Source organism: Sciurus carolinensis, chromosome 2 (assembly GCF_902686445.1).
Source record: "Sciurus carolinensis chromosome 2, mSciCar1.2, whole genome shotgun sequence".
Taxonomy (NCBI): Eukaryota; Metazoa; Chordata; class Mammalia; order Rodentia; family Sciuridae; genus Sciurus; species Sciurus carolinensis.
This window is the reverse complement of record NC_062214.1, coordinates 36,992,395-37,064,483: the sequence shown is the minus strand read 5'-3', so window position 1 is coordinate 37,064,483 and position 72,089 is coordinate 36,992,395. Positions and strand designations below refer to the sequence as shown.

At 36.1% G+C, this 72,089-nt stretch overlaps 1 long non-coding RNA gene across 1 annotated transcript; it reads right to left on the bottom strand.

Moving 5' to 3' along the window:
- Nucleotides 1-28,709: 28,709 nt before the first annotated feature.
- Nucleotides 28,710-70,520, bottom strand: LOC124975986 (uncharacterized). Its single transcript, XR_007106946.1, has 5 exons — nucleotides 70,399-70,520; nucleotides 63,484-63,556; nucleotides 34,190-34,301; nucleotides 32,500-32,575; nucleotides 28,710-29,398 (listed from the first exon to the last, which is right to left on the bottom strand). It is a non-coding gene; the product is annotated as an uncharacterized LOC124975986 (long non-coding RNA).
- Nucleotides 70,521-72,089: the final 1,569 nt, after the last annotated feature.

The following is a 72,089-nucleotide window of genomic DNA, read 5'->3' as shown; positions in this document are numbered from 1 at the left end:
CCTAAATTTGAACTATTACATCATAAAATTTAATTAGCCAGATTTATTTTTAAGGCCATCAATCTTCAACTACCTGAGGGGAAAGTCTAGTGACCAAAGAAAGATGTACTTATTAAGAAGCATTAATTATTTGGGGATGTCCAAGACCTACAAAAGGATTTGCCTTGGGACCTACAAAATACTGTAGAATTATTATTGTTCCTGAAGCCCTTCCAGTTCTAATTCTGTACAGGACCAGTGAGTAAAGTAGGTCTCATATATTTCCTACTACTCAAAGTAAAAGAATATTCCAACCTCTAAAAATTTCATAAATGGATATAGTGCTTATTACATATATTTTGGCACTGGCATATACATCCAAAGACACACACATATACACCTTAGACATAAGCAAAAGTGGCAGAGTAAGAATCTGAAAATTTTACCTTGTTTGTTTTGAAGTTCTGGAGATTGAACACAGGAGTACTTTACCACTGAGCTATATCCTCAGCCCTTTTTTTTTAATTTTTATTTTGAGACACTGTGTTGCTAAATTACTGATGGTCTTGCAAAGTAGCTCACACTGGGCTCAAACTTGTGATCCTCCTGCCTCAGCCTCCCCAGTAACTGAAACTGCAGGCATGTGCCAGCTACCCCTCATTGCAAACAATGAAAAGCTAAAAAGCAAACAAAAAGAAGTCAGAATTAACTCTTTTAGAACACTGGGAATTATCCAAGGGCTTTCAACAACATGGGGGTGTTTACTTCGGGATTATATGTGAATCTAAGTAAAAAGAAAAAAAAAATGCTTTGTGGCATTTTAACTTGCCCTAGTCCTATTCCTCACTATCCAACTCAGCATTATCCTTGAAAACAACAAGCCATACTCCCAGTGAGTAGGTATAGAATGGAGTTGAAACTTTTCCAAAGTTTTATTTCTAGAGAATTGTCATTATGCACAACCCAGGAAATTAATTAAAAAATAACTATGGGTAAATGGCAGAAAGCTCAACAGAGAGAAGGGAGCAGGAGATTGAGAGGGAGAGAAGGGGAAGGAGAGGTATTAGGGACTGAATTAGAACAAGACATATTCCATGCTTGTATACTTATGTCAAAATGGATTCTACTGCATGTATAACTAAAAAGAACCAATAAATTTTTTAAAAGCCTATAAGGCTCTTATATTAAATGAAAAATACATTGACATATCTTAGGACCCTATCCACATTAAATAACTTTAGATGCAAAATATTGGTACATGTCTTAAGAATCAAATGCCAAATTTAAGTCAATGATCAACCTGGGCAGAATTGCAAGCTTTCATGAGTGAATAAAATTGAGATAATATTTTTTAAAAAGTCATTTATTTTACCTGACTGTGAGTCCCTGGAAGATCCCACTTGAAAAACTTATTTTATTTGACCTAAATTGGAGCTCATCCAATATAAAAAAAAAAATTCTTCTTGAGGACAGCTAACAAAACAATACAATCAAGAGGTTCAAAGTCAGCTGCTGAAATGATAGGTAACAATTTGGACAAATAATAGATTATCTAAAAAGCTTAAAAGGAAAAGGTAAGGAATGAAAAGTGTTCATAGAGGTTTTGAAAAGGTCCAACATATTCTTAGAAAACTAGACAGTCACACACATGCCAAAGGCTATTTGAACTCTCAGGAAAGAATTGAGAGTTCCTTCCCTAAGTTTGCTGAAAGTATAATAAGAGAATGTTATGAACAACCCTATGCCCACAAATTTGATAACATACGCAAAATTGATCAATTCCTTAAAATGTACCATCAGTCAAAACTCACTCAAGAAAAAATAGACACTTTCACTAGACCTACATCTACTAAATAAATTAAATCAATCATGGATAATCTTTTGGGATAGCAGGGGGTATAAGTCAGTGGCAGAGGACTTATCTAGTATGCACTAAACCATAGATTCAATACTCAGCACTTACATTAACAATAAACACAGTAATTATAATCTTCCAAAACAGAAAACACCAGGTCCAGATGGGTCCACTGGTGAATTCTACTCAACATTTAAGTAATACATTGTATCACTTATCTGCAAACCTTTCCAAAAGATAAAAGTAGAAGAAAGACTCCTAGCTCATTCTGTTAGGCCATCATTACCCTAATATCAAAAGCAGACAATGACACTATAAGAAAATAAACCATAGACCAATATCTCTCCTGAACATAAAAGCAAAAGGTCTCAACAAGTAATAGCACATTGAATACAACAATGTATAAAAAGAAGTATACACTCGGAACAAGTGGAATTTATCCCAGGTATGCAAGACTAGCTGAACATTCAAAAATAAATATATATAACCCATCATTTAACAGGCTCAAGAAGAAATAATGGCCAAAAATTTCACAAATTTGAGGAAAGACATTCATGTAAGCATCCATGAAATGCAATGAACTCCAATAGTATAAACTCAAACAAATTTACAAATTTAGACATATAATAGGCAACTAGCAAAAGACAAAGAGGAAATCTTGAAAGAAGATAAAGAGAAAGAATGCCTCATATACAAAGGATCCTCAAAAAGTTTAACAGATGAGTCTCATCAGAAACCATGGAGGCCAGAAACCACTTGGATGGTATTTTTAAAATGATAAAAATAAATTGTTAATCAAAAACTGTACATGAAAAAAATTCTTTAAAAATGAAGGGAAAATTAAGATATTTCAAGATACAAACAAACCAAGTGTGTCACTAGCAGCGCTGACCCACAATAAATATAATATGCACTTATTTGAGGTGAAATGAAAGGATATTAGAAACTCAAATACACACTAAGAAATAAACAAAACTGAAAAAATAGCTATGTAGGTGAATATAAATGAGAGTATAAATGTATTTCATATTTGTAACTTTATTTTTCTTCTGTATAATTGTAAAACAGTTGGATAATACAACAATTATAAATCATGTTGGTGGCCACACATTGTATGAAGATAAAATTTGTGACAGTATTAGTATTAAGTAAGGGGGAACATAGCTGATTTTTTGTGTACTATTGAAATTAAGTTGGATTATAAAATTAATCTAGCTAGATTATCAAAAATTGTCATTAATAGTAATTCCCATGGTAATCATTTAGAAAGTAACTGAAAATTATGCAGTAAAATAAACAATAAATTATTTGGCATAGTAGAAAATATCTCTTTAACACAAAGGAAGAAAATAATGGAAGAATGGAGGAAGATAAAAACAAGATAAATAGAAAACAAATAACAAAGCATAAGATTGAATCACCCTATCAGTAATCATGTTATAGTTATGCACTGTATAATATTTCAATCCATGACAGACTGCACATACCACAGTGGTTCCTTCAGATTATATTGCCTTGTGCACATCATAGCCATCTCAATTTGTGTGTGATATTTACACAACAATAAAATCACATAATGACACATTTATTAGACTCTCTCCCCAAAAGTAAGTGATGCAAGACTGTACTTGGTATGGACCTAGTATCTAAGATATACAAAGAACTCTTTCAACTCAAAATAACCCATTTACAAAACAGATGAGGTTGGTGGTGTTTTTGTGTTAGTAAGACACGCATAATATAAAACTTACCATTTAAACCTTTGTGAAGTATATGATTCAGTGGCCATAAGTACATTCACAATGTTTTAAAATCTTCACCACTATTCATTTCCAAAACATTTTCACAACTCCAAACAAGTTTTTGCTTATTAAATAGTAGATTGCTATTCACCTCTCTGCCTTTCTCTCTAGTCTCTGGTAACTACTACTATATTTTCTATCTATGAATTTGTCTCTTCTGGGTAACTCGTTTAAATGAAATCAAGCACTATCGGTATGTCTGTATCTGCCTTATAACACTGAGCATTATGTCCTCAAGGTGGATCCAGAATTCCATTCCTTTTTATTGTTTTGGTTGGTCACACCTTAGGTCTTGTAAATAGTGCTGCTGTGGTGTACCAGGATTTATTTGAGTCCTTGATTTCAATTCTCTTCACAGGAGAGAAAACAATGGATGACATGGTAATTCCTCAGATATATTTTGAGGAATGTGAGCAAATAATTTGAATAGACTTGTCTCCAAAGAAAATACAAATATCCAATAAGCACAGAAAATGACCCAACATCATTATTCATCAGGAAAATACAAATCAAATCCACACAGATGCTACAACACAACCATTAGAATGGCTTTAGAAAAAGAAATCCAACAACACCCAGTTCTGGGGAGAAGGCAACTAGATCTCTTATGCATTACTGATAGGAATTTAAAATGATACAGACATTTTGGAAACAATTTTCCATTTCCTATAAAGCTAAACATATACTTGCCTTATGAGCCAGAAATCCTACTCTTAGGTATTACCTAAATATAGTACAAAGGTATCCACCAGAAGACCCATAGGAGACTATTGATAGGAGCTTTATTCATAACCCCAAACTGATAATAAATAATATCCCTCCTTTCGGAATGGATACAAAACTGTGATACATTCTATGTAATTAAATACTACTCGTCAATGAGAAGGAATGGACTATAGACATATGCATCTGTTAAAAGCATCAGGCTAAATAAAAAAAGACAGACACAAAAGACTGCACACTTTTTGATTTCCTTTATATGGCATTTTGAAAATGATGAAAGTGTGGGGACAGAAAACAGAGTAATAGATGGGGTAGGGTTGACTATACGAGATATGGAGCCTTTGAGGGATGGATATATTCTATATGGTGATCATGGTGTCAGTCATATTACCACACTTTTCCACAATTCCTAGAAAAGTACTTCTGTAAGACATGACTTTACTAAATGTCAGTTATTTCTTAATCTATTCTACAAAATAAAACAGAGGTGATCCAAGAAAGGAATATATGCTGTTCTTAAGTCAGCGCAAAAACTACTCATATTTTCTGCTATGTTGTCCTTTCCAACAACAACAAAAACAGAAAACTGTGGTGGAGAGGGCAGTGGTTCTCAGATACTATAATTGTGCTCATCTTTAAACCTCATTTCAACAAAAAGAAGCCAAAATAAATGACACTCTGGCAACTTGGCAGCAAAAAGAACAGACAAAGCAGACAAAACAAAATAACATGATTTCATTTGTTGAAATTTATGAAGTAATTTATTTATAATGATTACAGCTGTGTAAATAGTTGTATTGTGGCTCACAAGAGTCTTATGCAAACTCTGTTCTTTGTGCTTCCAATTTTTCTCCCAGAGAATGTGAATCCAGGGCAGTTGGATGTGTACAAGAAGTTCGAGAAGATGCAGACCATCAGGACAAAGTTGTCAGCACAAACATATTGCTTGGTAGATCACTAAAGCTGAGCCCAATTCCATTTGAAGCTGTAATTCAAGACAAATTTAATATACAAAGCTTGAACTGTTTATTGCTTATAAGCCTCTCTGAAAATGTCAATATTTCTTATCAGTGTTTCAGATTATGGGGGCGAATGAAGCTAGACAAAAATAATGTAAACAAGTGCTTTCAGCACACACTGTTTTCTTCAGTTCTCATCAGCCTATAATAGAGATTTACGGGCTCCATTTAGTATAATAATAAACAAATTATCCCTAAATCAAGGATCAGATGTTTGAGTTTAACAGATAACATCTGCTGCGGATCATACAGAGGAGCAGACCTAATTTGAGAGTTATACACCACCCTCCCTTCTCTTCCTTAGCCCTTCTGTTGCCTCCCCTGTTGTTCCTCCCATTTTAATACCACTCAATATTCCTAGTGCTGAACTGGGATAGAAGGTAGGAAAGAAGAGGAGAGTCATCTCAGGCAACTTGTGAAAACACACCACAATCATACTCTGTGAATCAATTACCAGTTTTAGTATTAGCTATATTGACCTTCTGTGAGATGAGGAAAAAGGAAGAGTTTGGAGGTAAGTGCTATCTCATAGTTAAAGTTCATGTTTAGTGAATTTCCTGGATTACTTTGAACTTCCAATAAGCAATCTCCTGCCCCCTACCCCCATATCTGAAAAATCTATAACCTCCTTATATTAAAAGACCTCTAAGAACAGAGCGATCCAGATCTTTTGTTCTCTTCATTATCTACTCTACATAAAGATTGATTTTGAAGGAAAGGAAAATATTGCTGACAACAAGTTTGTGTTATTTCTAACATAACTATTCATATTTGGACCATTTAATTATCTATTTATTTATTCAGAAATATAAAGCTACTGCAACTTGCGACCCATAGATTCCAACCATGAACATCCATTCTATTCATGTATTTAATGCATCTTGGTCAGGTAGCTTCCTTGCTGGGTGAGAAAGATGATAGTCAACAAGACAGGTAAATTCCTCATCTCTCATGAAACTTAATATTCTCAAAGAAAACATGGAAGCAAGCAAATAAATGTACAAAGGAGATCATTAGAAAGCATGTTAAGAAAAGAAAGAAATAAGTAATGAGTTTAAAAGAAAAATATAACTTCAAAAGAGCTAAAAAGGATTGAATTTGGGAAACAGCTCTCTCCCCCACAATTCTAATGCCTGAAATGCATTGGTGTGATGTAGCTTCAGGAGACCACTGAGTCAATATAAATATAAAATGGTCAATATAAAATGGTCCTTCATTTCACACATCATAATAGCAAGTTTCAATAGAAAAGTCAGACTAGTCTAGGCCACATGAAATAGTAAAGGTGGGCACCTATGACCAGAGACAGTACAAAAAGCAGGTAGAAACAGAAGTCATCAGGATCTTTGTGACACCTGCTTTCCCCCATGCCCAAACCTCTGTCAATCTTTCTTCCAACTCCAAGACAAGTGATTTTGGAGTCATGTTATCTATTGATATTGGCATGGTACCTCACAAAACACAAAGTATCTTAATGGACACTCTTACTTTTTATTCTCAAAATACTGTGAAGCAGATCTTACTATTTTCACATTATAAGAGTATGAATCAGGTCTTAGCAGGCCACCCGTTCTATCCAAGTTCATATACCTGGTTTTAAATGTTCAAGTGGCAGCTTAATGACAGATAGGATCGCGAACTGTCCCAGTTTACTCAAGACGGAGGGGGTTTCCAGAATATGGGACTTTTAGTACAAAACCCAGGACAATACCAGTCAAACCAGGTCAGTTGGTTACCCCATGTCTACTTAATTTAATGTCTAGTACGCCTGCTACTAATGACAGTTGGAGCAGTACTCTGGAGTTTATTCTTCCATGGGATGCTGAGGCAGATCATCCCTACTGACCAGTGATATAATGAATCAATACCACCACCTCCCCATCAGCCTCTGGCAGCTGCATGTTAGGTGCCACAGGGTTGGATGGCCATGCTTTAAAATGCAAACCTAAGAGGACGACAAACTCTTTAATAGCAGAGTAGCTTCCAAGTACTCCTGCGCCACCTACTCTTCAGCAATTTCCAGGCCCATTCTTTGCCTAATAGAAGCATTGGTTAGAGAAGAGAAAGGGAGCTATTTTAAAAATTTTGCACACATCTCATAAGGGTATTTGGCAATACACCGTTCATGCTGGGTTAATCATTGTCGTGGGTGTCCTGGGAATGACAGTGAACAATTTTATGAAAACTTTATAGTCAGTAATATTACTCCCACGATGTGGCAGGGAGAGACACAAAGGAAAGTCAGACAGCTCCTCCCTGACACTTGAGCTTAAGCAAAATGCAACCCTGACAAATACCAAATTGTAAAGACTAGTAAGTTCCCTTGCAACAGTTTTACTCGAATTATGCAAAAAACTGAGAATAATGACTAGAGAAAGCATTCCAAACAAAAATCATTTAAATGGGTTTTGAAGTTAACGTGTATGTAATTCTTGAAATATCCAAGAAAAAAGAAAACCTGGTTCTTTTAATAAAGCAAGGAGCATATGCCATTTACAATATGTCAGATACTCATTTCAGGATTTTACTGTATTAATTGCTTACAATACCTGCAGTAAATCATCACAAAATCTGTGCATTATTATCTTCATTTTACAATGGAAGATGCAGTGGTTATAAAAATAGAGCAGAGACACATTTAGTATGTGAAGGAGCTGGAATTTGAACCTGAGTGGTCTGGTTTTGGAGTCTATGTGACTAAGCATCAAACTGCACTTCACCTGTATGGTATCAAGGAATTTTTCTCACCATGATAGAAATTGGGTGAATGTCCCAAATCCAAATATCTCTGGAACTCTCCCATATCAGAAAACTTCTGACCCCACAAGTGGGAAAATACCTGACCTAAGGTGATGAGTTGTGGTCGAAATACAGGCACACTAAAAATAGTGTATAAAATTAGCTTCAGGCTATGTATGTAATATACACATAAAACATACATGAAGTTCACATTTAGGCTTCGGTCCCATCTCCAAGGTATTTTACTATGTATATACAAATATTCCAAAAATCCAGGAATAATCCCAAATCCAAGACACTTTTGATCCCAGGTATTTTGAATAAGGAAAAATCAACCTGTATAAATAAACTCTCAGCAAAAGGATACCTTGCCTATAAGAAAAGATGCAAAGAATAATTCTTTGACAAGAGGGTGAAGGCTTGTGATTTGGTTTCCTCAGTGTTCAATGATAGTGAAATTCAAGCAGAGGGAACTGTGCAAGTGATATTGTTTGCATTTCATTAAAAACTCCTTTGAAGCTTTTCCTTAGATTACATACATGTGATTTCTTAATTAAATAGTAGCAAAAGGAATTGAGCCTGCTACACATCCTCTATGCCTTTTATTAAAGTACCCAAGAATATAAACAAGTTAAATAAAAAGACAAAAATCATCAATAATAATGCAAACATAAGATAAGAACAGACCTGATATGGGAGGGAAATTGCTACTAATGACAATGAAAGCAATTGGAGTTAAGATCTTTAGTCTTAGCACAATATTTGGAAAAAAGGCCCCAAGAAGACAGAGAAATACTGATCCATGCTTTCACTTTGTACTGCATCCTGGATGAAGGACATCCTCCAAGCTAAGAAATCATTCCCTGAGCCACCCCACCTTCGGCACCGTCTGCCTCCCTCTTGCCACATACTTAGGAAGCCACATCTCCCTATATGCAGGTGGCAGAAGGTACAGTGGGAAGCTTAGAGGCAGATTTTGTCTTGAAATACTTAATTAGATAAGGATAAGCCTTGCAAGACAGAGTAGAAACAGAATGGGTTCTGAAGGAGGACCTTTGGGATGTGCCATACTGGGAGTGAGTGTGGTATGTCAGTTGGGAGAGGCAGAAGAATGCCTAGATCCACCTCTGGTTCTAAAATGGATTCATCCATTCTGTGGGAAAGAGAAGGTAGACCATAAAGATGTTCCATTCACATTTCAATCAGCAAACACTTAAATTTTTCATCCAAGGCAATTCGAAAACAATTGTTATAAGTTTTTTTTTTTTCTCTTCAGCATATGGGATACGACATTTTTCATTAAAACATACATCTGAAACATATCTTACAATCCACAGTAAAATTTGTAGTATATATTAGTTTTTCTTTTGATGGAAGAAAGCAAGTATTAATATATAGGAACGAAGAAAAATAAGTACAATTACTGAAGAAAGCAACCAAAACACACTCAAGAAAGGCTGGCTAAAATAAAATTTTAAAATAAATGGAAATGGAAAAATTCAATTTACACACTCTAGATGGAAAACAATGAGAGCATATGGTCACTGAAGAAAATCAAGACACTGTGTATCTGAATCAAGTTAAACAGAAAATAGAGAATACAGGCAGATAGAGATAAAAACAAGGAAAAATGAAAAAGTGCAAAGAAAGATGTTAAAAGAAGAATTTAGGGTATTCCTGGGACAGAAAATGAAATACAATAATCAGAAATACAATAATCACAGCTATAAAGGAAGAAAAATTTTTCTACATAAATTCATCCTTGAATTCCAAAGAATCTACCACTAGACCAAAAAAACTTGGATGTTGGTTTTTTGGAATAAAGGAAATAAACAAACTGGAGTCTTCATGCAAGGCAGAGTCAATAAACAAAATCATTCAGGTTGTTGCTAAACATCTCTACAATATTGCATATGCCACATAAGTAAAACAGTGTGTGTATCATTTGAATTGCAAATGTTTACAGTTTTTGTATTCTGTACTCAGCAAAATTGCATTATTAAGGCATTGAATTATCAAAGAGACAGTCTCTGCTATGTATGCCTCAGAAAATATAAGAAGCATGACCTCTCCTCTAAAATATTACTAAGAAAACATGAATTCAAGTGAATTCATTTCAGGATTCAAATATGACAGACATTGAAACAACTTCAACCTATTACTTGAGTAACAGCTATGTGAATATTGTTTAAAATTGAGTTTGCTAGCCAAACAGTTCCTGAAAATGAAGGTTTTTGTGGTCAAAAAGGTAATTATTTAGTAACCATTTTGGTTTTTAACAATTTTGAAAGGCTGTTTTCTGGGTGAAAGGGAGAAAACCGATATGTGTGCTCTATTCCTTTCTCTGCACAGAGATAAAGGAGAGTCAATAGCGCTTGTTTTCTCTTTGATATGAAGATATTTGATAAGGTTAAAGTTATCCACAAATATGATTTAAAATAATAGATCTATTTCTAAAACAACTGCTGAATGTAAGCATAAATAAAATGTGGTCCGTACATAGAGAAAAGAACAATCAAAAGAAAACATGGAAAGTTCAACGTGAAAAAACAGAATTTGAGCCAATTATTCACTTTTATCAGCAATATAAAGGATAATTTTTCATGTTTTTCTTTGTTAAGTTAAATATTGTGATAGTGGATATGGTATTGGGTCTGGTCAATTTTTTAAAATTAATCTGAAATATTTCCCTTTCAATAGACTCCTATGCTCCCTAATGAAAGGAAAACAAATCTCAACAGATCCAAAAGAATAGAAAGCAGTACAAACACATTACTTTATTATTCAATAGCACTAGAAATTGCTAAAGTGAGAAGGAAAAATTCCAAGTTATCTGTAAATCATATTAGTTAACTTTCCTTCTGTTGTACAACTACTTGAGAAAAATAACTTGGAGGAGAAAAGATTTATTTTGATTCACAGTTTCAGAGGTTTCAGTCCATGGTCAGCTGGTTCAATTGCTTTGGACCTGAGGCAAGGCTGAACATCATAACAGAGGGACAAGGAAGAGGAAAGCTGTCACCTTATGGCAGCCAGGAAGGAGAGGGAGAGAGAAAAAGAGAGATCAGTGGCAAAATATCCCCTTCCAGCACATGTCCCCAGTGACCAACTTCCTTGGAGTAGGACCCCCTTCCTAAAGTTTCTACCAATCTACAATAAAATTAAAACTACACTGAGATTTCATCTTACTCCAGTCAGAATGGCAAAAATCAAGAATACAAGCAACAATAAACGTTGGTGAAGGTAGGGGACAGGTCCTCTCATACATTGGTGGTAGGACTGCAAATTGGTACAACCAATCTGGAAAGCAGTATTGGAAAGGGAAACATAGAATGGAACCACCATTTGACCCCGTTATCCCACTGCTTGGCATATTTCCAAAGGATTTAAAATTACTATACTACAGTGACACAGCCACATCTATGTTTATAGCAGTTCAACTCACAATAGCTAAGTTATGGAACCAAACTAGGTACACTTCAACAATGGATAAAGAAAATGCGGTATATGTGTTGAATATTACTCAGTCATAAAAAGAATGACTTTATGACTTTTGACAAGAAATGGATGGATCTGGAGACTATCATGCTAAGTGAAATAAGCCAATCCCAGAAAACCAAAGACTGGATGTTTTCTTTAATATGTGTATGCTAACACTCCACAAAGGGGGAAGAGGAAGAATAGAAGTTCAGTGGATTAAAGAAAGGGAAATGAAGGGAATGGAGGTGGGGTAGGAATAGGAAAGACAATTGAATGAATAGAACATAATGTTCGTATGTTCATTTATGAATACACCACCAATGAAACTTCATCATGTACAACCACAAGAATGGGATCCTAATTAAAATAAGTTATATTCCATATATGTATAATATGTCAAAATACACTATACTGTCATGTATATTTAAAAAGAACAATTTTTTTTAAATATAGAATAAAAACTCAATGAATTAATCCACTGTTGAGACCAGAGCCTTTATGATCCAACCACTTCCCAAAGTCCCACCTCTAAACTCTGATGCTTTGAGGGTCAAGTCTCAACAAACGAGTCTTTGCAGATCTTACAGATCCAAACCATAACAGAAACGAATGCCTCTATATGCTTCTAAATAATTAGTAGGTCACGGTGTGTAGGGATACTTTCATTGTTGAAAGTTTAGTAGTAACAAACATGAGACTATTGCATATGCAATATATGTGGTACTGCAAATTTTTATGTATTTACTAGTGTTAAAAGAACAACTTCAGACAGGTTAAACATTGTACAGTTTATATGAGCAAAAAAATTATTTATAAGCTAAGTAATATCCTGAACTGGGAAATGACACCAGAAATAGTCTGATGAAGTAAAGCCTTATCTGGACATGTCTGAATGGTTTTCAGCCTGTGATTGGCTGAGAGCTCAGCTGCTATGATTTGCTGAAGCACAGCTACTTGCTAACAAGAATATAAATCAGGCTGCACTTGATTTACATTCTAAGGTTTAAGTTTTCTACATAAGAAGGCATCATTAGGCCAAATTTAATTTAACACTGGTTTCAATATTGAAAGAGAAAGACTATAGGAAGTTAAATAACTATTTTCAAAATAAGTATGAAGAAAAGCAGACAGAAGAAAATAAAGATCTAAAAAAAAAAAAGACCTAAAAAGAGATGTTGATGGATTTGAAAATAGAAAAGAATTAACAGATACATTCTAGAGCTAGATTGTTTGTGTATGTGTGTATGTAAAATGTAGGAATATCTTTTAGATCTGAAATAGAATAGAGTAACAACCCTCAAGTCCAGGCCATGGGGTATGAAACCTGGTTCAGTCACCTACTAGTTGGGTGTGTCTGCCAATCTGCTTAACTGCCCTATACCTCAGATTTTATCTCTGCAATGTCAATAATGGTAGTGCTTCTTTCATAGGGAGATAGTCCACTCACATTCATGTTTTACATAATGTAAGTAATTATCATGTAGTATTTTATTTACTATAATCCTTGAGAGAAAAACAGAAGTGAATAGAATTGGACATAAAAAGAGCATTGCAAAAATAGAATAATATTTAAACCTAGAAGATAACATTGTGTAATGCATTATTAGTTAAAAAAAAAAAGAAAGAAAAAAAGTATCTTTAAAAATGAACAGTTTTGGGGGAATGGATTAGTAATTACCCAAATTGACCAGAAATCTTGTTAAATATATTTACACTTTGAGGAAACAATTATTTCATCATGTGATATGTGTTGGCACAAATAAAATATAAAATAAAATAAAATGTCACACCAATATTTTCTTTCCAATGAACAACCTGAGGATGTAGCTCAGTTGATAGAGTGCTTGCCTAGCCATGTATAAGACCCTGGGTTCAATCCCCAACACCAGCAAATAGACAACAAACACAAATAGCTTTTATATCAAAATTTGACACAGAGAACAATTTAAGTCAACCACTTTTCAAAAAAAAAAACTTTTTATTTTGAAATTTAAGAATCATCCAAAAATATTACAGTAGAGGCAGTTCCTGTTCCTTCATTCAGTTTTCCTGAATGATAACCTTTCACACAATCACAGTCAAAACCAGGAAGCTGAGAGGGTACAACACTGTCAACTAAAAGCCATATTTTCTGAGATGTTACCAGTTGTTTAACATTTATTAAAACCTCATATTCTATGAAATGAAAAAAGTTACACTTTTAAAAGAAATGTCATTCCACGTTCAGGTTCATATACCCACCACCCCATGCAGGTCACAGAGCTGCTCTGTCCATGAAGACATGCCACCATCCACCCCTGGCCACATCTTCCCTGTCCCAGTCTCTACCAATCACGGACCTCATTTCTGTCATTGTTAGTTGTCATCTCGTGAACTAGATGTAGATAAAGTCCTGAAGCAATAACAGCCTCCTGCACTCAGCAGAATGTCCTTTAGATCCTCAAAGTCCCACCATGTATTAATAGCTGATTGCTTTTTATTGTGCTTTTGTGAGTTTTTCATTTCTTGGGTGGACTACAGTTTTTCTTTGGTCTTTGAAGGGACATTGGGGTTTTCCCCAACTTTCTTCCATGGTTTTGAGAATTCTACATTTTATGTCCTAAAACATACCTGTACACACATAAACACTATGCACACTAAATCTAGGTGGGAAATCCCATGTTACCATAGGATCCTGGTCTGTTACTACAATACTTATCACATTCTTTCATAATTGCTTATTTACTTGTCTACACTCCCTAGCCAATCCCACATTACTTGGAATAAGGATTATGTCTAAATTTTGGTCATTGTATCTCTGGCTCTATTAATTTTTGTTGCTTTAGAAAAAAATGTTATAGAAGAAAACAAATTGTTTTCCAATAGTTTTGAAAAAACCTCACTTTACAAAACCATTAAGTAGAAGTCCTGCCTACAAAACTGTTCATTTTGAACCTCTTAACAGAGAAAGACAATATACATTTCTTACACTTACCTGAGGATAGACATGATTTCCTAAAAAGATAACTTTAATACTTGTTGCCCCATGATATAAATTTAGGAAACACTCTTAATAACTATTTCACTTATAAATATTCATGTAAATACCCAATAATAATTTCTTTGTGAGACAAACAAATACACTGTTTTTATTTTTAAATATTTCCTCTTTACAGAGTTTATCAAAAGAATTCAAGGATGATTGATTTTTAACAATTCTAAAGTTTATCAATAGGTCAGAGAAATAAAAACACCATATAAATATCCATACACACACACACACTTTCAAACATATGCACTCATAATATCAGTTCACACACATACATATGCATTCAGAACATCAGTTTAATATATACTGAATTTTTTTCACTAAAGTTTAACTCCCCTTCAGAAAGGAAGTTTTTGTGAATTACTGCTACAAAAATACTTCCCTCTTACGTGAAAATATTTATCTTATTCCCCAAAATCATAGGCATCTCACAAGCCACCTTCTCTGATACCCATCCTGGGTTTCTAGTTTTCCCTCTTCCTAGCAAATTCCTTATCTGAGATTATGTAACACTGAGGAAGAAATTCATTCTGAAGTCTTAAGTAGGATGGGGAGCATCTACTCTATTTTATATACCAGAATTTATGTCTAAGTAATCACAAATCAAATTAAAAGGCAAATAATTAAAGGAAATATTTCCAAACATATGAGAAAAAGGGAAAGTATCTTTAGTAAACTGAGTACTTACATATTAATAGGAAAAGCTATCTACAGGAAAGTGAGCAAAAGATATTAAAAAAACCAATGAAGATAAAGTATAATTTACATTTTATAGTCTACTTATTTATATATCTTTTATATTATTTATTATAGGTATAGAATATTATGTATTTCACATATTCACTTATTTTTTATTCTACTCTCTTATTCCTTCATCTTAAATTTATTTAAAACCCTTATTATTGGGCCAGGAATTTAGCTCAGTAGTAGAATGCTTGCCTAGCATACATAGGCCCTGGGTTTGATTCCCCAGGACCATACACACACAAAAGTTTATCACTCCAATTGATTTTCTATCTTTTAAATTTTTAAATTTGTTTTAATTAGTTATACATGATAGTAGAATGCACTTTGATTCATCATATATAATGGAGTATAATTTCTCATTTTTCTGGTTATACATGATGTAGAATACCACATGTCATATATATGTACATGGGGTAATAATGTCTGATTCATTCTACTATCCTTCTCACTCCCCTGCCCCCTTTCCTCCCTTCACTCCCCTCTACCTAATCTAAAGTAACTCTATTCTTTCATAGTGCCCTCCCCCATTGTGAATTAGCATCCATCCATATAACATAGAAAACCTTTGGCTTTTGGTTTTGGTGAATTGGCTTATTTCACTTAGCATGATATTCTCCAGCTCCATCCATTTACATGCAAATGCCATAATTTCATTCCTCTTTAAGGCTGAGTAATATTCCATCATATATACATCATATATATGTGTATATATATATATATATATATATATATATATATATATCTCCATTCATCTCACCCTAGTCAGAATGGCAGTTATCAAGAATAAAAACAACAGTAACAACAGTAAAAATTGGCGAGAATGTGAGGGAAAAGGTACACTTATACATTGCTAGTGGGACTGAAATTGGTGTAACCACTATGGAAAGTGATATGGAGATTCCTCAGAAAACATGGAAAGGACTCACCATTTGATCCAGCTATCCCACTTCTTAGTTTATACCCAAAGGACTTAAAATCAGCATATTACAGTGATGCAGCCACATCCATGTTTATAGTAGCTCAATTCACAATAGCTAAACTATGGAACCAATCCAGGTGCCCTTCAACAAATGAATGGATATACCAATTCTAATTTTTGCTCACTCAGGTTAATTCTATATCCCATGAGATTGTCTAAAAGAAAAATTCTGATCATCTCCACAAAAATCACCAAACAGCAACCAAATTGACTATGAATATAGTTTTCTTCCAAACAGTTTTGACAAGAAAAACATCTTGTACTTTGTGAGAGTGTGTGGACTCCTAGAGAAGACCATCATCAGATCCAGTAATTCATTCATTTATAAAATTTTTGTAAGCCACTTGTGACTACCGGTACTGCACCAGATTCTGGGTGTGAAAAGTTGAATAAAATATAGTTCTTTCCACCTGAGAATCTCATAATTCAGAGAAGATGAGCACAGGAAATGATTCTAGCATTATAGTAAATTAAGTGCCACATTGGTGCTATTTATAAAGTGATACAAAAATATAAAGGGATGTACTTAACTAAATCTAAGTCTTCTGGGAAGATACTATGCCCATGCTGAATCTTAATGACTGAGTAGGAGTTGCTCAGGGAAAGAAAAAGAAGGGACAGAGCTTTCCTGGTAGAACTGACAATATAAACAAAGACAGGGAGCACATTTGATATTTGATGAATGCCGTTATTTCATTAATGGTAGAGAATGGTGAGCAATAAGTAAAAAGATAAGTAAAGACAGACCATGGGAGTTTCTTTCTATGATTCTTGGGAATTTTTGCATAAGAAAGAAGACTTGAGTAGGTTTGAGGAATAGCATGATACTATTATTAGAGACTCTGAAAGTTGTCAGAATGAGGAATTTAAGGAAGCAAGATGACTTATAGAATAAGAAGTAAGTTGTGAAAGTGGCCCAGGTTATAAAACATTCTAGCCTGAATTAATGCAAGGTTATCAGAGATGGAAATTGGGGGATGGGTTCAAGAACTATTAAGAAGATGATATTCAGAGTTTAGTGATAACCTTGACATTTATCTTAAGGAAGGCTTCCAGCTTATGACAATTAAAACTGAGGCCTACAGAAAGAAAGACCGAGTGGAAGGGAAAGAAGAGGAGTACTGTTTTAGCAAGTCGATTTTGAGATTCTTCTTAGTGCCTCAGGGCAACGTATGTCTCAAGAAGTTGGATATGTAATGCTGAAATCTGGAAAGGTAACTGAGGCCAGAGACACAGTTGTGCAGATTACCAACACCCAGGGAATGTTACAGCCCATAGAAATGAATAAAGTCACCTTGGAAAAGGGACAGAGCAGAAGGCAATGAGGAGAGCAGTGGGTACAGGACAAACACTCAGAAACGCTAAGTATGAACAGAAGGCAGGGAGATCCTGAAGAAGGCAGTCAAAAATAGGTCGCCATATCCACACCATCAGTAATGTGTGTGCTGCTGAAATCAAAGAGGTGTTAAATTGCAAGGGAGAGGGCCATCTGAGGTGTCATGAGCAGCAACACCTAGCTCCAGGGAAAGCAAGACTGAAATTCTTTTAGCTTCAGGAGATGTTCATTGACATTAGCAAAATGGGTGTTTGAAGAGGGGTGAAGAAGAAGTTCAAATTAAGCAGCTTAAGTTAGTCGATCAGAAGGAAAGACTTTGGATATAAGGATTAGAAGGAAAAATAGGGTGGAAGATTATTACCAAGAATGAAAGGGATGTTGCCAAATGTATATGCTGTAGATTGAATATCCCTTATCTGAAACACTTGAGACAAGAAGTGTTTCAGATTGGGGATTTTTTTTAAAGATCTTAGTATATTTGCTATTACATAGCGAGGTATGTTGTGTTTGAACCTTAAATCAAACATAAAATTCATTTCATATACCCCATATACATAAAGCCTGAAAATAATTTATACAATATTTTAAATAATCATCATATGAAAACAGGTGCAGAATTTTCCACTTGTGGTTATCATATCCATGCTCCAAAATTTTCAGTTTGGAGAATTTTGGAATTGGATTTTATGATTGGCTCAACCCATATTATGGAGGATCTAGTAGGAGGAAGAGGTTGAAGGTACTAGAGGGAATGCTGATGAAGCACATTTGAGAGGAAGCAGGAGGAAAGACTATCCTGCAGGCTCTGTTCCGATCTCTACCTATTCTAGGACAGAGTGTCTCAAAGTTTAGCATTCAGCTGTGGGTGCAGCTCAGTGGTAGAGCTCTTGCTGAGCATGCAAAATTCTCTGGGTTCAATCCCCAGTACTACAGAAAAAAAAAAAAAAAACAGTTTAACATGCATCAAAATAATTTGGAGTGGCTTATAAGAAATACAAATTTATAGCCCTAAACCCAGAGATTCTGATTTAGAAGGTCAAAGTTAGGCCCTAGAATTGGTGCTTCTATCTTCCAGGTGATGCTCATGCCACTGGTCTATGGACCACATGTTAATTATCTTTCCCTCAAATTCCATATTTTTTTTATCCTCCATGCCTCAGTTCACTCTGCTTTCTCTGTCTATCTAAAGGACCTCTCTAACACAACCTACAGCTTTCTTTCTACTCTTTAATATTTTTAAACAAATGCCCTCTTTCACAGAACCCTTTCCAATTTATTCCAAATGGATTTCAGTTCTTCCTCTGTAGGACCAAGCTGGTCTTCATTTGATAGCTTCCTTTCTGTCAGCATCTTTTAATGTGATTATGTGTCTACTTCTCTTTGCTTCAAATAAACTATAAGTTCTTTGAAGGTAGGGATTCCTGCATCTTCTTTACACTCTTACACATATGGTAGTTAATGGCCACTTCTGTGAGGCCATCTTTGCATTTTCAAATTAGCTGGAAATAGGCAAATGCTGTGCCTGTCACAAAACCCTTGAAACAAGCTGAAAATTTATGTTTCTAGGGCGAAGATACTCAATAACTCAGAATGCACAAACTTTATTTCTCTGGGGTTTGTTTCTCCCTCCTCTAAGCCACTGATATTGAACTTCACTGACTCATTTTGCCAGGATATGAAGTAGATATAACCAGAGGGAGAATGTGTTTGAACTCAAGGTTTAATTCAATTCCAAACCAGAGCTTCATTGTATGCATTATTTATCAATAGCATTTAAGTGCCCATGGTGAGCCAGCCCTGACTGGGCTCTATAAATAAACTATGTCATACTTGGTTCCTGTCCTGCTAGTTCTCATATTCTGAATAGAAAAACAGAAAATATATATACAGTTTCATCAAGAAATCCATGACTAAGTGATGCTTAGTTAATTGGCCAAGAATGATAATTTGCCATTTAAAACTAGAAGACGAGGACTGCCCATTTTACACCATTTTTCTTTCTTTCTCTTTTTCCTTTTTTAAATAGCATATCCCTTCTACACAGTGTAGAAATGTTTTTATTTGCTCCATCTCATCTTTAAAAGGAAGGCCTCCAAGTAAGGACGTCTTCAGTGAAGGAGAAGTTTTCTTGATTTGTGACATCTAATGGGGGGTCACAAAATCTTGGAAACTGTACAAAATTTAGTGGACAAAAATGTCAACTTCCCTTTCAACTCCTTATGGGATAGTTATTTTGGGTGCTAAAAGAGGTACAGGGAAAAAAACATTGGCCCTTGGAATTTAAGCATACTCTGAGATCCTTAGTATCACTGAAAAAGAAGTAAGAGATGGAGCAAAGAGATTGAAATGTAGAAGAGATCATATGCAATGGTGTGTTTTGAATATCATAGGAAAGTCCTAAGGCTAGTATGGTCCCAACAAAGAAGGCAAAAAGATCCCGTGCATAGTGGGGGAAGTAAGTATGTATCAGAGGTGATGGGGTACAATTGAAAAGGAATGGAAGATGATAGACAATGAAAAGGAAATTCAGGATTTGGAATAAGGAGGAATGACTAGGAATATTGAGTTTGGAGAGAGGATAGTGTCTGTGCATATTTCCCATCCCCAATGGGATAACATGACAGGAAGTATAGACATGATAGTTGTGGAGGTCATTGAAATTAAGTGACCTGTCTACAGTTGAGAGGCAACCCAAGGAAAGAAAAGGATTTCTATAAATGAGGGAAGGAAGGAAGTTATGACAATGAGTAGGAAATGAATGCCAGATACAAAATCAAAGCAAGGAAAGATTCCAAAATAAGAAATATGCATTGAGTTGCTTCTGAAAAATTGAACATACAAACAGATCGAGACAAAGTCACATGTAAAAACAGAATGCTGAGCAACAGTCTCATACAACCAGTCCAGGATGCTAAACCATTGACAGCCTCTGTAGCAAATGTCCCAAAATGATCAAGACTGGATCATTTTTTTTATTGTTGTTTCTGCTTCTGATACGGAAATAATTAGAGAAAGCCAAATGTGCCCCTCTACCTCATCACATGGGATACCCCACTTCAAATCAGCCTGCCTCTAGCTTTGCCCCACGCCAACAGTCTCCAATGAGAGTATACCCCAACCTTCCTTGTTCCCCATGATAAAGCTTTGTCACTCTTCTGCCAACCTTTGAGTCTCTGCTAAATGCAGATGATGGAGGCTAACTTCCTTACCATAACAAGCTCTGAATAAATTGCCTTTGCCTTTGCTCACTAGATACAGAAAATAATGTTGATCAAGGCAGAAAAATAGATCCCTGCCCATCTGGGACTAATGTTCTATCACAGCAGATACCAGCAAGTGGAGAAACTACGCAATGTGACAGTAAAATATTGAGAAGAAAATAAAGTAGGAAGATGTAATAGAAAAGGTTGTGGATGACGTTTTGTGGAAGAGTAGAGGAAGGCCTTAAGGCCTTAAGTAGGTGATATTTCAGCTGAAATCTGAAAAAGAGGCAGTCCTATGAAAAGCTGAGGGAAAAGATGCTAAGGTGAGAGAATAGCAAATTAAAAAAAAAAAATTTAGCCAGGAATGAATCCCATTGATTTATTTAGAAATACAGGAAAGGCCAGAGTGGCAGGAATGTGGGAAGTGAGGGGCAGATGGAGGTTAATTCTGCAGAGATAAGTGGGGCTGAATGCATAGGGCTGAAGCTGGATGCTTGAGGGATGATGGCATTGGAAGGTTTTAGGCAGGAACACTTGAGCTCCTAAGACAAGTGCAAATGTACGAGCAGAGTGTTTTAAATGTTTCTTTCCAGTCAATTACCACTATTGAGTCAGAGTAGTTCATCCTAAAGATTTCAAGTGTTTATAGTGATAACCGAAGTGCTGCTGGGATAATGGCGCTTCAGTGTAATTAAGCACCTCTGCTCTTCCATCATGAGCTACAACAAGCATCCAGCTCTCTTCCGAGATCCCACACACCAGCTGATAATGGACAATCCATCAATATCCTCTTCTCGCCACCCTAGGACTGTTTTATGAGGATGCTGAAAGCTTTAATAAAGCCCTTTGGATAATTTCTTTATGAGGAAAAGAATTAGTAGAGCGGAGAATGAAATAGGTTAGGATCTGTCAACAAATGGGCCACCATTGTTTTTATGGCTTCTACCACTGGTCCCCGGGTGGAATGTTCTAATTAGCTAGAATATTGATATCATATGTAGTTGCATCGATCTGCTCTCTAAACAGCAGCCACCCTTTTGCTCAAATGGAGACGCTGCTCAGATTGCTAAATCACAAAAGTCATTACAGGTAATGAACCAAATTCTGCCATCATGAAACCCGCTCCATCACTGAAAGCAAACCCCTTCAAATGCTAAGTTCACTCATTTCCTCCAGTCATGAAAGAGTACTGGTCTAACACACTCAACTCACAAAGAAAAGGAAGTGTCACAGCTGGAGGATGCTTATGGTTTCTTGTAGTTTCTGCCTCAGTCTGATTTATAACTGCAGAGCCATACAAGTATCAGTGCAATCTTGCTCTGCAAACTCTGCTGCCCATTCCAGAGAAGATAATGCATAATGATGCAGAAAAAGCAGTATTGTCTGATCAGCATTGTCAGGCTCATGGCCAGTAGTGCCGGGAAAGATTCCTCCTTTTGAATAAGTCATTCACTGGAGATAGCATCGACATGTGCCCAGGGTGTCTGGCTATAGTGCTTGCAAATCTCAAATGAGCAAGTGAAAAGACAGGAGAGGGGAAGTTCAACTAGTTCTTGGTCAAAACTGTTTCTTCTTTGCCCCAGGCACACTGGTAGATTATGTTCCCAGTCTTCCTTAGCTTTCAAAGTGACCATATGTAGAGTCTTAGCCAATAAATGAGATTGGGACTGAGGTCCATCACTGTCAGGACTGGCCTCTGATCCCCTCCACCACCAACACATGTGAATTTTCATGATTTTTTTTTTTAATCTTCCCTTGACTTGATGCTGATGAACAATACATTCTTGAAACCTACTTTGAAAATAGTAAAGTAACAAGATGGAAAGAGCCTGGGTCCCTGAAAAAGCATTTGAAGGAGAGTTTCTTACCAATGGGGAGCATGCATTTGTATGGATGAACAACAACAAGAAATATTATTATTTTAAGTCTTTCTATTATTTTTGAGTCTATGTGTCACAGATGCTAGTTTACCCTAACTAAAATAATGGGTCTCTAACAAGTAAAGCCAGACTTACAAAATTCCCCCACAAAAAATAAACTTGGGATTGGGCAGAGGAGATGAGTACAGAGTTAAGTGCTTAGCGAATGAATCAATAGCCAGAAACCTTGAGATAAATCAGCTATTGCATAGTCCATGTGCTGGATTGCTTATTCTAGGAACTGGGTTCCTGGATCCTTTTTTTTTTTGTAATCTCAGTTAGAGTTGGTCAAAGAGAAAAATATTCATGGGGTTTGGGAAGAGGAAGTGAAACAGAAACCATTCCTCTCCCAAGGTCATGGTGCTGAGATGCTGCAGTGGACAGAGTGGAGGAGGTTGGCAGGTCCAGCTTATTCCTATTTCCTCTTCTCACTGTTCTGTTTCTCCTTCTCATTTCAGGTCCTGCTATCCAACAGCTGCCCCAGATCTACCACCAGATGCTTGGCTATGGACCCATTGAGGTGAGTTGGCCCTCCTTCCATTCCTCCTTTTATGATCCCACTTTAAATGGCCTAATGCCCTTGTTTGCAGAATGTTCCTCCAAGTTCTGAAGTCACTCACACCAGAGCTGCAGTAAGACTAGTTAGCAGCTGGTTCTCTGCTTCTTCAATTCCCCCACCCAGATTTGCACTACTCACTGGTTTCCACATTTGTGGAAGGTCTAATTCTCATCATAAAGTCCTCATTTAGTATAGTTTATAATTGCTCTGTTTTCCAGATTGAACCAATATAGTCCTCCAGACCTGGACCATATGTAAATCCTCATTCTCCTGAGAACCTAGAGCTGCATCCTGCTGCTCCTGCAAAGCTATCTGGTCTGCACAAAGAGGTGGGCTCTCCCTGTCCTACATGACATTTATGTTAAAAGGTCTCCCCATGCACAAAGCATTACTCACAAAATCTAGGAAGAATTTTGTTTCCAGAATTTAAAACATCACTACAGATTTTTAACGATATTGTTTTTCTTTCTCTATTTCTTCAGTTGGAGTTTAAATTTTTCCAGATAACATTTTAATTGCCATTAGAAGTCCTAGGTAATTGGTAGCTCCTAAATCTTCACTACTGGTGTTATAATTGTGACCTGAATCCTGGGGAAGACAAAAACAATTTAAAGTAAACACAGAAAGAGACAGATCTAGTGTGGCAAAAAAAAAAAAAAAGGACAGAGAAAAAGGGAGGGCGAGAACATCTAAGAAATCTAAGAAGCAATTAAGGGCACTGTCATTTCATTCTCTTCTTTTTTACTCTCTTTTCACACTTGCCTTCAATTGTTTACTTTAGAGTAAAAATAATTTATTGGGTAAAATTAACAATTCCTATCCTGCACCCTTCTCAAACAGCAGAAGGCATTCAATATTCCTGCTGTAGATTGTCTTCTGATATCTTGTCAATTGTAATTGGAGCATACTGCAGATCAGAGACAGGAGTGTCACCATTAATGGTCTCTACAGTGAATTATTAGAGAGGGATGTTCACTGACAAGCAGGTAGTTGTCTAGTCATGATCTCCTGTGACAAAAGCAAAGTTCTCTAAGAGTCATTAGATAATTGGTAGTCGTGTCAGTACTTAGGGGCTCTAATGAGTCTAATTTCCAAGAGCTTAACTATAAAGTAGGTACAACATTTTGGTGAATCTTGTTTTAACTCAGACACTCAGACTTCCTTTGTCCTGTAGAGAATCACTCGAACAATCCCCTGCATTATATATTTTAAGGGCCAGTAAGGGAACCAGAATGAAAGAGAATTTACTATTTTTAAAGAGCTGACCAAAAGATGCCATGGCCACACCTGTTGCCCAATGTTCACTGCAGAGGAAACAGTCGACTTAAAACACCAAGAAAAAACGATTTGTGCTTCCTAAGTGGAAAAACACCATCTGCATAAGACACCATCTGAAAGATAAAGATAATGTGAACAGGGGATAAATTTTGTGATTGAGAGTCAGGCTGAAAAAGAGGACCAAAGCGTTAAGTGATGGTGAAGGGAAGAAGAGCTGATGTGAACACAGCCCATGATGTGCCTGGAAGATCCTCTAACCCTGCCTCTCCTGATATCTTGGTAGTCCCTGCATGGTGCACCATGGCCATTCTACTGGAGTCTCAGAACAGCAAAGCTGTTATAATATGGTGGGTCAGTCTGAAGTCTCACTGCCTGGGTGTGAATCCCAGGTATTGGACTCAGAAGTTGAGTGACTGTAAGAAAGTGACTTCAAGTGTTTTTACGTCTCGATTTCTTCTCCTAAATGAAATTATATAATTTTCAGGAAAATGGGTGGAACATGAGAGCATTGTTACAAGAAAAAAACAAAACTCAGAAATTCAAGGGTCCTAAGTTTTTCATATGTGGAAGCAAGAAAGGATAAATGAAGAAAGTGGGGGAAGTTCATGAAAAACAAGGAAGACCAGTAGAGAAAGAGGAGGAAGAGAGAAGAAGGAGAGGGAAAGGAGAAATACTGACCAAATTATATTGCTCTATCTTGTGCAAATATGTAGCCACAAATCCCACTATTAAATCTAATTATAATGTGCCAATAAAAATATGGAAAATAATTTCCTGTCCTAAAGAGGCATAATAATAGTATCTATATCATAAAGCTAAAAAATGAACTAATATATGTAGACCTCTTTAAAAAGTGTTTGCACCAAGAGTTGCTATAGCATTTCTGGAACCCTGAACATGCACACATATCATCACAAGAGATTCACAAACAAGCCTGCCTCTTTTTCATAATCACAGTTCCATATTGTGTGGATCTGTGTGTGTGCATGTATGTACACACACATACACGCACACACACACACACATACCACCTTTTATTCCATTCATGGACACTTGGTCCATTCAATATACATTCCTCTTCTACACACTACTCAGCTACTGGTCACCAGTTATAGCCTCTGGCCCATTTCCTGTTTCTGAATAGCATGGTCTAAAGTGCCTTTGTATTCCTCCATGGATTCACTATCCATCACCAGTAGATTATTAGTCAGACAGACTCAGGAGCTTCCTTTTGAGTGTCATATGAGCTAGAGACAGTGATCTATATTCTCTGTCTTACCACAGTGTAGTTTGTGCAGAATTTCATGGACCCCACTACCATAATACAACTTTTGTCTTCCATTCCAGCTGATAAACTAAGCAAGTTGATTGGATTACACCAGAACCCCAGTCATTGTGGGCTATCTAAGAAATGCAAGTAATTTATTAATATTGATGACAACTCTTCATTCTTCTCACAATGAAGCATTGACTTCTGCTTTCAAAGTCAATGCCCCCAAAAATTTCCACTTATATTTCAAAGTTATTTTTTTAAATTTATTTTTGCTTTAATCCAAATCAGCTGGCCTCTTCTTTTTTCTCTAGGGTTTAAGCATACTTCCTAATATTTCCTTAAAAAATACATTTTTTATTCAAAATAGCCCTGAGATTGGCCACCAGTTGATTCAAATACATTCTATTTCAAAAACCTCATCAATCACTGTAGGTTTATGTATTCTGCAACTTATGAAATATTTTGGTCTGATAATACTCTCTCATATCTGGTAAGTCTTTGTCTCACCACTGCAATTTTTTATGATTGCATATTTTAATTTGTTCCAATTAGTTATACATGACAATAGAATTCACTTATGCATTTTGATAAATCTATATAAATGGAGTATAATTTCTCATTTTTTGGATTATACATATTGTAGGATCACATCTGTCATGCAGTCATACGTACACGAGGTAATAAAGACTGATTCATTCTACTATCTTTCCTACCCTGTACCCCCTCTCCTGTTTTCCCTCCTCTCTACCTAATCAAGAGTAACTATTCTTCCCTATTGCCCCACCTCTTTTTGTAAATTAGCATGTGTATATCAGAGAAAACATTTGGCCTTTGATCTTTGGGTTTGTCTTATTTCGCTTAGCATGATATTCTCCAATTCCACTATTTACCAGCAAATGCCATAATCTCATTCTTCATTAGGGCTGAGTAATATTCCATCACACACACACACACACACACACACACACACACACACACATGTATATATGATATTTATATCACATTTTCTTCATCCATTCATCTGTTGAAGGGTACCTAGGATGGGCACATAATTTAGCTATTGTGCATTGAGCTGCTGTAAACATTGATTTGGCTGTGTCACTGTAGTATGCTGATTTTAAGTCCTTTGAGTATAAACTCAAAGTGAATCAAAGACTTAGGCACTAGAACAGAGACCCTGCACCTACTAGCAGAAAAAGTAGGCACAAATTTTCACCATGTCAGTCTAGGATCTGACTTTCTTAACAAGACCCCTAAAGCACAAGAAGTTAAATCAAGAATCAATAAATGGAATGGATTCAAACTAAAAAGCTTCTTCTCAGCCAAAGAAACAACTATGTGAAGAGAGAGCCTACAGATTGGGAGAAAATCTTTACCACATGTACCTCAGTTGAAGCATTAATCTCCAGGATATGTAAGGAACTCAAAAAATTTAACACCAAAAAACCAAATGACTCAATCAATAAATGGGCTAAGGAACTGAACAGACACTTCACTTTCATGTATTTGTTGATAGATATACAACCTATCAACAAATATATAAAAAATTGTTCAACATCTCTAGCAATTAGAGAAATGCAAATCAAAATTACTTTAGGATTTCATCTCATTCCAATCAGAATGGCAATTATCAAGAATACAAGCCACAATAGGTGTTGGCAAGGATGTGGGGAAAGAGGCACACTCATACATTGCTGGTGGGACTGAAAACTGGTGCAGCCACTCTGGAAAGCAGTATGGAGATTCCTCAGAAAATTTGGAATGGAACCACCATTTGACCCAGCCATCCCACTCCTTGGCCTATACCCAAAGGGCTTAAAATCAACTTACTACAGTGACACAGTCTCATTATTGCAATTTTTACAAATGGCATTCAGTCAATGAACGAATGTATGCATTTACTCATTCCTTGCTTTTTTCTGTATAAAGCACTAAAGTAATTACAAAAGACAGTGGGTGGCTAGTGAAAGCAACGCAGTGGCTGAAAAGTACCCCCTGATGTTCTAAGTTCTGCAAAAATGTCTAGCTTGTGCCACAGATTCAACTCTGAGCTTCCTAGCAGCAATGTCAAGAGGAAAACATGGCTATGCACATGCATCCATTCGTGAACTCTTGGCCAGAGATTGTTGGGAGATATTCATAGATATTTCTGTCATTAAAGTCTGAGAAACACTATGAGACCCTGGCAAATAGTTTAACAGACTTTTTTCCCCTTCATTAACTCAAAAGCTACGAAACTTCATCATGCACCTGCCTGCCTTTCTCACTACATGCAGCAGAGCTGCTTCAACAGCATCTGTCTCACAGACAGGAAAGACTAGAGTTGGACTTCAGAACAAAAGTCTGGTCCCTAAAAGGCCCTGATTAACCCCAAGAGGCAACATTTTTTCTGTCTCTTTTAATCTGTATCAAGCAATATGCCATTAATTTGCATTGATCCTCACATTCTGTTTGTCCCTGGTATTTTCTAGGGAACAGAATCCAATTTTCTGTTCAAAAGCAAGCTGGTAGGCCTTCAGCTGGTTTAGAGATCTGCGTGTAGGCATCACAGAGACATTATCCAAAGTACCAGCTGAATGATTATATATGGGAACTCATTCAGACACCGGAGGGATTCGTAATCAAAATGAAAAATCATGGCGATGATATAAGATGCAGTGCTCCTCTATTTTTCTAAGTCTTTTTATTTTAATCAAAGCAGTAGTATCCATGCAGCATGTATAACTTACTAAGAAGTTTGAGCATACAGAAATAAGGTTAAGATTTGAAATCGAGCCAAAGTTTAATTGATCAATTTTGCAAATTTAATAATATACACAGTAATTTCTTTGCAGAATGGTTATGAGGTATATGTAGTAGGCAATGCACAAAATGATTATGACTTGTTTATAAAACAACCACAATGAACATTTCTTGGATAAGCTAGAATAAAGGAGAGTGAAATGGGGAGGGGTAGAAAAACAAGTTCTATTGATGTCCCTGTAAATGCCCTTGAATCTGAAGTGAAGGATGCCAAAGTTTAATATTTTCCAAAAGGGCTCTGGTAATTAAGCATTTCAAAAGATAGAGACCACAACTCCCTTTTCATTAAGAGAAGTTGTCCAAGTCCCCCAAAACATTACATCTGAAGAGACTTTATTAAATAATTTTAATACTGGAACTAAGATGTTAATTGCTCACAAACTATTTCTCATACTTTAGATATTTATATATAAATACAAATTTAAAGTTGGCAATATAGATAAAATATGCATTGGATGATATAGACAAGGGGAAAAATGAAAGATTTGTAAGTCATGTTATCAGAACTGTTGACCAAGTACCTCTACTTCTCTAAAGTAGAAGTAGGATTGTTCTTCCCTGCACTCTTTTGGTTAGGTGGGTTCCTCAAGATGTGAGCAACAGTGCTGGTAGAAACTCCAAGAGTTCACACTTGTTTTGCCATGGAAACCAGCATGCTCTTCTGTCAGCCTAGGTCCCTGAATGAGGATGACATGAAGAAAAGCAGCCAGTCAGTCCATTGTATACTATAAGCTACACAATATCGTTATGGAGTTCCTTACTGCTGAGCATACTAATCAGTGTTTACTGATTGGGCTGTAAAGCAGCTAGATCAGGATGGGACAGATTATGCTGCAAAAGTCTCAAGTGATTAAACTAAGATTTATTTGTTGCTCCCACTACACGTCCGTCATGGGCTACCTGATAACTCAGCTCAGTATAGTCTCTCAGGGACGCAGGACTCCATTGTGATTGAACGGAGGATGTTACTCACTGGCTCTTGAAACATCTACTTATAAGTTACACTAATCACTTCTACTCACATTTCTTTCACCAAATGTGAGTCATATGTTCACATCTACCTTCAGAGGATGAAGGGCAATCATATTGTGTGGCCAGGGGAGAGGATTAAATCTATGGTCAAAGTAGTAGTATGATCCCTGTATGGTCTGACACTGGAATGTCCCCCAAAGTCTCATGCTGAAAGCATGCTCTCCAAGGTAGCAAGCTTCAGTGAGAGGTAGGGCTTTTAGGCGAGGGCTCTGGCCTTATCTGTGGGTTAACCTATTTGATGGTTAAATCCACGGGTTGTTGAATGGACTTCTGGCATGTTGGATCTAGTTGGAGGAAGTAGGTCATTGGGGCAGAACTCTAGAAGGATTTATCATCTCTCAGGCCTCTGTCTCTCTGCTTCCTGGCAGTCATAAGCTGAGAAACTGTCCTCTTGTCAAGTCCTTCCACAATGGTGTTCTGCCTCACCTTAGACCCAAGCCAATGGAGCCAGCTGACCATGAACTGAAACCTCTCCAACTGTTAGCCAAAATGAACTTTTCCTTCTCTAAACTGTTTTTGTTTGGTATTTTGGTCACAGCAACAAAAGCTAACAAAATTCCATTTTCTAGATGAGAATGCCAATTAAGAAAGATTAATTAACTAGTTTCAATACACAGAAAAAATGGAAGAAAAATAATCTAAGCTCTGGTAGCCCAAATTCCAGATGTGAGACACTTAAGAACTGAACAATCATAATAATACTCTACTACAATTACTAATAAGTAGCATTTAGAGGTGGTGCAGAGAAATAGTATGGAGCATTACATAATATAATTAGCAAATACTGGCAATGAATGTAAAGAATCATTACTGAGCGTCCAATGCTGGAACCTGATTTCAACTCTTTTGGCAGAACTGTGTGTTCTGGATGCACACCTGAAATTTCCAAATACCAATAAATGTACCTTCCTTAGATTTGTACTCTGATCTAGTGAACTACCAGGAACAATTATAGGTAAGACTATATGTTCTAATTATGAACATATCTATTTATTCCTTCATGATTCCCATTAATTAATTGGTATATGTTCCTAAAATAAATATGTATACTTCCTATATAGGTTTGTGATCAGAATGAAGAATAAAATAGAGTCTAGTCCCTCAACAGATGTAGAATCTAATTCAGAAGCAAGAACTTTATAACAACATAAAAACTATATAAGATTGTTTTTATATGTGAAAGTCTGGCCTTACCAAGAAAAGTCTTACCTATAATTGTTCCTGGCAGTTCACTAGATCAGAGTACAAATCTAAGGAAGGTACATTTATTGGTATTTGGAAATTTCAGGTGTGCATCCAGAACACACAGTTCTGCCAAAAGAGTTGAAATCAGGTTCCAGCATTGGACGCTCAGTAATGATTCTTTACAACTTCATAGGAAGCTCGGGAGACCAATGTCTCCTCTCTGTCCTGATGCATGCTGCTAAAAAAAGAAACTAGATCCACTAGAGATGGGTTGTTCAGAAAGCAGATCCATGGTGAATCAGGACTGGTGACTAATACAGGTGCTTAGCTATGAAGCATGTGCAGTTCTTTATATGAAGATTGACCATATCTGCACAACATCTTATTATTTTACATTAATTAATTTAAAATAGCTCGTTGGGAATTTCAAAGTAGATTTGACACTCTAGACTTCCATTACCTTTTTGGTAAAAATCAAGAAGATGACCTTCGTTACTTTTTTGTTCTGTTTAACCTCTGAAATTTTCAGCACTTCTTCACTGAATTGGTCCCAGATAATCAGAAATTTCCTTACTGTAAACAAATTCTAATAATAATCATGCCTGTCAAATTAACTTTACCCACAATTCCCAAAGAGTCCACCATAGGAAAGGATTTGCTAAGGAGAGTTATTTCAGAAATGAGGAAGAGATGCATCTTTATGACACATGGGGAGCAAGGGAGATACCCAAACAGAGCACATGGAGGCTGGGAAGGGGCAGCCATTTTGGATCCTGATTATGCTGTGGTTAATTTGGCTAATGGTTCATCCATCCCCTATCAATGGCAAGGGGCTGATACACTATCAAGTTTACAGATGAAATATATGTCCTGAAATTTGAGAAAACACCCAGTAGTCCTTGACCTGCATACCAATCAGCATAGCATTATTCCTTCATTAGTTATACCTTTGCTGTTACATCTCAATACCCTCTGTTACTCACAGAGCTGTATTTGCCCTTATGCATTTGTGCTGAAGAAACATTAAGTAAGAAACCAATTAGGTCACTTGCAATATATTTGTGTGTGGGTGTATTAAATAAAATTTGTAAAAGGCCATGAACTTGGACTGGGTTTATGCATTTGGCCCAACAAGGACCAACAAGGGATTTCATCATAGCAACTGGACTTTGGTTAGCTACAGCTGTCCTGTTGTCAATTAACTAATTAAGCTATAACCAACTGGCTGGTTGATTGGCTAAGCTGTAGCCAATTCAGTTGTTTTCTATGCCTCATTTCCATTTTTGTATAAATGCTGCCTGACTGCATTGTTGGTTGGAGTTCTCATAACTTGCTCTGGTTCTAGGAGCTGCCTGATCCTTGCATCGTTTGTTTTGCTTTGTTTTGCCATGTTTTTCTTTGCTCAAATAAACTCTACTTGGTATAACTGGCCTAAGGAATTTTCCCTTTTAACTATATATACATACAAATACATATTTTAGCCAATATTTATAATTCTAGATTGTCTTAACATACATTTTGTGTACAGGGCTGTCTCATAGAAAAAGAAGGGCTTAGTTACCTTTGACAGAATTTTCAGCTTGTTGCCTCCTGTGTGTGGCCCATTCAGATACAATCACCTCCTGGCAACTACCTCCCTATGGAAAGCATAGATAAACCTTACTGGATTCACTGCACTGATTTCCATACCTTGCACACAGTATATAGGTATGCTACGGTGACCATTTCTAACACCTTGGGACTCATATATACCTTCTCTAAAACCACCAATAACAACTCCCCAAGGGAAAACTGCTTGGGTCATTCCCTGGATCCCATGAAATGCTTTGGCCCATGGGTTCTTTCTCTCTCATGCTCCCCACCTGCTGGTTGAGCAGAGTGCACCCCTTGACCATCCTGTCACTCCTGATCATTACTACTCTTCTTGCTTCTTTTACTGCATGTGTCTTGTGTTGTTTCCTCCTTGTCTCACCTGATTGACACATCCAAACCTAGTATCTTTACTGGTTTGGTTTCTGCTAGAGAATGGCTCTCTTGGTAGGAATATATTGGACACAGGTCAGACGAGAGCCATTAGGACATCTGCTAGCATAAATAAGTTTCCTGTGAGGGGGACACCTCATTATGGATCAGACACTTAGACATTAGGTACACAAATCTCTTGTGAAATACACACTGTAAACATCCAAGACCAAATCCCTTGGATTTCCATCAGGGCAGGGGTAGAGTTTAAAGGCACTCTCCAGAGAAACCTCAAGACCAAATTAGAGGAAAATATTCACAATTAATATACAAATAAATCCATATATACACTATATATATATTTATATATATTTTATATATACATGTACATATATATTTCATTTAAAGTATTTAATAATTATACATCATGTAAAGTTATATTTTTAAATTTCCTCATTTACTATGAGATACTGAGTCAATTTAATTACTAAAGATACATAACAATTAGTTTTGATAGTAAAAATATAAAACTGTGGTTTAAAATACTTCATATCACAGCATTTTAATTTTAATTTTCAGTATTGTCTGAGTTTGACGTCATAGAAGCAGGCTAGCTGAGGGGAAACTGTCCTCCCAGGGCTAACCAATTCTTAGGATAGCAAGAGGTGGGGTCATGTGCACATCATTTATATGTTAAGCAATCAATTCTGTGTCTACAGCCCTCCTTACCTAGTTTTCACAAGCAAATTAATATTTCTCCTTTTCTAAATCATCTCAAGACCAAATATCAAGCAACTAGAGACCATACCTATGTCTGGAAGTCCTCTGGCATTAAACATACTAGCTATGTATTAAACATACTTAGTATGTTTAGTATACTTAGTATGTAGTAAACATAGCTTAGTATTAAACATACTAAGCTGTCTACCCTGCCCTACCCTGCATCTCTCAGGGAAATCTCCATAAAAGCTCCGGCTAGATCTCTTGGGTCTCTAAGCATAATAAACTTCTTCCCTCCAAGTCATTCTGTGATTTCCTCTGGTCACATTTAATTCATCATATCATCTCTAATATTTATATTCCTAGAACATACAGCAATGTGTCCACATGGGGAAAAAAATAAAGAGCACCAACTGAAAAAGAAAAAAAAAAAAATCCTTCCATTTCCCAGCATCCCTTGCATTGAAGTGTTGTCAGATAACAAGGTTCCAGTCAAGAAAGAGAAACCAAAAGTCCTGGTTAGAGGTTCTGGAAAGCTATGTAAAGGAGGCAAGATTTAGTCGGCTTACCTATTTGCCTTGATTCTTCTACTTCTTCGCGGCAGGAATGTGGAAGCCATGTCAGAGGTTGGGCGGCCAGCTTGAAAGAGTGTGACAACAGGGTGAGCTGGAAAGCCACATCCTGAGATGGTGGAAGGGACAGAAAAAAGGAGACAGATTTAGCCTATTTACTGACCACCTTTTCACAAGAGAAAAATAAAACTCTCTTGTTTAACTCACTTCAGGTCATTTATATCTTCAGTGGTGTGGAATGTAGATCACCGCCTATACAAACACCTTGAAACATAAGGTGTGGAAAACTTAATTAATGCATTTACAAAGGTGCTGTTATACAAGAGAGAGAAACAAGAAAGCATGTTTCTAAGCAGGTCCCCAGGTCACTGTAGGCATCTGAGAGAAGGGAGAACATTCAATAAAACAAGGACAGAAAGACCCTACAGACAATTCACGGGTCCATCCCAGGGCACAATGGTGACTCCTGCTTTAGGGCACAGCCTAGCGTCAGACATTTATCATTTCATAAATTATATTTCTGAAGCATATTTGGTGCCATGAAAACAAAGATGAAAATGTACACAAAATGTAATTAAAAATGAGAATGCCTATGGATAATATTTTCCACAGAAATATTAAAAGTTCTTTGACCAACTACCCTCAGGAAAAATCAGTTAACATTGGACAACTAACAGAATTTATGGAGTAAAAGCTGTTGGAATTCCTTTAATTTATTCAACAAATATTAATCAAGTTCCCAATAATTAATTTATAAGGATTCTTCATAATTTAACGAATGCTTCCTTATTTCACAAGATAATTTGAAAGAAAATAGTCAGATCCTTTTCGTGTCCCTCTCTCCACTCCTCTATTCTCTTCTTTACTTTGTTTCCTTCCTTTGTCTTATAATTTTGTATTCCCTCATTTCCTTGCATTCTTTTAGGAAAATAAGATGAGAGAATAATTGCATTACAATTTTGTTTTCTTTCTTTAGTTCTGTGATTCTCAAAGCACAGATCAAGTGATACTAGTGTGATATAAAAAAATTAGATGATATTCAATAATGCTGAAACACATGGTGAGAAGTTTTTCTATTTTCTGCTTTCTCTTTCTTTAACTTTGCCTTTAAAAAAAATACAAAAATGCTGTAAAATAATAGCATAAAAATACTTCTCTCCCTCCCTCCTCCTTCTTGCAGCAAATCACTTATATTTCTCATTGCTGTGGTTTGGAAGTGAGGTGTTTCCCAAAAGCTGACTTGTGAGACAATGCAAGAAGTTTCAGAGAAGACATGATTTGGTTTTAAGAGTCTTAACCCAATCAGTGATTTAATCCCCCCATAGGGATTAACTGAGTGGTAACTGAAGTGGTAGAATGTGGCCGGAGAAGGTGGGGAATCAGGGAGTGGCTTTGGGTATATATTTGTATCTGGTCAGTGGAGGCCTCTCTCTGCTTTCTGATCAACATGTGAGCTGTTTCCCTCTGCCACACTCTCCCACCATGATGTTCAGCCTCATCTTGACCCCTGAGTAATGAAGCCAGTCTTCTGTGGACTAAGTCCTCTAAAACCATGAGCCCTCAAATAAACTTTTTTCTCCTTTCAGTTATGCTGGTCAGGTTATTTAGTCACAGCAATGAAATAGCTGACTAAAACACTCATTTATCATTTATTTCAGTTTCCTCATTTATACAATAAGGCAGTAGTTGTTTACTATGCTCAGAAATATTAATTCTCTCATAAATAAAGTCTTGAAAAACATAAAATAGCATGTCAATGTAAGGAACTATAATTATTACTATTATGTTTCTTGTACACTCTACTACTTTAAAAGGAGTCAGAACCACGGAGCCTAATGGAGGTATTACTCAGGACTGAATTGTATCTCTCAAAACTGATAGGCAGTATTGCTATCTATCAATCTGAATGAACTGGAAATAGCCTTCAAGGCGATGATTGAAGTTAAATGAGATCATAAGAGCAGGTACCTGATCTATGCGATGGAATTGGTGTCCTTATAAAAGAAGAAGGGACATAAGAGACTCCTTTCTCCCATCCCTCTCCCACACATGAGGACACAGTGAGGGAGCAACCATCTGCTAGCAAGGAAGAGTACCCTCGCCAGGAACTAAACCATGCTGAAATCTTGATCTTGGACTTTCTGTCCTCCAGAACTGTGAGAAACAAATTCCTGTGTATACAATATTTTGTTACAGAAGTAAGAGAACAGAAAAGCAGATATCTAAAAAAAATTAGATAAAAATCTTAATTTAGATAAACATTAGTTTTAATTTTCAATGCTTTTTCAAAGTAGACATACTATAATAACTTTCCTTCTTTCCCAGAAAGTCATACCTTAACCCTGACATTCCACTGCTGGTGTGTGAGGTATTTACACTTGAATGGCCACGATAGTACATTCTTGTATAAGTATCAGGTTATCTTACTTGTTTTAACCTTTTAAGCAAAAGTGTAAGCATCACAGGTGGTTGAAGCAAATATTTCTTAAGTTTCATACCATGGTTGTTATTTCAGTTTGCAGTGATAATACTACATGGCAAACCACACCAATGCTCAGTGTCCTAAACCAAGAATCATTTATTCTACCAGATATTTCTATAGAGTCTTCATCTAGTGGACAACTCTACTTTAGCCTTTGGGGTCAGGGTGGCTGTGCTCCCCACTGCCGGTCTCTGGAGAGGTTGACATGGCTCTTATCCTGGCAATGGCAAAAGCTCAAGTGGGAATCAGAAAACACCTGAGGCTTTGTATGATTTGTAAAGGACACACTGTCAGTTCATCCCCACTGATTAAAGCAAGTCACATGGTACCGTTCAAAGTCAAGAGGCAGGAATACCATATTTGGGGCAAAGGTATGAATGCAGGAAAGGGTGAGAATTGAAGGCAGCTGTGGAATCTACCACAGAGGTAAAATAAGTTACCACAGGGTTTGTCTGTTTGCTTGTTTTTTCTGTGTTTCTATTTTTCACTTGTATACTCTGCCCATTCCTATAGTTTCTAGTATTCCCTGGTTTTCTCACAATTGCTGGATTTCCTTTTCATTCTTCTACAATTAACCCCATTTGTGAGTTTTTGTTTTGCTTTTGTTTGTTTTTTGTTTCATTTTTGGTTTTGGTCCCACATGTTAAGGTCAAGGTGAGAGACTTGAAAGAATCGGAGAAAAGTAGTTGCATGTCTCGCTACCCACCTATACCTGGCATTTTGGTTTGAATTGTATCCTCTACAAAGGTAAGTTTAAATCCTAACCTTCAGCACCTGTAAACATGACCTATTTGGAATCATGGATTTTAAAGATGGAATCAAGTCAAGATGAGGTCATACTGCATTACAGTAGGCATAAATATCACTCTTCCCTGACTTTTTTCTTTTTCGCACTAATTTACATTCTACTTAATAAGATTTACTTGTATATGATGAGTATCGTTCAATTTCCTCATCAAAACCCAAGGTCCATTTATAAATATTTTATTAGAGCAAGAATTCATGAATGTTTTCTATAATGGTCCAAATAGTTAATATTTTGGGCTTTGAGGACAACTTTGCAGTCTGTATTGAAAGTACCAAACTCTACTATGGAGATATAAGAAGAGTCATGGATGATACATAAGTGAACCAATTCACAGTTCATGTGACTGTGTTCCAATAAATATCTGTGGGCACCGAAATCAAAATTTCATATAATTTTCAACAGTCACAAATAGTATTTTTTCTTTTGATCTTTTCCAAGTACTTTCAAGTATAAATCATTCTTAACTCACAGGTTTTATAGAAGCTGGCAGTGAGTGGATCCTTGCCCTCAAGACTGTCTAGCATAGAATGAGTACAGACTATATGTTTGTCAATTAAGTAAATGTGAAGATAGAGTTAATATTTGTAACGAGTATTTCCTAACAAAGACACGAATAACAAGTTACATTAAGCAAGAATTAGTTGAAAGTCTTTAGAATCATGAATATGACAATAGATTTTTATTTTATCTTCATTAATCCACATGAAAAGATAGAGTGTATCAGTGCAAAAAAATATGTAATAGAAATTTACAATAAGCTGGTCAATGTGACACATGCTGTAATCCCAGTGACTCAGGAGGCTGAGGTAGGAGGATCTTCAGTTCAAAGCCAGCCTCAGCAAAAGCAAGGTGCTATGCAACTCAGTGAGACCCTGTCTCTAATAAAATACAAAATAGGGCTGGGGATGTGGCTCAGTGGTCAAGTGCCCCTGAGTTCAAACTCTGGTACCAAAACAAAAACAAAAACAAAAAACAAACAAACAAACAAAAAACCAGAAACAGAAACAAAAACAATAAAACACAGAACTTATAAAACAAGCATGCTGAATTTTGCATTCCACACTCAAAAAGATAATTCCTTTACCAATACTCAAAGAATGTCTATGAATGTTGTGTTTCTGTTTTCAAAAGTGAATGCATATTTATTGGCACTCCTCACACTGAGTGCCAATATCCACTTTTCCTGAATCTTGCAATTGTTTAACTAGGGAAATAATTGTCATGTGACTTTTGAAGCTAGGCCCATAAAATCCATGCCTGTTCGGCTTGGGTATTCTGAATTGCCCCTTTTAGGATACTACATCTTAGACCCGGACTTCCATGTTGTGAGGAAGCCCAAGTCATTTGGAAAGATCATGTGTAGCTGCAGGAGTTGACAATCCCATATGAACCCAGGCTTCAAGTTACCACAGCCTAAACTCCAGAAGTCCCCAAATGATGCCAGCTCCACTAGATGCCTATTTAAGTCATTCCAGCGATAGCTGAGGCTGGGACAGCAGAGCCCCAGACATCACATAGCATAGACCAGTCATCCTTTCTGTACTCTGTCTGAATTTTGTAGCAATAGCTTTTCAGAAAAAAAACTCATAACATCAGACCAAAAATAAAAATAGAGTACAGTTCAATAAAATCAAAGAATACTTTTCATTTTACCCATAAAAATTACTAGAAATTAAAGCCCAGGTATAATGGAAAAATCTAAATTTACTGTAACAATAGTGCCCTAAAAGTATTCAGTGAAAGATATGAGAATAGGCTCGATAACTTCTTAAATACAATAAGTTGAAGTTTTATAGAGTTCCAGTGAATGAAATAATGTAATACAGAGGAGAAAAGGAAATTTTGAAAAAGATTCTGGCTCAGAACCACACATTTTATTTGATTATTCCCATGACCAATCAGTTGTGAAATTCTGCAACTTTTACCAGGATTTCCATTATTTCTTCCTTTAAAGTGCTACAGACCAGGTTTATCTTTTCCCAGCTCTTCTGCTTCATTACCTGGTAGCCTTTCTCCCTACTTCAAGCATCTTGCTCTTCAAGATAGCTCTACCTACACCTCTAGAGTTTTTATTTTAAGCAAAAAAAGGTTTCATCATGCACTGTCTTCTTCAAAAAACTTTAATGGAATCTTTTGTGTGTAAAATACAGTAGAGAATATTTAGCATAGCCATCAAGGACCTCAAATACAAAATTCAAAACACTTAACCAAATTTCATCTCCCATGAAAATGTCCATCTTCTAACGCCATAACATTATTCACCATGTTTAATAATGTATTAGATGGATACATCCATCATTCATACTACCTTAGTCAAGAGTGTTCACAATAATAACCAAGATGGTGTGAAATCTAGAATCCTTGGATTTTGGAAAATATTATTTTACAGACAATTCACAGAGTACATACTAAAGGGTTTGTGACCAAAATGGAAGGCTATATATATGAAAAGAAATGAGACATGTTCTCAATCTCTGACCCCCACTCCTCTCTCGGTACCAGGGACTGAACCCAGGAGTGCTTAACTATTGAGGCACATCCCCAGCTCATTTTTTAGACTTTATTTTGAGACAGGGTCTCATTAAATTGCTTAGGGCCTTGCTAAATTTCTGAGTCTGGCTTTGAACTCACAATCTTACTGTCTGAGTTGCCACTTTACAGGTGTGGGCCACGACGCCCAGCTCAACTTCTCTCTTTGTTCATCTCTCCTCCTCTCAGCACTGCCATCCTCTGGGTTCGCCTCTTGGGCAATCTCTCTGTAGGTGTTTTGGTGTTTATTGTACAATCCTATAATCCTATAACCTAGGATTTCTAGGTTATATGTGACCCTTTTTTACTTGGCAACATCAGTAGTAAGGTTTCTGATTTTTTGTTTTGTTTTTAGTTGTTCCAATGAAAGTCCTAAAATTGATTTTCATGCACCTGTCTTGAATTGCAATTTCATCCCTACAAAGGAGAAAGGGATTCACTATTTAGCCAGGCTTAGGAAAGCGCATCTGGTGTTAGAGTCAATAGTATGTAACTGGGGCAAGGATAGTATCCCAATATATCATCACATTGGAGAGGAATGAATGAAAACATGAATGGACCATACTAATTTATTGCAAATTATATCAAAGCTGGTTGAAAAATTATTCTATTCAATGCAGCTATCTAGGAACATTGAAATTTTACCTATGAGAAAGAGTGCATAGATTTTGATTCTTTGCAGTCTGGAGGTTGAGCATAGGGTTAAAGAATGGAAATAAAGATAGGTTCTAGGTTTGTGATAAGGAAGGTGTTTCCTTTTCTTTCTTGGGGGCGGGGTACCAGGGATTGAACTCAGGGGAACTCAACCACTGAGCCAAATCCCCAGTCCTATTTTGCTATTTTGCATTTTATTTAGAGACAGTTTCTCCCTGAGTTGCTTAGCGCTGAGCCTGGCTTTGAACTCGCAATCCTCCTATCTCAGCCTCCTCAGTCACTGGAAGGGAGCTGTTTTCTCAAAACAAAACAAACAAAACAAACAAACATAAAAAGAGTGGGATGGATCGTCTAATTAGGGTTCGCTAGAGAAACAGCACTGACAAGATAAGCACACATGATTATAAAAAAAGAAATTACTGGGCTGGGGAGATAGCTCAGTTGTAGAGTGCTTGCCTTGCAAGCACAAGGCCCTGGGTTTGATCCCCAGCACCACAAAAAAAAAAAAAAAAAAAAAGAATTACTAGGTTGACTTACATCATCAGAAGATCAATATACTACTATGTAATTATTAAGTAAATGATTCAGTAAATTGACTTGAATCTGAGCCCTTACTATATATTCAATTTTATAGAAATGAACCATTTAATAATTTGATCTGTATGATTTCTTTTTCTGTGATGTGAAATAATAATATATCCTCATCCCTGAAAATGCTTTGAATACGAAAAAAAGGTGTTTCATCTAATGCAAAATTCAATTTATTGTTACCATTATTAAAATTCAAGTTGTTATTACTATTTATTTGTTCTTTCTAGTTATACATGACAGTAGTCTATTTTGACATATTTTTATAAGTATGGAGAATATCTTTTCTAATTAGGATCCCAGTCTTGTGGATATACACTATGTTGAGATTTACTGTGGTGTATTCAAATATGTACACAGGAAAATTATGTCAGATTCATTCCACTGTCTTTCTTATTCCTATCCCCACTTCTTCCTTTCATTCCCCTTTGTCTAATCCACTGCACTTTAAGCATTTCGTGACTTTTTCATTGTTGTTCTTTGAATAAGAAATTAGTTTTTTGGGGGTAAAGTATTTTTTCATGACTTTATCTTTATTAACATAATAATGATTGTAAGGGTTAATGGGGTACAGTGTGATATTTCAACACACACATATGACATATACTGACCAAATCAGGATAATTTGCATTTTTCTCTCCCTATCACTTCTTATGTTTGGGGTTTTTAAACTTTTTTCTTCTAGATCTTCATAAAATATATAATAGGTTGCTTTAAACCATGGTAATTACCCTACAGTGGAACACTATAATGTACTCCTATCTGACTGTTCTTTGGTACTTGTTATATCTTACTTGGCTTTGAGAAGTTTACAATATGGGAGAGAAAAATAATTAACAAACATAAACTAGGAGTAAACCTAAATAGAAAATAGTAATTTGAACCCAATCAGGTCACTGATTATATTTTTTAAATCAATCTTATTTTACTTTAATAATGAGTGATTTGATTCTAATGCTGTTTCCTTACAACCCACTCCCTACTCCCTTCCCAAAAAACTATTTTTATTAAGTACTTATATCAATTCATCTGAGTTGCTCATGCAAAATAAGATAAAAGTTTCTCTCATTTTTTCTCATAGCATCTGTTTGAGAAATGATTCTTTGCAGAACTTAGAGCAAAAAATATGTTGCTAGAATATTAAAGCAACAAAGATGATTAAAATATCACACCTTGCCTGTTTCTTTGGCAAGCTGAATGAGAAAATAAAGATGAAATATTAGCATGAGTTTTACACATGAATATGTTAGAGGAAAAAAAGAACTTAAAAAACCAAACTTTTTACTTTGTTTTCATTTACATTTGGTATTTTAAAAAATCCTCCTAATTTATGTTGATGTTTCTCTTAAATAATACCTTGGACAACCTAGACAGAGAATACATAGTAAGTCAGACTTAGAGTAGCATAATAATGGTTTTTTGACCAAGAAAGAATACAATCTTTTTTCTCTTAGTATTTCAGATAGTTGCTCTGAGTTAGCAAATTTGAGTTTAATATATCTAGCTTTTTAAAAAAAAAGATTCAAAATGAAAAATTTCTTAAATGTCTTGTAAATATTTAAATTCCTTGAATTCATTTTTATTTGGTAAGATCAAGTAAGTCATTCAATACATATTCAAAACATAACAATATTATTGGAACTTGTGTATCATAAAATTCAGTCATTTAATGCATGCAACTCAGCAACCCTCACTACAGTCTCATTTAAGAATATTTTCAACACCCCCAAAGAAAACCCTACACTGTTTAGCAGTTACTCCCCATTTCTTTCTCCCACTAGCTACCAGCACTACTAATATTTTCTGTCTGTCTGAATTGTGTATTCTGGACATTTCATATAATAGTAGCCATTTCTTTCACTTAGTACTTTTTTCATAGTTTGTCAAAGTTATATCAGGGATCAGCAGTTTATTTTTTTACGGTCAAATACTATTATATTATATTGACTTTTCGCATTTTATTTATCTATAGATTAGTCGATGGACATTTAAGTTGTGTCCAGTCTTTCTTTACTATGAATAATGGTAATATGAACATAATATACATGCTTTTATGTGAATTTACACTTCATTTCTTTGGATTAATACCTAATAGTGAATTTGCGGGGTCATATGGTAACTGTTAACCCTTTGAGAAACTGGACAGATTATTTCTAAAGTTGCTCTACCAGTTCACATTCCTCACCACCACATAGGAAGATTCGAATTTTTCAACATTGTTGCCAAAACTGGCAATCCTTTTCTTTTTTATTTTAGCCATTCTAATAAGAATGAATTGTTGTCTCACTACAGTTTTGACTTGCATTTTCTTTATGGCTAATGATGTAGAACATTTTTAAATGTGTTTATTGACCATTTGATTTGAATGTCTTCTGAGATATTTTGTCTATGTTTAGTTTTTTGTTGTTGTTGTTGTTATTGTATTGTAAAGATTGTTTAAATATTCTGGATACCACAACCTTCTCAGATTCTTGATTTTCTCCTATTCTGAAAGTTGTCTTCTCACTTTGTTTTGGTGGTTATATCCCTTTGATAGTTAACAGACAGACTTGAGAAGTGGGAACATGAGGTTAAGGGAATAATTCTATAAACTGAACCCACTATATCAACCCCCAAATGCTTTCTTTCAAAAAGAAATTTCCCTGAAGCCCTGCCTGGCTTAAGTCAATAGGATACGTTGCATTCCTCAGCAAACGACCTGTTATCTGCAGGAGAAATGCAGGCCCAAAATGCTGATAAGAAGATCACAAGTTACCCTGAAGGATGTAGCAGGGAATTTGGTGACCCTTACATAGACCAGTTCCAGAACTCAGGAAGATAAGGATAATACCCCTTAGACATAAAATCTGTAAGAACAGGTTCTAAATAGAACTGATCAGTATGCTCCCTGGACTTTTACCAAGGACAGTGAGGACTTGAAAGTCTAATTCAACCTTGCTCTGGGTCAGAAGTCAAGAGGTAGATCTTAGTGGGACTCTCTGGAAACTTTCCTGGGACCTCCAATAAAACTGAAGTGCAGAAGGAGCATGCCATCCTTCTCTTCTCTGAGAGGACCCGCTCTCTCCCTTCAGAGTGTCCCCTTCCCCCTTTTCCTATCCCTTCTGTTAAACTCATGCCTGCCACTCTGAGTGACATGTCTGAAATCTTGGAGTGATGACAAGAACCCCTGAGAAAGTGGCTGTCTCAGCTGTGCAACAAGATCTTGCCCTATAATACTATGAAGTACAAATGTGTTTAATTTTGAAGAAATCTAACCTCTCTCTCTCTTTCTCTCTCTCTCTCTCTCCTCTCTCTCTCTCTGTACATTTGGTATTACATCTAACTATATCTCTCATATTATATCTAAGAAAATTTTGCTTAACTCATGGTCATAAGATTTACTCCTAGATTTTTTTTCTTCCTTTATGTTATCACCAATGTAAGAATTTTAGCACTTGTATTTAGATCTATAATCCATTATTAATTTTTTCTGTATTTTTGAGGAAGGAGTCCAAATTCATTCTTTTACACTATGTATATCCAGTTGTTCAAGGATCATGTATTGAAACAACTATTCTTCCCCCACTGAATTGTTTTGGCACCTTGATATCATTATTGATCCTTGGATTGGTTGTTGGAAGTCTACATAATCTAAGTTAGATTTATGTTTTTCTTTTTTACAGTGTTAGGGAATCAAAAACAGTGTCTCACACATGTCAGTCAAGTACTCTACCACTAAGCTACATGCCAGTCCTTAAACAGATTTTTGACCCTAATGAATCTAGGTGTCAATATTTCCTTTAGAGTTTCTATAGATTGATAATCCCTTAAAAGACATACATAGCTTTTCTGTCTTAAACTTTAAAGAGACTTTTGGATTAACTTCTAAAGTAATCTAATTTGTACTATCTCTAAATATGTGAAAGTTTGTGGAATATCCATTACATATTTAAATATTACTTAGCAAATTCTTATCTCTTAGTAAGAAACCAAACATTCTAAGTAATGTTCCTTGTGAATTCTACAGTTGACAAAACCCAATATTTAATCCAGTTCAATTGCCTGGGAGTCCTTTTTAGTTCCGGCAGTATCTCAAGGTAAGTTTAATGTACAAAGCATTGCAAAACATAACAGGAGTAGATATATGTGAATCTTAATAGATAAAAGTATTTTTAGAAAGAACATTTGAGCCTCAAAACATGAAACAATGAAGAGAGTATCACGTAAATTTTGTGTCCTAAAAAACTCACAAACTACCTTAAAGACATATTTATCAAGTATACACTATTAATTAAAAACATAGAGAATTTTCTTTCCAAGTCATATCTAAAGATCTTATCTAATAAGATCCTGTTACTATTCACAACCTCCCTCTGAGACAGTGATAGTAAAAAGGCTACTATTCTATAACAAATATGATAGTTAGCTTTTACTACAAAACCACAGCAAAATACAAAACAATGACTACTTGCTGAGCTCACAATTTTGTGGGACAACTGGCCAGTTCATCTGATCTGGGATCATTCAACTGATTTTGGCCAGGATCATTCAGGAGTCTGTGGTGAGCCAGCAGGTCAGCTCACAACAGCTGAATCACCTAGCACGGTCTCACGTATGGAGGTTGGTCAGTCCTTGGGGACCATGTAATTCTCATCTTTCAATGTTCACACCGAAATTGCACATTCCAAGAGCAGCAATTTATATGTACTTTCCAAGTCTCTTTTATCAAATTTGCTCCTACTCCATTGACCAAAGCATGTCAGAGGGCTGGCCAGATTGTAGGAATGGGGAAAAATTCACCTTTACATGGAAAGATATGCAAAGAATTGATAATTGTGCAATTTACTACATCAGGCCAAAAAAAAGGGCCATGTCATAGTGATGCCAAAATAAGATCTTTAGCACAAGACTTCCAGTTCTCCTTATATGGACTGCTATTTAAACTTTATGGCTACTTCTAGGGAATTCCTTTAACAACTATTTGTGTCTTATTTGAGAAATTTTATTAGTTATTATTTTAATAGATATAATGCAAGCATATAGAAGCAAAACATAAGAAAAAAGAGAAAGAAGTTCAAAATGAGAAGATTTTCCTGCTTACCATACTTAAACCCTCGTCCCTCCACACCTTCTCCTTATTTATCTAAACAATTTCTAACTTGTTCTACTTTAGGGCTTTTGGAAGTAATACTAAGTAAAATATTTGTGTCTTTATGTCTGAATTTATCAATACTATGCCATATCTGCTGAGGCTTTATGATGAACAAGGAGTTATTTAGCATATTTTCTCTATATTTCTCCAACCTACACTGTCTTCTCCTTCTTACAATTCTTGATTATATTTTTAAACATTTTAAATCATATACTAAGGTCCTTGTTTTAGACCCACCAGTTTGTAGCTACAGCTGTCAATTCCTCACCTTATAAGATGAGGTATTTAATGTTCTGACATGGTTCCTCCTAACCGTTATAGCCTCCACCTCTGCCACTGGTCAGAATCTGTCAATCACTGCATCACTTTGACAATGTTAAGCTGTGTAGCAGTTGTAGTTTGACTTCTATTTTCAGTAAAGTTGCACATCTATAATTTGGTTCTGATAATTATGAGCTAATAAAATAGTATCAAAATATAATGAATATATAAATATGCAGAGATCAGTGGTGGTGCTTGAACTCACAAAGAAGTAATTCTGTGTCCCTTAGACTGAGTTCCTAGAAGGAGAATATTTCAACATTTATACCAACTGTATTCCATTATATTTCATCACCTGTTCAAGATAATGGTACACTTCATCTTGCTTCAGTATGTAACATGATTTTCTCATACAATGTTGGAAATCTCTTGGAGAATTTTATTGCACTTATTTATTTTTCTTGTTATCAGAAAGAAAGTATTTATGCTTTATCACATTCCTAGAGCATCCACTTTCCTTATCCTACTACTTTTTGGATGATATAAAATACTTCCAGGCAATGCACTCAGCTGTCTTCTTATTTCTTTTTGTTGTTCTTCTGGGTTTGTTCCATTGTTTCCTAAGGTCTTTGATTTTTTTCTTGGCTTCTTTTAGAAATAGTGTCTAAAAGATGAACTTAATGAGTTCTTACAGAAATAAATATAACTTTTATATTCTAGAATTTTAGAACGAAATCCCCAGATTTTTTTCCCCTTCAATTTCTGAACCTTTCAGATGCAAGGTTGCTGAGGTGAGAATTTTAATGCCAATATATTTCTTAAACTCTGGTATGAAATGCAGTTGTTTTGCTTCATTTTTTTTTAAATAATTGTAATGTGTGTACAAAAAAAGAGTAACATTTTGGTGTGCAATCACCTAGAACTAATTTTTGTATATGGTGAGAGGTAAGGTCAATATTAATATTTTCCATTTTAATATTCAATTGACCTAATATAATTTATTAAGGGAAAAATTTCCTTTGTCTCTGATTTGTAATGCTACATTTGTCATAAATCAAGTCAATTAATACACAAGTCTTCCTGGACTCTCTATTGTGTTCCACTGTCAACCTTGGCACTGTGATGCCCATTCTTATTTTATAGCAGATTTATGCAGTGTAGTTAAAATTGGTAATACAGGTGTGTCAAATTGTCAAGATAATTTTAGTCATTTTGACTCCTTACATTTTCATGTAAATCTTAGAATCAATTTGCCAATTTCTAAAAATGTAATCTGCTAGGAAGTTGATTGAATTTTATCAAATAGATAAATAGATACATTTGATGAGAACTGACACCTTAATAATATTAACAATATTAATTCTTCATGGTTATGAAAATAGTATGCATCATTATGTTTTTTAATTTCCTTATTTCTAGCAATAATATCTTGTAATTTTCCATGTGGAGGTACTACACATTTTTTATTAGATTTTGTCTAGACATTTGATACTTTTGAATCTGTGTAAATGATATCATGTATCTTAATTTTATTTTCTAAATATTTGCTGTTCCTGTATGTAACACATGATTTTTAATGATGATCTTGTAGCCAGTGACTAAACTAAATGTTAATTCTGAAGATTCCTTTAGATTTTGTGCACTAAAAAAGCAATCAAGGCATTTTTGTCCCAACATAGTAACTGATTTTTTTTTTTAAATTTGCTTCTTTTTCTTGCCTTGTAGCAATGGGTAGAACCTCTAGTTCAAAACTGAAAATACATAGTGATATCAGACATTCTTACATCAATTCTGATCTCAGGTTTATTTTCATACAATCCAAGTTCACCATAAGAAAGCTTCTTTTCATTCCTAATTAACTAAGGATTTTTTTATCATGAATGATAAAATTTATCACAAATGTAAAAATAAATACACTCTATGAACTGCTTTTCTGCCTGAGGTGATTATATAATTTTGGTTATTCTTTATTAATGAGATATAATATATTAATTAAAATTTAAGTGTTTAAACAATCTTCAATCCTGAAATAAACCTAACTTGGTCATAGTTTTGTGTATTGATATACATTGTTTGCTATTTTTTTATTGCATGCAAATTTTAATGCATGAATAAAACTTTTTATATGAGGGTTTGTTTTCGTTTTTTATATTATGAAGTCATATCCACAGAAAAGCCTTGTATTAGGGATTTTTTTAAGAATTTAAAGTTGTTTTTCCCCATTTTTTCCTCCCCCAGCTTTGGCTCTCCACTCTCTGAATCTATGAGTTCAACTACTTATTTATGTCATATAAGGGAAGTATTTGCCCTTCTGTCTTTTGACCTATTTCACTTAGCAGAATGTTCTCAAAGTTCATCTATATTGTAATTATTAAAAATTTTGGGGGGAGATACCCCATATTTTTCATAGTAATTTTACTAGTTTCTAAATGCCCACCAAAAGTGTACAAAAGTTCCAATTTCTCCACATTCTCATCAATACTTATCTTTTTAAAAATCTTTTTCTTTGTTTTTTAATAAGGGACAATCTTACATGTGTGAGAGGATGTATCTCACCATGGTTTTGATTAGCATTTTTCTGCTGCATCTTTTCATATACTTGTGGCCATCTCTAAGTCTTTTGGGGAAAAATTTCTATTCAAAATTATTTTCCAAATTTTAAAATGGGATTCTTTGTTTTGGGGAATACATTTTCCATAGAGTTATAGAAATCATATATTTGGGATATTTACCCTTTATGATACACACACAATTTGCAAATGTTTTTCTTGTTCTGCAGGTTGCCTTTTCACTGTTTTAATTGTTTCCTTCACTCTGCAGAAGTTTTACTGTTTTTACTTTTGTTTTTGTACAGGGGATTGAACCCAGGATTGTTTAACCACTGAGCTACATCCCCAGCCATTTTTTATATTTTATTTAGAGACAGGATCTCACTGAATTGCTTAGGGCCTTGCTAGATTGTTGAGGCTGGCTTTGAGCTCATGATCCTCCTACCACAACCTCCTGAGCTGCTGGAATTAGCGGTGTGTACCACCACACCCAGCAGCTTTACTGTTTAAGGTAATCCTATCTATTTTTTCCTTTGTTGCTTATGTTTTATTATCGTATCCATGAAATCCTCATGAAAATCAATGTCAGGAAACTGTCCTCCATTCTAGAAATTTTAGTTTCTTGAAGTAGGTAGAATTTTAGTTTTTTCAGGTCTTGTGTTTAAATCTCTAACCCATTCTGAGTTGAGGGTTGTACGTGGCATGAGATCTGGGTCCAATTTCATTCTTTTGTATGTGGATATCTAATCTTTCCAACACCATTTGTTAAGGAGCCTCTCCTTTCCACATTTCATATCTTGGCACCCTGTCAAAAATCACTTGATCAGAATGAGTGGGTTTATTTCTGGTTTACTCTTTTCAGTTACTGGTCTGTATGTCTGTCTTGATGCCAGTACCATCTCCTTTTAGCTACTCCAGCTTTGTAATGTATTTTAGAATCAAGGAGTGTGATGTCTTTAGCATTGTTCTTTTTTTTCCTCAAAATTGCTTTGGCTATCTGGGGTTCTTCGAGTTTCTAAATGTATTTTAAACTTGATTTTTCTATTTGTGTATTTTAAAATACTGTTGTGATTTTGCTGTTTTGATTTTCTGTTACACTGAATCTGTAGACTATTTTGGGTAATATAGACATTTTAAGAATATTATATCTTTCAAAAATATTATGCCTTTCAATCCATGAACAAGAGTTTTATTTATTAATTCTTTTATCAATATTTTGTTGGTTTTAGTGTACGTGTATCTCCTCAGTTATTGATTCCACAGTATTTCATTATTTTTGTGACTATTAAATATAAGACAGTAGTTCTAATTTCCATTTTGGATAGTTAATTGTTAGAAATGCAAATGTAGGCTGGGGTTGTGGCTCAGTGGCAGAGTGCTGACCGAGCACGTGTGAGGCACTGGGTTTGATTCTCAGCACCACATATAAATAAATAAAATAAAGGTCCATTGCCAACTAAAAAAATATAAAAAAAGAAATGCAAATGTATGTGGACTTTGTAACAGATGGCTATGTTGATTGAACTCCTTTATTAACACTAACAAGATTTTTGCTTATTTAAGTAAGAGTTTTCTACATATTAAAATCGTGTCTATGAACAGATCATTTTACTTCATGTTTTTCCATTTGAAGTGTTTTCCTTTCATGAGGACTATGTTACTATGCTCTGTTACTATGCTGAATATGCATAGTGATAGTGGGTATCCTTGTTGTAGTCCTGAGCTGTTGGTTTTTCATAGCTGAATGAAATATTAGTTTTATTTATTAATTCTTTTATCAATATTTTGTTGGTTTTAGTGTATGTGTATCTCCTTATTTATTCCGCAGTATTTCATTATTTTTGTGACTATTAAATATAAGACTGTAGTTCTAATTTCCATTTTGGATAGTTTTTTGTTTTTTTTGTTTTTATTTTTTCAGATTTCCAAGGGGTGTTTTTTTATTGTTTGCTGTTTGTTTTTTTATTTTGTATACAAATGGGATACATGTTGTTTCTCTATTTGTACACGAAGTCAAGGCATACCATTTGTGTAATCAAAAATTTACATAGGGCAATGATGTTTGATTCATTTTTTCCCTTCCCCCCCACCCCTCCCACCCCTCTTTTCCCTCTATACAGTCCTTCTTTCCTCCATTCTTACCACCCTCCTTAACCCTAACCCTAAACCTAACCCTAACCCTAACGCTAACCCCTCCCACCCCCCATTATATGTCCTCATCCGCTTATCAATGAGATCATTCGTCCTTTAGTTTTTTGAGATTGGCTTATCTCACTAGGCATGATATTCTCCAATTTCATCCATTTGCCTGCAAATGCCATAATTTTATCATACTTCATTGCAGAGTAATATTCCATTGTAAATATATGCCACAGTTTCTTTATCCATTCATCAACTGAAGGACATCTAGGTTGGTTCCACAATCTGGCTAAGGTGAATGGAGCAGCAATGAACATTGATGTGGCTGTATCTCTGTAGTAAGCTGATTTTAAGTCCTTTGGGTATAGGCCAATGAGTGGGATAGCTGGGTCAAATGGTGGTTCCATTCCAAGCTTTCTGAGGAATCTCCATATTGCTTTCCAGAATGGCTGCACTAATTTGCAACCCCACCAGCAATGTATGAGTGTACCTTTTTCCCCACATCCTCGCCAACACCTATTGTTGCTTGTGTTCTTGATAATCGCCATTCTAATTGGGGCAAGATGGAATCTTAGGGTAGTGTTGATTTGCATTTCTCTTATTACTAGAGATGTTGAACATTTTTTCATATATCTGTTGATTGCTTGTACATCTTCTGTGAAGTGTCTGTTCATTTCCTTAGCCCATTTGTTGATTGGATTATTTGTATTCTTGGTGTAGAGTTTTTTGAGTTCTTTATAGATTCTGGAAATTAGCGCTCTATCTGAAGTATGAGTGGCAAAGATATTCTCCCACTCTGTAGGCTCTCTCTTCACATTACTGATAGTTTCCTTTGCTGAGAGAAAACTTTTTAGTTTGAATCTATCCCAGTTGTTGATTCTTGCTTTTATTTCTTGTGCTGTGGGAGTCCTGTTAAGGACGTCTGATCCTAAGCCAACAAGTTGAAGATTTGGACCTACTTTTTCTTCTATAAGATGCAGAGTCTCTGCTCTTATTCTGAGGTCCTTGATCCATTTTGAGTCGAGTTTTGTGCAGGGTGAGAGATAGGGGTTTAATTTCATTCTGTTGCATATGGTTTTCCAGTTTTCCCAGCACCATTTGTAGAAGACGCTATCTTTTCTCCATTGCCTATTTTTGGCCCGTTTGTCTAGTATGAGAAAATTGTATTTATTTGGGTTTGTGTCCATGTCCTCTATTCTGTACCATTGATCTACCTGTCTATTTTGGTACCAATACCATGCAGTTTTTGTTACTATTGCTTTGTAGTAGAGTTGAAGATCTGGTATTGCGATGCCCCCTGCTTCACTCTTTCTACTGAGGATTGCTTTAGTTATTCTGGGTTTTTTATTCTTCCAGATGAATTTCATAATTGCTTGCTCTATTTCTGCAAGGCACATCATTGGGATTTTAATTGGAATTGCATTGAATCTGTATAGCACTTTAGGTAGTATGGCCATTTTAACAATATTAATTCTGCCTATCCAAGAACATGGGAGATCTTTCCATCTTCTAAGGTTTTCTTTAATTTCTTTCTTTAGTGTTCTGTAGTCCTCATTGTAGAGGTCTTTCACCTCTTTTGTGAGATTGATTCCCAAGTATTTTATTTTTTTCGATGCTATTGTGAATGGGGTAGTTTTCCTAATTTCTCTTTCTGAAGATTCATCAATTATGTATAAAAATGCATTGGATTTATGAGCATTGATCTTGTAACCTGCTACTTTACTGAATTCACTTATGAGTTCTAAAAGTTTTCTGGTGGAATTTCCAGGTTCCTCTAAATATATAATCATGTCATCAGCGAACAGGGATAGTTTGAGTTCTTCTTTTCCAATTCGTATCCCTTTAATTTCTTTGGTTTGTCTAATTGCTCTGGCTAGAGTCTCAAAGACGATGTTGAATAGAAGTGGTGAAAGAGGGCATCCCTGCCTTGTTCCAGTTTTTAGGGGGAATGCTTTCAGTTTTTCATCATTTAGAATGATATTCGCCATGGGCTTAGCATAGATGGCCTATATGATGTTAAGGAGTGTTCCCAATACCCCAATTTTCTCTAGTGTTTTGAGCATGAAGGGATGCTGTATTTTATCGAATGCTTTTTCTGCATCTATTGAAATAATCATGTGATTCTTGACTTTGAGTCTGTTGATATGGTGAATGACATTTATTGATTTCCAGATGTTGAACCAACCTTGCATCCCTGGGATAAAACCCACTTGATCGTGGTGCACTATCTTTTTAATATATTCTTGTATGCAATTTGCTAAAATTTTGTTGAGAATGTTTGCGTCGATGTTCATTAAGAATATTGGTCTGAAATTTTCTTTCCTCAATGTGTCTCTGTCTGGTTTAGGTATCAGGGTGATATTGGCTTCATAGAATGAGTTTGGGAGGGTTCCCTCCTCTTCTATTTCATGGAATACTTTGAGGAGTATTGGAATGAGCTCTTCTTTAAAGGTTTTGTAGAACTCGGCTGAGAACCCATCTGGTCCCGGACTTTTCTTTGTTGGTACGCTTTTGATGACCTCTTCTATTTCATTACTTGAAATTGATTTATTTAAGTTGTGTATATCCTCCTCGTTCAGTTTAGGTAATTCCTATGTCTCTAGAAACTTGTTGATGTCTTCGAGGTTTTCTGTTTTGTTGGAGTATAGATTTTCAAAATAGCTTCTAATTATATTTTGTATTTCACTCGTGTCTGTTGTGATATTTCCTTATTCATTCCGAATTTTGGTAATTTGAGTTTTCTCCCTCTTTCTCTTTGTTAGTGTGGCTAGGGGTTTATCAATTTTGTTTTTTTTTTTTTTTCAAAGAACTAACTATTTATTTTGTTAATTTTTCCAATTGTTTCTTTTGTTTCAATTTCGTTAATTTCGGCTCTGATTTTAACTATTTCCTGTCTTCTACTACTTTTGGTGTTGGTCTGCTCTTCTTTTTCTAGGGCTTTGAGCTGTAGTGTTAAGTCGTTTATTTGTTGATTTCTACTTCTTTTGTTGAATGCGCCCCATGAAATAAATCTTCCTCTAAGTACTGCTTTCATAGTGTCCCAGAGATTTTGATATGATGTGTCTTTGTTCTCGTTTACTTCTAAGAATTTTTTTATTTCCCTCCTGATGTCTTCTGTTATCCATTCATCATATAAAGTGTATTATTTAATCTCCAGGTATTGGAGAAGTTTCTGTTTTTTATTCTGTCATTTATTTCTAATTTCAATCCATTATGATCTGATAGAGTACAAGGTAGTATCTCTATCTTCTTGTATTTGGTAAGAGTAGCTTTGTGGCATAAAATATGGTCTATTTTAGAGAAGGATCCATGTGCTGCTGAGAAGAAAGTGTATTCGTTCTTTGTTGGATGGCATATTTTATATATGTCGGTTAAGTCTAAATTGTTGATTGTGTTATTGAGATCTATGTTTTCTTTATTCAATTTTTGTTTGGAAGATCTATCCAGTGGTGAGAGAGGTGTGTTAAAATCGCCTAGTATTATTGTGTTGTGGTCAATTTGATTTCTGGAATTGAGAAGAATTCGTTTGACGTACGTGGATGAGCCAATGTTTGGGGCATAGATATTTATGATTGTTATGTCTTGCTGATTTATGCTTCCCTTAAGCAGCATGTAATGTCCTTCTTTATCCCATCTGACTAGTTTTGGCTTGAAGTCCACATTATCTGAAATGAGGATGGATACTCCAGCTTTTTTGCTGTGTCCGTGTGCATGGTATGTTTTTTCCCATCCTTTCACCTTTAGTCTATGGGTATCTCTTTCTATGAGATGAGTCTCTTGCAGGCAGCATATTGTTGGATTTTTCTTTTTAATCCAATCTGCCATTCTATGTCTTTTGTTTGATGAGTTCAGGCCATTAACATTCAGGGTTATTATTGTGATATGATTTGTATTCCCAGTCATTTGACTCATTTTTGTTTTTTGACATGATTTGGTTTCTCCTTTATTTGGCTATTCCTTTAGGCTAGTTCCTCCCGTGGCTGATTTGCATCATTGTTTTTCATCTCTTCCTCATGGAATATTTTACTGAGAATGTTCTGTAATGCCGGCTTTCTTTTTGTAAATTCCTTTAGCTTTTGTTTATCATGGAAGGATCTTATTTCGTTGTCAAATCTGAAAGTAATTTTTGCTGGGTATAAGGTTCTTGGTTGGCACCCGTTTTCTTTCAGGGCTTGGTAAATGTTGTTCCAGCCCCTTCTAGCTTTTAGGGTCTGGATTGAAAAACCTACTGATATTCTTATTGGTTTCCCCCTGAATGTAATTTGATTATTTCTCTCGCGGTCTTTAAAATTCTGTCTTTATTTTGTATGTTAGGTATTTTCATAATAATGTGCCTTGGTGTGGGTCTGTTGTAATTTTGTATATTTGGAGTCCTATAAGCCTCTTGTACTTGGTTTTCCATTTCATTCTTCATATTTGGGAAATTTTCTGATATTATTTCATTGAATAGATTGTTCATTCCTTTGGTTTGTTTCTCTAAGCCTTCCTCAATCCCAAAAATTCTTAAATTTGGCCTTTTCATGATATCCCATAATTCTTGTAGATTCTGTTCATGATTTCTTACCATCTTCTCTGTTTGGCCAACTTTGTTTTCAAGATTAAATATTTTGTCTTTAATGTCTGAGGTTCTGTCTTCCAGGTGTTCTATCCTATTGGTTATGCTTTCTATGGAGTTTTTAACTTGGTTTATTGTTTCCTTCATTTCAAGGATTTCTGTTTGTTTGTTTTTTTTTCAGTATCTCTAACTCTTTATGGAAATGATCTCTTGCTTCCTGTATTTGGTCTTTTAACTGTTGATTGGTGCGATCATTTAATGCCTGCATTTGCTCTTTCATCTCCTCCTTCAATGCCTGCATTTGCTCTTTCATCTCCTCATTTGCTTCCCTGATTGTTTTAATTATGTACATTCTGAACTCCCTTTCTGACATTTCTTCTGCTGTGCTGTCATTGGTTTTTATTGATATAGTATCTAGGTTTGTTTGGGATATTTTCTTCCCTTGTTTTCTCATACTGGTCAGATGTCAGTGGGACCCTGAGATATTGCAGATTTCCTCTATTGGCTTATAGTTTCCCTGTAGATTTCCAGTGTATCACCTCCCAGCCCTCAGTAGCCTGAAGTCTTGGAGGAACTTGATAATGCAGTGCTTCCAAAGAAAGCTGCCCCCAGTCCCCTACTGGTTCCTGAGCTTGGAGCTGGCTCTGTGCAGAAAGGCTCTCACTGGGGGGCCTGCACGCGCAGCTGGCCATGTGGGAGGAGCCCACCACCGGAGTGTGCAAGGTTACCTGGGGAAGACTAGCTGCCCTGCCCTGCTCTGATAAGCCGCCCCTACCCATGCCTGCTGCCCAGGCCGAGCTTCACCCAGTGGGGGAGACTCACCCTGTGACTCTATTTTAGTCCGAGTCTCTCAATGCCTCCCCTTTGAGTCCTGGGTTCTGGAGCGACTGGAGTTGCAATCACCCTCTAGTCCGCCATCTTGGATTGCCCATTTTGGATAGTTAATAGCTATGGTCTTCTCATATATGGCCTTTATTATGTTGAGGAACTTTCCTTCTCTTCACAGTTTGTTGAGTGTCTTTTATCATAAATATTATAGATGGTTGGGGGCCACCATATGAGTACAGTGTTGTCCCCAAAAGATCTCAAGGATTAAGTAAAATCTGTTCCTTATGGACAAGTAATGTGGTCTGGAAAAGAAAGAGCTATGTAAGATAGCAGCTTGTGTGGGGTGACCCCTGCTCATGTCAGAATGGGCAGCTACAAGCCCAATCCTGCGTTAAGCAGTTGCAGAAGGAATTAAAGTTGGAGCAAGAAGCATGTTTAACTCAAGCAGGGATTAGTGTGCAATTACTTGGTCATATGAGGAGTGCTAATGAAAATTTGGAAACTCTGGCCTGCAGCTTTACTAAACAAAGGTAAATATTTACCATAAGCTAGAGCAAGGATGGTGGTTACTGAAAAAAATATGGGACCCCCATAAGTGGGATTCCTGTGAACACCTCAGAAGAAGAGGATGAGGAATGGCATGAGCTGATTGAGGTTCGGGAGTCAGGGACCAGACCAGGCATAACTCAAAACAGGAAGACAGATAAGTCAAACCAGAGGGAGTGGATGTTGAGAATCTGCCCCCTCCTGACCAACACATGCATTTCTCTACGAGAAATTACACAGCAAACCACACTGGTCCTGATAAATGAAACATTCACAGCAGGAATGAAGGACACAGACAAAGTAATGCTGTTTAGACTTAAAAAAAAAAAGGAGATCCTGAATTTGTCAAAGTGGATGAAGCTAGAGGACTTTATGCCAAGCCAGACACACAGACACACAAAGCAATATATTACTGCATGAACTCAGTTACTTACATATGAAATCTAAAAAAGAAAAAATAGTCAAATATATAAAAATAATAAAACTGAGATTTACTGGGGTTCTAATAGGGGAAGGCAAATGGGGAAGATGAGAATCAAAGGATACAACATAGGAAATATACAATATAAAGAAGTCAAAAGATGAAATGTACACCATGATGATTACAATTAATAATAGTGTAATATATTTGGAAACTTCTGCTAAATGTGCAGATTATACCTGCTCTTGCCACAGGGGAGAAATGGGTAAATATGTGAGATGATGAATATGTTAATTTGTTCCACACCAGTAATCATTTTACTCTATATGTACTATATCTTATAGCATCATATCGTACACCTTAAATATGCACAATTCAGCAGGGTATGGTGGGGCACACCTGTAATTCCCATGGCTGGCGAGGCTGAGGCAGGAGGATGGTAAGTTTGAAGCCAGCCTCAGCAACTTAGTGAGGCCCTAAGCAACTCAGCAAGACCCTGTCTCTAAATTAAATACATAAAGGGGCTGGGGATGTGGCTTAGTGGTTAAGTGCCCCTGGGTCCAATTCCCAGTGCCAAAAAAAAAAAAAAAAGTGCAAATTCAATTTATTTTTTAAAGGATGTAAAGGGTGCTTTTCTCCTTGTGGATATAATATTCTTTCAAATATCGTTGGGATTTATAAGCTTTAGTTGGCATCCCTTCCCCTCAGTCAGCTATGTATCCCCTTAAGTCTAGTGGTCTCTTTGCTTAATTTGTTCTTTCTCCTTATCATTGCTAGTTTTCTTCGATTATCTGTAGATTATTGAAGGACTCTGTTGATAACATCAGTCATTGGCTTTGGTGTATTCAGTCTTACCTCTTATACAATGAAGGAGAAAATCTACTGTATACCTGTGTATGTTATGAAAAAATGCCCACGTTATGCTTATCTTACACCCCCTAAAACTGGGCACCCACAAAGCTGTGTCCCTCCTCCAAATGGCATAATAGAACAGGTATGAATTTGGAGAATTCATCTCTTCAATGTCCAAGCTCTGACCTGAAGAACTTTTTTTTAATTATTATAATTATTTTTAATTTTTACAGATTGCATTTTGATTCATTGCACACAAATAGGGTACATCATTTTGTTTCTATGGTTGTACACGATGTAGATTCACACCATTCGTGTAATCATACATGTACACAGGGTCATGATGTCTGTCTCATTCCACCATTTTTCATACCCCGACTTCCTCCCTCTCATTTCCCTCTATGTAATCTAAAGTTCCTCCAATCTTTAAAGGCAATCTCTCAAATTTTTCTATGGAATGAGTCTTTCAGCTGCACTGGAGGGGTGATGGAGGAGGGCTCAAGGAGCTATTCTAGAAGTCTTTTAGTAAAGGCATCAGCCAGATCCTTACTTTCTACGTTTCTCTCAGTTCTGCTGTAGGGATCTGCCAATTTCACAGGCCACAGCATGAAGAAATCCACGCTCACTTGCTAACTTTTGAGTTCATTCAAATCACATGTTGCTATGACCACAACTACTCTCTGCCCTCCAGACACCTGTAGAGATCTTCGTTTTGTTCATGTTCCTATCTCCTGTTAAAATCACTTCCTGACAGTTCAACAGTCTACCTTTGTTTTTCCTTGTTTATTAGTATTTTAGGCACAGATAAAAGTTTCAATGATGCAGGATTCTTGAATTTAAATATTAAAATGTTTTAACTTAAGTATTGTTTTTTACTTATTAATATTTTATCAACAACATACAGCTAGAGGATTTAAAGTAAAAAAGTTGAAAGTGCTCAAGATTATCCTGATAACACTTGGAGAGATACAAACACACAAATACAAACATGGGTAGGAATAGGGAGAACAAAAGAGAAATTATCTCTCCCCAGGGGGCGGGGCATCTGTTTAGGAAGTTCTCTGACTTGAATCTGATTTTTTTTTTAATCTGAGATATGGTGGAAGAAGATTTAAAATTTGCCTATGCTATAAATCACAAAAATTAGAAATAAAGAAACTTTTAGAAGTCCAAATCTGAAAAACACATTTTATTTTTATTTTACTCATATATGTCAAGTAAATTACACACACTGTGTTTAAGATACATATTTAGAAATATCCTAAGTTATCAATAAAATTACTTATACCATGAACAAGATAACTTTGTGGGTTTTTTTGTATTTTAAAGTCATGTATGTTGAACTTGAAAATTAAAAAAATAATATGCATCTTTACCTTCCCTTTCCCTACCTCCCTCGCAGTGCCAACTTCATTTCCCTAAAGTTAATCACCATGGAACTGGAAAAATAAAACTAGAGGGGATCCCTGGGCCCAGTACTGATGAGTAAGGGATTTAACTGGCAGTGATTACCAATGTAGAAAACCATTTGGTAAATTATTTTTTAGGGTATAAAAAAATCCCCATGTTACATTACACCACTTTTTAATTTTCAAAATCTATTTCCTTAATGTACATTTTAAAAATCACCTTCAAGATGTGGTGATTTATTTTCTATTTGCCTCTGTCATTTCCCTTCTATTCTCTACACTGCCCTTGGAGGAGGTCTCTTCCCTCTGGATAATCTCTTCTTCAGGCTTCTACTTGATTTGGGTCACTAGGAAACACAGGCAGGAGATGGGACGGTGGGAGGTGTCAATGACAGGGTTTCTCCCAGCTGCCTCTGTACACCCCTCCCTGGTCTCCAGAAATAGCTGTGTCCCTCCCATCTACAGTCTTCTCCGTGCTTTTCCACAGAGTCTATAGAGTCCTCCCACAACTGGTGAACTTCACTCCTGCTACTCTCCCTGGGTCTCTATCCCTTGATCATTCTCTGAGTCCCACTAACATCATTATAATTAGTCTTTTCACCCCGACTGCCAGGGGTGAGCTCTGTGTCTAGTTAAGACCTTGATGGGTTTCAGAAATGGGTTAATTTAAATCCCACTGGAAGTGCTTCTCTAGTATGGTATTTTTACTGAGATTCTCACAGGGCCCAAAGTAAATCTCTGCTATCCTTATAGTTAGACATTCTATTGATGTCTCTTAATCTCTGGAAATTTTTGAGGATTAGAAGATTTATTTCTTTAAAAAATTAATGTGTTAAAAGGTCACATAATACTTCACTATTTGAAATGTTTAATACCTTTGTCCAGTAGCTCCTAATCTCATTTGGGGAGGGTTGTTTAATACCAATTGTGGTAGGCAGAATTCTAAGGTAAGCCTCAAAAAGTCCTACATGCACATTCCCAGTTTATAGTTCCTCATCATCGTCAGGACTGAGAATTTGATTGATTTCACTTTCAAAATCAGGTTCTGTTGTAGAGTACCTTTGTAAGATAGGAAGATTACCTGGACAGGTCTGACTTATTCACTCAAGTCCTTTAAAAGCAGAAACTTTGTCCAACAGGTCACACCAGAAAAATAATAAAGATTTGAAGTTTGAAGAGGGTTGATACCAAGGAGGTTCTTTGTTGCTGAATTGGAGGGGATCACATGACAAGGACCTCAGCGTGGCCCCCTAAAATTCAGCATGATCCCTGGACAATAGCTCAGAAGGCAAAAGGGACTTCAGTCCTAGAACCATAAGGAAAATAACTCTGCTGGCAATCTGTGAGCTTGGAAGAATAAAGAATCCTAGAGAGAACTGAAGCCTTAGCCAACAAATTGATTTCAGTTTGCTGAGATCCTGAGCAGCAGATCGGCTACTACACACATGAACTTCTGACCTGAGAAACTGCAGGGTAATATACTTAGGTTGTTTTAAGTGCTAAATTAAGCTGGTAATTAATTAAGCAATAATAGAAAACTAAATGTTCCAAATAAAAATCAATACTCCACCCTCCAAGATTCTGGTTGGTTGGTTGGTCTGGGATAGGTCCAGGCATGGGTATTTTCCAGCACTGCTTATCCCCCCAGGTAATGCTAATATTCAACCAGGAATGAAAATCACTGCCCGTGTTAGTTGTCTAACGCTGTGACAAAATACCTGAAAAAAATCAACCTAACGGAGGAAAGATTTGTTTGAGTCCATTATTTCAGAGGTTTGAGTCACTTGAGTTGACCACTGTGAAAACCTCTGGGTTTGGGCACAGTACATCAAGGCAGTGGGAACACATGGTAGAGGAAGACTGCTCACCTCATACCAGTCAGGAAGAAAAGAGAAAGGAAGGGGCAGGGGTCTGAAGAGCTCCTTCAAAGGACATGCCCTTAATGACCCAACTTCCTTCCAGTAGGTCCCATTTATAAAGACTCCACACCTCCCAGTAGCACCACAGTCTGGCAACCAAGCCTTCAACAGTTGGTCTTCTGAGAGACATAAGATTCAAAACCATAAAACTGCTTTTTCTCCTTACCAAATGGGAACCATCTGAAAAAGTAAAACCCTTAGTGTAGTTTCTCTTTCTATTTCATCACATTCAACAAACAGCTATTGAATATTTACTAAGTGCCAAGTTCTAGGACCTAGAGATTTATTTAATATAAGAAGATCAGACATAGTTGCTTCTCTCATAAAGGCCACAGTCTGGTGTAGGAAACAACACAGTTTTTAAGCACCATGTGTTTTCCTTCACATAGACCAAGGTCCGTGCTCATGAAAAATGTTGTCACACAGAAAACATGTCCTTACAATGCATCTCTTATTATGGTGTGTTCTCTCAATTACTTTAGTTTGAACAACAAAGCTCCGTTTGGGGAAGATAAATTTGCCTGGAATGACCTCAATCAGCACTCATTTGGTCTGTGTACAGAGGTCACTTGCTTCATTCAGGAAAAAAAATTGTAGGGAAATCACTTAACAGGAATTTAGTCATTACTCTTGGTAGCTGGACACCAGGATTGCCAGTGCTGGATGTCACAGTTAGCCAGTCTCTTAAAGATCACTTGGCAAAGAGTTCAAAGAAGACAGATATTAAACAAATATTATCACAAAGAAATGTAAAATGCCTACAGTGGTACAAATTCCAAGGGGGTGCACCTATAATTGAGGGATCTGAGTTAGGGTCAGGGCAGGGGAGTGTTTATGAGGAAGTGTCCCTAAGCAAGGAAGATGAGCAGGTGGGAAGTGGAATCAATTCCCTGGGGAACTTCTATAAGGACCAATACATAGAGATCCTGATTTTAATGTGTTTGGGGTGGGTCTGGACATCCCCAGGTCATCTAAACATACACTCCCAACAGAAAACAAAACGAAACAAAACAAAACAAAACAAAACAGCAGGTACAAAGGCCTTGTGGCAGGAGGGAACCTGAGAGTCTGGTCGCTAAAAGAAGGGCAGGGTGAAGGAAGACATGACCCTCTCAAATTTTCTATAGCAACAGACACGTTGTGATATGGACTTGCCCTCCCTGGGTTGCTGCTATCCAAAGTAGTTTTAAACATTTTGCCTCCTGTTGAAATTTAATCACTAGGAATTCAAGATATAAAACTCAAAAGAGACTTCACCAAAGTCAAAGGATCATCCCAGTTTAAAAATAAAGGAAGCTTAAAATTAATTTTTATAATCCTCCATACCCACCCTCCTCTAAATCTTTTTTTATTTATTTATTTTTTTATTTTTACAGACTACATTTTGATTCATTGTACACGAATGGGGTACACCTTTTTGTTTCTATGGTTGTACATGCTGTAGATTCACACATCATTATTCATTCATATAATCATACAGGTACATAGGGTAATGATGTCTGTCTCATTCCACCATTTTTCATAACCCTCCCCTCTCATTTCCCTTTATGTAATCTAAAGTTCCTCCATTCTTCTCTCACGCCTCACCCCCTCCCCCATTATATATCATCATCCACTTACCAGAGAAAACCTTCAGCCTTTGGTCCTCCTCTAAATTCTAATGTAATGATAGGAGAGGAAGGAGAGAGCGCTCCTAAAACAGAGGAAGAGGACCCCCATTTAGCAACATATGCATTTCTTTTGGCCTACCCAGTCATGCAGTCAATATTATATTTCAGACCATCAAATAGAGTTCACTAATACTGACAGAAGTGCAAATAGTCTTCTTAATAGTGTTTTGGTATCAGATTAATAATTTGCATATGACATATAAATAGAAAGATATGAAGCTGATTGATCTAATGCTCCAAAATCTCTTTTGGCACCAAAAGAGCTGATTGTTCACAGATTACCAAACCAGAGATTTATGCTACTTAGCTCAGGCACGGTCCTCCCCTACTCTGCTTCAGCCTAGCAGGCCCAGCTTTTCTAACTCCCTGACATACCAGGGCCTTTGCACTAATCTCCTCTCAGATCTCTTCCTCCCTTATCCGCGTGCTCAACTTCCTCATTTCCCTCAGTATCACATCATCAGAGAAACTCCTTGACCCTGCCATTAAAAGCACTAATGTGATTCTCTATTCACCTTCCTTCCTTCAATCTTTTTTGCAGCATTTATCAACCTGTGACAGATTATAAAATTGTGTGTGTTTATTGTTTGTGTCCTGGGCTAGTATGCAAGATGCAATCACCAGCTGTATCTGATTTGGTTGCTAATTTATCCTTACCACCTAGAATGGAGCCAGGCACACATGCCATGCTCAATATATGCTTGTTACACTAATACATGAATGTCAGCAGTCATAGAACAAAAATGTGCTTTCACAAAGCATGCACTCTTCTATAGGAGTGAAGGCTCTTCAGAAGTTATACAAAGCAAGTAAAATAAGATACAAAAGGACATCTGAACACAAATTGCAATACCTTTCATAGTCAGCTATTTCTGGATTGTTGGTGATTAAATTTTACAGAATTTCAACCTTCATTGAAAATTGCTCTTTGATAGATGTGGCCGCCAGAATAAAAGTTAAATTAGTTTTTATGAAGCATATTCCATTAAATTCCACAGGCACTTTATTTCATTAAGGCAAATAAAACTGTGATTTGAAGCTGAACTGTCTCTCATCTTTCTGTTAGATATCTCTGTAAAAACAGATAGTGATATACATGTTATATGACAAAAAGAGCTATATAATATTTTCCATTAGAAAATATTGTATAAGTTTTACCCAAAGTATAGGAAACAGCAAGTGCAATTTTTTTTTTTTTTTTTTTTTGGTTCCATCTCAGTTCTTCAGTCCCAACTTTGGTATTATACTAAGATAATTAGTGTGATAGTAGATTTTAGTGAAATGAAAACCTAAATCACTGTTTCAGATGCCCCATTTCTTATTCATAGTGTATACATATCTTTTGTGAGCATTTCTCCATGAAGTGGAGTAATCACATGTCAGTGCTTTTTTGTGGATATATTCATTGCTTAATGCAATTAATATTCACTGTCAGGAGGAAGGGGATGACAGTGCTTTTCAAAGTTGAGTATGTTCCAGAAGCAACAGGAAGGCTTTTGAAAACACAGAATGATGGTTCCACTTCCCTGTAACTTGACTCAGAAGCTTTGGGGCGGATCTATAGAATTTGCATTTCTTGCAAAGCTCCCAACTGCTGCCAATCACTGTTCATGGTTCTGGGACCACTTTTGGAATAATTGCACTGTTCATGTGAATTCAAAGTATGCCATTTCCTTTCTGTATCCCTGGTCCATTTCAGAGCTTCCCCTTGAAATAACACCACAAAAGCATGACTGAATTATGTAACACATTAACTGGGTTTCAAGTGTTGCACCAAGGAATAGATACCAATTGGTTACAGTATGATCCTTTGAAATGTGCTGTTGAAATTGGTTTCTTAGTATTGTTTTGAGAGCATTTGCATCTGTGTTCATTAAGGATTTGATCTGTGGTTTTCTTATAGTATCTGGGTCTGACTTTTGTATAAATGTGATGCTGGTCTCATAAAATGAGTTTGGGAGTTTCTTCTTCAACTTTTTTATAGAGATTAAGGAATAATATTAATTTTTTAAAATAATTAATTAATTAATTTTTATTTGTTCTTTTTAGTTGTACGTGACAGTAGAATCCATTTTGATATATTATTCAAACACGGAATATATCTTATTCTAATTAGGACATTAATTTATTAAATGGCTAGTATAGTCCACCAGTGAAGTCATCTGGTTCTGGCTTATCTTTGTTGGGAGGTTTTTGATTACTAACCAAGCTCCCTCTTAGTTATATTTCTGTTCAGATTTCCTATTTCTATCCATGATTCAGACTTGGAACATTTTATGTTTCTGTGAATTTATCATTTTTAAGTTATTCAGTTTGTTGTCATATAATTTTTTTTTATTTCTGTGGCATCAATTGTAATATCTCCTCTTGTATCATTTAATTTTTTCTCCTCTTGTCTTAGTCCACCTAGAAGTTTGCCAATTTTTATTTTCTTTTCATAAAACCTACTCTAGGTTTCATTGATTTTCCCCCTATTATTTTTCTATTCCTTATTTTATTTTTTTCTGCTCTTATTTTAGCTTGTGCTTCATTCTTCTAAATGTGTGTTTAGTTTGTTCTTCTGGTTCTTTCAGTTGCAAAGGTAAGTTGTTTATTTAAGACCTTTCCTTCTTAATGTAGACATTCTTCATCACAAGACTTCCTTTTATAATGCTGTTGCTGTATCCAAAAGTTTTTAAATGGTGTGTTTTTGCCTGTCTCAAGATATTTTCTAATTTCCTTTTTATTTCTTCTTCAGTCCATTGATTCCTGAAGAAGTATGTCAATTAATTTCCACTTGTTTATGAATTTTCCATCTTTCCTTCTGAGATTGATTTCTACTTTCATTCCTTTGTGGTCATGTTTTCAATTTTTCTTTGAGGGCTTGTTTATGACTTCATATAAGACCTATTCTGTAGAAAGTTCCCTGTGTGCTGGAGAAGAATGTGTACTATGTTGCTACTGAGTGGAATTTTCTGTACAGGTCTATTATATTCTAAAGTGTTGCTCATGTCTGCTATTTTTTTCCCCCCCACTGGGCATTGAACTCACCAGCACTCTACCACTGAACCTCTTCCCCAGTCCTTACTGATTTTTGGTCTGGATGTTCTTTCCAATGCTGAAAGTGAAGTATTGTCTTGCCATTTATTTCTCCCTTCAATTCTGCCAACAGTTGCTTTAAATATTTTGATGTATTGATGTTTCAGACATATATAAATATGTATATATATGTATATATACACATATATATGTATACATACACATATATGTATTATATATGTAGATATACATATATAATTGTTGTATCTTCTTATTAAACTGCCCTTTTATTATTTTGTAATGTCCTTCTCCATCACTTGTAAAAGTTTCTTGACTTAAAATCTAATTTGATACAACTATAGCCACCCCAGTTCTCCTTTGATTACCATTTGCATGGAACTTATTTTCTATCCCATCAGTAACTGCTTTAGATATAAATGGATTAAACTCTATCATCAAAATATATAGAGAAGCCAAATGGATAAAAATCAAGCTATATGCTGAACATATAAATTCACTTTAGATTTTAAAGGACATGCATAAGTTAAAATAAATAAATTATTAATATTATTAGTTATTTCAAAGTAAAAGAAAGTATACCAGCACTACTACCAATTCCTTAAAGACATATTTCAAACAAAACAATATCTCCTCAGCCAGTCCTCTTCCCCTCTTTCTCCTTCTTTTTTCTTTTTTTATGCCTCTCAGTAGTAGCCACATAAGTTGACAATATTTTATTGTTTATGTTTCAACCAAAAAATCACTTTTCTATATGTGCGTTTTCTTTAATTTAAATAAATAGCATCATTTTCTTTATATCCTTTTTCAACCTCTAAAAGTTAATATTCATTGGATCATCTTCACTGATTTTGAATCACAATAATAGGGTGATTTTGTTTTGTTTATCTTTTGTCAGAAGGCAGAATGTCATTACTGTATTCAATTTAACTATGGAGTAACATTGCTGGATTTGTCATAAAACAATATCAACAACAGTACTGCAATTACCTAAGGCAAACAATCACAGAATGATCCTGGTTATGTCAACATTCTTATTTTGTGAATTCAAGAACTGAAGTGATGTGCCCAGTTAGTTCATGAAAGATCTGCATCTTCTGTGTCAAGAATCAAGGACCTGGCGCCGGGTGTGGTGCAGTGGTAGAGCACTTGCCTAGCTCGTGTGAGGCACTGGGTCTGATCCTCAGCACCACATAAAAATAAACAAATAAAATAAAGGTATCGTGTCCATCTATGACTAAAAAAGTCTTTTAAAAAATAATAAAAAATAAAAAATAATCAAGGACCTTTACACTGAATGTAAAGAGTTCCCTACATATACTTGTTAACGATCCAATTTTAAAGTTCCATATAAAGAATTTTCCAGGTGTACATTGTTCACCCATTTCAACATCAGCACTTCCTGTTTTCCACTTAATATATTAAAAATTGTTTTAAATGAATGTAATTATTGCTTTTATGCATATATAATTTTTAAATTCATACTTTCCTGATAACCTTCTCTAAATTAAAATTATACTTGTATTTTTTTTCAGAGACTGATAGTATGTTGACATTTTGTTTTTTGAGTGGAACCATAAAATACGTTTTATTCATTTTCTTTCTATGGCAACATCTTACACTGCCTAACATTTATTGAATGTTTGAAAAATGATAATAAAAGTATTAGTAGTATTAGAAGTAGTGATAACAGAAAAAAGAGCAAGGGGAAAAATAACAACACTGATGAGATCATTTTTATGATCTTTCTTTTCTATACCAATAGTTGTTTTTCTATTATCAATTATCACTGGTGGAGAAGGGTTTTCTTGTGAGTCCATCTTTCTGACACAACAATATCTATGTACATTGTGACTTCTGCATTTTCTCTAAGTCTTTACATTTCTGATTCTGTTGTTTGTTAAGAATTCAGGAAGTTTGATGTGCAGGCAAATGGAGAGGCTATGTATTTCAATGATGCAAACACTGTTCAGTAGGAGCCAAAGACAACTGCAAAATACCAGAATGTGTAACATAAAATGGTTATGGTAAGATGCTTAAGAGACTTAGCAAACTCTTTTAAATATCTATGCTAAAGTAGGTGTTTTTTCAAGAACTTTGCACAAAATGTTTCATTTAATCTTCACTAAAATAAATAAATAAAATTATCTTCACTTTACAGAGAGGGAAATGAATGTTAAGAAACTGCCAAGGTCTCAAAGCTAAAAGTACTGGAATTCGCACCCAGAGAGGAAAACTCCAGCACCCTTTCTTCTATGTCTTATGGTGTATGGCCTTGATATTGTTGATGTTGGTACCTGGGCCCGTGCACTCATTCCCCAGATACATTGAGTGCTGATTATAGAATCATATGGAAGTAGAAAGGCCTCTTACTTCAGAGTGACCAAAGTCATGGTACCATGTATGTTCCAGAGCTTTCCATAGGGTCAGGCTGAGGGTGGACTCCACCTGAAGCTACATTTTGGCTTGGCCACTTCCTGTATACCAGCTTGCTTCTCTCACTGCCCATCTTCTAAGAGCACTTCCTCAGTTAATCTCTTGCACCAAAAGCCCCATCTTAGCTCTGTTTCTAGAGACCAGGAACTAAGTAGACTTTCTTGCAGACTCAGGCTTTACACTCAACATTGGTCAGTAAGCTTTGCCTTGTATGTCCTCTTTATCTACAATCCAGTGTCTCCCTGGATCCATGTCCTTTAACTTTAACTTAAGACCTGATTCCACCTGATCCAGCACAGGCACCAGAATGGGTTACAGTTCTACATATACCACCCATCCTAAGAATTCAGTGAACACTTAATGACCCAAAACAAGAGCATCAAATTCAGTCAGTCAAATATTGTAATAGCAAGGGCAACAGTAGCAGAAAGTGCCTCCCTGAAACTAGCTGAACTAATCAGACAATAAGAAAATGCTGAGGTATCATTGAGAGCATGCAGTCAACTGATAAGGATTGGTTTAAATCTCCAAAGGCTTGTGTTAGGCCCAGTGGAGGAAGAAATTGCTAATCCCTTGGCTTATTTGATGACCTCCAACTCATCTCTAAATATCTAGATTAATAGCCTTTTTCTACCATAAGTATCCCCTTCCTTGGCACTAAGTGACGCCTGGTGCCCATCTTCATTAAAATACTTGTCATATTGATCAACAATTCCGTTGACATCTTTTCACCTTCCTTATTTCTGAGCCCTTGTGACCAGCAGCCAAGTTTAGTTATTGATGTATCTCTACCTCTATCAAACATGCAGTCTATGAATAATTAACAAATGTCTTCATAAAATGAATGAGTGAATGATGGCAGAGATGGAAACAAACAGGATGAATTGGAAGCAGATCTGGATTCACATGAGATTTTTTATTGTCTCTGTCGATCATGAATCAAGAAAGTATAGTTTCAGATGTAAGCTTCTAATATCTGTAAGTAATCTATGTCTCCATTGTTACATTAAAATGGAATCTTTTCTCAAACTCAGAAGATGTGATAGGAATTGTAATTGCATTCTTTTCATGAGAAACTCTATTTTTCCAAACAAGATTTTGCCAGTTAAAATGCTTTCTTTCTCATCTAAGCAAATCTTACTGATTCTCATGTTCAACTCAGACCCTCTCCTGCCCCAGAGGATGCCTAAGGACTCCAATTTTTCCTGAGAGAGTTATGCCCCATGCTGCACTGTATCAGCACTTATTATCTGACCTGTTCCATCCTGCTTTGCTCTGGCATTGTCACTTGAAGTCTCTATAGCTAAAATCTGTACACTCAGAGACCATACCTAGAATACTACTGAGAAAAAACTACTATCACTTTCAACCAGAAGAAAGTCTCCATACTGACCTTTCTTCATCTTCAGTCCTCTCTTATTCTTGATCATTTCTATATCTGCAGAATCAAACATATCAATGGACACACACATTCCAGCTGCTATTGGCAATGTAGAATACTTGTTGAGACTTTTGATGCTTGCTGTAAAGTAGTAATTTTCCACTTACCTTCTAAACTCTTAGTAGACAAGTTGAACTAGTTATCTGTTGCCACAATAACACTGCCATGCAAACAAGCATAAAGCTTGAGTGGCAAACAGTGACATGTTCATTGCTCTCTTATCTGAGATCAGAAGGGAGTTACCTCCCTGCTTTTTCTAATTTGGGCCATGATTACTCACGTCATGATTGCTTAGTAACTGTCAAGAGGGTCTACTGAGGTGACATGGCCAGGCTTACTATTTCTTATCTTCCAACAGATTGGCCCACATGTTCTCATGGAGAGGTAATAAGGAGCTAACAGAAACATTCAAATTTTCTTGAGATCTACAGTTAAAATTGGCATGTAATCACAAGGTAATCCCCTTAAACTTGATCAAGTTGGGTATAGGAGGTCAATGAGCCCTTGCTTTGGAGAACCATTCTCAAGTTTTCCAAATTCCCCCAGGGCCTGAGACCAGATGGGGTCAACAGTGTCATCTGGCAGGACATCCACCCAAGCCCAAAACTATTGTCACTGTTCTTTCAAAGAAAGTATTTATACTGGTCTTCTCCAAATTCCTCCATGGTGGCTGTGCTGTGTGGACAGGACATGTCAGACCCAGAACAGGGTCCTAGTCACTGTTTCTTGCTTCAGAGAATTTTCTGACTCTCTACCCCATGCAAGAAGTTAACCAAATGCTCCAAAGTTGACCAGGACTCCTGTCTATGGGGTTACCTGGGGACCCATGAGGGTGGCATGGTGAGCAGACTGACCTACTGTCCAGCAGAACATTTCTTTTATGAGTTTGTATGAAATTGAGCAACACGAACAGTGGTGACTTGCTAATTTTTGGTGACTCTCACATCAGACATAGGAGAAAATCAGGGCTCAGGTGTACTGATGACCCAGAGCCTGCCCCTGTCACCCATCTGCATTTTGACCTTGGTGTCTGTATAGTTCTACAGGACCTGACAGCAATGTGTAGCATGCAGTTGGTTTGCAGAGTGTCACATTTCCCTCTTCTTAGACTCAACATCATGTGTCAGGAAATTCTCTCCAATTGACTGTCCCTATCTTCTCCAAGGATTTGGTAACAACTAGTCCCCAATGCCAATGGACCCTTCCAATAGATGTGATGAAGTAATGCTTTCCCAAATAAGTCTTAGGTGTGCCTCACAAGGGATGGACACTCCTTGCTCTTATGGGATCTCCACTTGTTCTACCTGTAGGTCCCTCACCAACCCTTCCTGCTGGGGTTGATATGTGGCAGGTAAGAGTGGGATCAACATTAAGAGATCACATTCTAGGAATACAGACTTCAAGAGAAGAGATGGTAGGAAGATGTGTCATTTTATTTATATTCTCTGAAATTCCAAATGGTATTAACATGACCATAGGTCAAGTATCATACATATTTTCCTGCATACTGTGGATGAGAATGAGCAATTGTGATCATATTCAATGAAGCATAGGAACAACCCATAAGTGGTGAAAAACAAAGATTCTATTGCCATCTTCCACATCTTATTATTCCCAGTCTATTTGCTTTCTTCCTGATGATT